Source organism: Amblyomma americanum, chromosome 1 (assembly GCF_052857255.1).
Source record: "Amblyomma americanum isolate KBUSLIRL-KWMA chromosome 1, ASM5285725v1, whole genome shotgun sequence".
NCBI lineage: Eukaryota > Metazoa > Arthropoda > Arachnida > Ixodida > Ixodidae > Amblyomma > Amblyomma americanum.
Genome location: NC_135497.1, coordinates 123,891,328 through 123,952,275, shown reverse-complemented (window position 1 = coordinate 123,952,275; position 60,948 = coordinate 123,891,328). Strand labels below are relative to the sequence as shown.

General features: G+C 49.5%; 2 protein-coding genes across 2 annotated transcripts; both read right to left on the bottom strand.

The window, feature by feature from the left end:
* Nucleotides 1-10,937: 10,937 nt before the first annotated feature.
* LOC144113598 (toll-like receptor Tollo) lies at nucleotides 10,938-32,185 on the bottom strand. Its single transcript, XM_077646766.1, has 6 exons — nucleotides 31,302-32,185; nucleotides 24,228-25,095; nucleotides 20,420-20,988; nucleotides 19,555-19,693; nucleotides 11,759-12,083; nucleotides 10,938-11,250 (listed from the first exon to the last, which is right to left on the bottom strand). The coding sequence occupies exons 1-6, from the start codon at nucleotides 32,034-32,036 to the stop codon at nucleotides 10,962-10,964; spliced, it is 2,925 nt and encodes a 974-aa protein (XP_077502892.1). The 5' UTR covers nucleotides 32,037-32,185; the 3' UTR covers nucleotides 10,938-10,961.
* Nucleotides 32,186-40,611: 8,426 nt separating this feature from the next.
* Nucleotides 40,612-50,324, bottom strand: LOC144113599 (uncharacterized). Its single transcript, XM_077646767.1, has 6 exons — nucleotides 49,473-50,324; nucleotides 46,809-47,676; nucleotides 43,463-44,031; nucleotides 43,014-43,152; nucleotides 41,399-41,723; nucleotides 40,612-40,922 (listed from the first exon to the last, which is right to left on the bottom strand). The coding sequence occupies exons 1-6, from the start codon at nucleotides 50,205-50,207 to the stop codon at nucleotides 40,634-40,636; spliced, it is 2,925 nt and encodes a 974-aa protein (XP_077502893.1). The 5' UTR covers nucleotides 50,208-50,324; the 3' UTR covers nucleotides 40,612-40,633.
* Nucleotides 50,325-60,948: the final 10,624 nt, after the last annotated feature.

The following is a 60,948-nucleotide window of genomic DNA, read 5'->3' as shown; positions in this document are numbered from 1 at the left end:
TGGGACTGGTGCCTGTGACGCCTCAGCACCACGGTGCACGAACTGCGGCGAAGGCCACCCGTCGGACAATCCGGCCTGCCCCCGTTGGCAGGAAGAACGACGTGTGGCTGCTGCGGTTGCAACCGCTGCGGAACCAGTGTCAAGGAGGGCCATCCGGTCGGACCTCCGGACGGGGCAGAAATTGAATGCCCAGACCGTCAAGACTACAGAGGCTGACCCACCCAGGCCACATCTACAGGCCCTCCAGCCCACGGCCCCCCAACATGGCCCAGGACCTACCCTCCCCGAGGCTGGTACTGTTCCTCTCCTCCTGAGTGACCAGTTGGACCAGCTGACGCGGACCTTGGCGGCCACCCTCCAAGCCCTCACGCAGCTCCTGCCAGCAGCCCACCAACCACCACTGGGCATGGCGCAGGCCCCGCAGAATCAGCCTACCCATCATGGCTAGCACACTGCAAATTGTTCCCAGACCACGGGTCCTCCAGTGGAATTGCCGGGCACTTCGACCCCCTCTATCCGAGCTCCATGACCGCCTCCAGCTGGAGGAGTACGATGTCCTGGCCCTCCAGGAGGTGTACCTGCAGCGGGACAAACTACACCTGCCTGAGTACATCGGCTATGCCAGCAGGTCCTCCTGCCAGCAGTCCTGTCGTGCTGACCCATGCTTGGAGGACAGCCATCCACCCGGACCTTCCCGGGCAGCCATCTTCGTCCGCAGGACTCTGGCCCCGGCGGAGATTTTGGTGAGTGATGCGGTTGTGGCCCCATAGAGTTCGTCTGTGTGAGGGTCAGGCTGGGTCGAGTTGACACGGCTGTGGCAAGTGTATATGTACGCCCCCAGACCCCTTGGGACGCCAAATCCTTGCCGCAGCTGGACAGTCTCATTGGCGGCGACTGTTTGCTCTGCGGGGACTTCAACGCGGCCCACCCGCGGTGGGGATCCCGCAGGGCGGATCGTCGGGGCCGGCACCTAGTTGAGGCCCTTCGCAGTACTGGGCTGCATGTTTTGAACACTGGGGTCCCCACGTTTGTCCGTCGAGGGGGCGTCCGCACATGCATTGATCTATCCATTGGGACGCCCCGATGTGTTTATGGATGGCACCCCTCGGCGAACACCTGGGGTTCGGACCACTACCCTATCACTCTGGCTCCTAAACCGGGCAAGAGAGTGGATTGTCGAAGGTGCAGAGTTGTCCACTGGGACAAGTTCCGGGACCTCCTTCGCAGCTTCTCCCTGCAGGACGACATGCTGGCCCATGGGATTAAATCTTTTTTTCTTGAAGATCATTAACTTTATCCTACTATACCTGAATTGATTTTTTGGATGCCTTTACAATGTTTCCCGTACTCTTTTGTATGTAATGGCTTGAAATATACCCCTTCCTACGTGTAAATATGCATTTGTAGTTTTTGTGTTTGTCTAGAGCCATGCGAATGCGACATATCTTCAATAGCACAATTGTCTCAGTATGTACAAATAGGCCTCACTATTGATACTACGTTGTTTTTTGTTTAATGATAACTTGTTTTATTACGTGTTCTTTTTCATTTCTCATGATCGTTATGATTGCGCTTAGTTTTGAAATGTTGTGTTCTGTCGTCCGCTTAGCTCTGCCTTTGTGGAAGCAATTGTGTATTTTATATTGGGGGGGGCGGGAACCAGTCAAGCTGTCCAGCTTTTTTTCCTCAACCTCCCCCATCATGTTGATGGAAATAAAGGCTATTAGTATTATTACTATTATTATTATGTTGCTAGGTGTGCTCAGGCTGCCACGATCTCCTGCGAGGTCCCCCCTGGTCAGCCCATCCCGGACCTCCACCTCCTCCAGCTGCGGGCAGAACGGCTCCAGTCAGAGCGGAGGGCTCTCCGCACAGATCGACCCGAGCACTGGACTTTGCACAACCCGCTCGACGCGAAGTTCCGCCGGTCTCACAATCGATGCCGCAGAGTCGTGGGGGGGGCATCTGTGCTTCCCTGGTGGCTGCCAGGGGTAGCGCCAGGGCGTGGCGCCTGTTCCGTTCGCGGCTGAACAGCGGGCCCCCTACCTGGCCATCGCAGTGGCAGGGGGACTCACCTACCAGCAGCTGGCTGATAAGCTGGCAGAGGCCCTCCTCCCCCGGGAGCCTCCTCCTGCAGGGCTCTGCCCAAGGTGCAACTGTATCCAGCCAGACTGCAGACATGCGGCGGACATCACGGCCGCCTGCTCCACATCCCTCACGAGGGGGGAACTCTCCTCTGCCCTGCTACACTCCAAGCGCCGCAGTGCCCCTGGACCAGACGGCGTCACTTATCAGATGCTGCGGAACATGGACTACGCCATGCAGACGAGCCTGCTCCAGACGTACAACGAGGTCTGATCCACAGGCTGCCTGCCTGAGGACTGGCGCACAGCCCTGGTGGTCCCGGTCCTCAAGGCGGGCAAGCCACCTGCTGTCATACAGGCCGGTGTCTCTGACCTCGGCCCCGGGGAAGCCCATGGAGTCCATGGCCTTGGAGAGGCTGGAGTGGATCGCTGGGGCCACGGGCTTCCTGCCCGAGCAGCAGTCTGGGTTCCGGAGGCACCGCTGCACTGCTGACGCCATAGCAGATATCGTGTCCAGCCTCGAGAATGCACGTCACTTCCGCCACGTCATCTGCCTCACACTCCTGGATGTGAAAGGGGCATTCGACAATGTCTCCCATGAGGCGATCCTCGAGGCCGTGGACTGCCTTGGCGTCACCGGCAACTTCCGGGGGTACATCCGGGGTTTCTTGCAGGATCGCACGAGCTGTGTTCGGGTTGGAGGCGCTACCAGTGCCCCCCAGGTCCTCACCAGAGGGGTTCCCCAGGGCAGCGTGCTGAGCCCCATGCTCTTAAACTTGGTGATGGCCCAGCTGCCCAGCTGCCTTCCAGATGGCCTAAAACTTCCCGTCCGCATTGCTATCTACGCGGACGACATTGCCCTTTGGTGTCGCGGACCACGGCGCCAGAGGGTTCAGGTCATCAGGAACGTACAGGGGCCCATCACCAGGGTCAGCTCCTACCTGAAACGGGTTGGCCTGCAGCTTTCCCCCATCAAGTCCGAGGCCATGCTGCTCAACATCCGGCCAGGAGCACGCCCGGGGAAGACCTGCTTCAGCGTCGCAGGACGGGAGCTCCCATGGCGGCATTCCTGCCGCTACCTGGGCCTCCTGACTGACCGCCACCTCACCTGGCGTCTAGCTTTCAAGGTATTCTGCCGACAGGCAACCAAGGTCCGTGGTGCCATCCGGAGTCTCCTGGCTGGAGGAAACGGCATCACCCCATAAATGGGGCTCCGGTTCTTCCAGGCCATGGCAGGGGCTCAGTTCCTGTATGCCCTCCCGCTGGTCCAGATGACCATACACCAGCAGCTGACTATCGAGCACTCCCAGAGGGCTGCAGTCCATCTGTGCCTGGGACTTCCCCGTGGCTCCCAGGTCCCGGCCACACTTGTAGAGGCCGGCGTGTGGCCCATGGTGCTGCAGGCCCAGCGGACGGCACTCCGCCATGTTGAGCGCCTGCACCTCGCCCCGGACGGACGTCCCCTCCTGGAGCGCCTCCTCGGCCATCCTCATTCGCGAATGGGGAAGGTTGCCCAGGACCTCGTGCAGCTGGTGGGTGGGCAGCCAGAGCACCTTCCTCCCTCTCCACGGCCGGACCTGGGCCATCTGTTCCGGGTGCTCATGCCACCACGTGGCGCCAAGCCGAAGCGCCTCACCCCTGCAGTTGGCCTCCGGCAGGAAGTAGCAGCGACCCTGGAGGAGGACTTGGCCTCCTGCGCGCAGCTATATACGGACGGGTTGGTCCTCATGGGTGCCTGCCCGTCTACCGCAGCTGCCTGCACGGCACCTTCGTTGTGAGAAAGCCGGCAGGCCAGGCTTCCGTTCGTGGCGAGCTCGACCACAGCAGAGCTGGCGGCCCTCCACCTGGCTGCCGACATCCTGGAGTCCCACCCCGCACTGCAGTCTGCGGCCATTCTGAGCGACTCCAGGGTGGCCCTCCAGCTTCTGCAAGAGCCACGGGGCCGGCTGCCCGTCGTACGCAAGCTGGCCGCCAGACTGAACAGCATCTGTTCCCATGGCTGCCCACGGAAGCCGTACACCCTGCACTACTGCTGTGGTGCCCCTGGATGTTGCCAGAACCATCAGGGAGCGGCAGCTGCTAATGGAGCACCCCGACCGCAGGGTTGCCCAAGGGACATCCCCTCAACGCCTGCCAGACAAGGGGATCAACAGACGGCAGAGGTCCCTCCTCCTCCGGCTCCGCATCGGATGTTCTTGAACCGGGGCAAGGCTCCATCGCAATTGTTTGGCCCTCACTGCAGACTGCTCCCGCTGCGGCCATACGGAGGAGACCACCGATCACATCCTCCTCGATTGCCCCGCCTTTGCCATCCACCAGGCAAAGCTGGCTGCCTGCTACAGGGACCTGAGCCTTCCATCCGACTCGGCCAGTGCCCTCCTCTTCCCCACCGGCCCCAACGCTTCCAAGGCGCTCCGGTCTCTTCTCGCCTTCCTGGAGGAGACGGGCCTGGACGGCTATTGCTAGCCTAAGGCAGCTGACTGATACGACTGCGTCTCCCGCGTCTTTGTACTCCCCTTTTCCTCTTTCCTCTGAAACTCTACCTATACTCCTCTACCTTCTCTCTATCTGCACGCCGGCAGTGGTGGTGGTGCCATAACATCAGTCACAGGCCCGTGCACTTTCCTTTCTTTTTCCCCTTTCAACCACTTACTACTGCCAATACTACTGGTCCCGGCCAGTGGGTGCGGCGGAGCAATAGCGACAGTATCGCTCACGAATCCTTTCCTATTTTTCGTCCAGATGAGAGACGATCGCCTTGCGTACGTCTATCGCAGTAACAATGTTTGCCTTTTGCTTCTTCCATGCCCACGGTCTTTCAGTGATGTGCTTACTATGACTTACCATTGCTTTGGGAACCTGCTGCCTTCTTGCGGTGATGTAGAGATGAATCTGGGACCATCTACTGCGGAGATGCTTTTAACTTTAATTGAGGACGTTCGTAAACTCAAACAAACATTGAAAGACACTAACAGCAAGCTGACCGATACGTGTAATAAGCTGTCTTCAATTGATCACAAGATTGATGAGATTTCGGCCACCGTGACTGATACACATGTAAAGTAGATTAACTTTAGTCAACTGTCGAGAAACTTGCTTTGAAGGTAGATGATTTTGAGAATAGGAGTTGAAGAAACAACCTGATTGTGTATGGCATAAAAGAAGATACAGAAGAAAACCATCAGAGCCTTGAGAAGATCGTTTGTGAAACCATTCTGGCCGACACACTGAAGGTTCCAAATGTGGCTATATAGCGTATTCATAGAATCGGTCGCCCGGCTGGAGACAAGTGCCCTCCTGTCATTTTTAAGCTTGCGGACGGCAGACACAAGGCTAGCATTCTCACGAATTGCAGGAAGCTGAAAGACACAGAATATAGTTTATCGGATGACTTCTCACAGCGGGTACAATCAATCCGGAAAAACCCATGGATTGCTACTGCTGAAAACAGAACCAAGAGAGACAGCCATGCTGTCGTTCGATAAAATAAAAATAAGTGGTAAGCTGTTCCGGTGGGATGAAGCACAAGATAAATTAGTTCCACTTTGTTCAAGATGACAGCCTCAATACAACTACAGAAGGAAAGGTGGTCGTGTAAATCGAAAACAAAGCCGCACTGATGCAGTTAAACAGGAATTTCGTGTTTCGAATATTAATGCTGCAGCATTCTGAATAAAACTGAGGAACTAGAAAGTCTTTTTACGTACGAGCCAGAAGTTGCAGTGCTAACTGATACCTGGCTGCATGATAACATCCCCGATAAAGACGTGATACCTGCTTCGCACGAAATTGTCCGCCACGACCGCAACTCCAGAGGGGACGGCGTAGCCATTGTGATAATAGGAACGGATTATACACTTCTACCACATGACAGTAGTGCAGAAATGGTCTGGCTTCTGCTTCGCACTTCCAAACACAGCATTCTCGTTGGCGCCGTTTACAGGCCACCAAATTCAAATTCAGATTTGAGTACACTTGAGACACTGTATGGTTTTCTGCATGAACACAAAAAGCGATACGCGCATGTCATTTTGTGCGGTGATTTTAACTTGCCAAAGATAAACTGGGAATCGTTGAGCGTCTCGTCTTCATGCCGGCATTCTGATTTGCTACTTGATATTGCTTTTTCATTTAGTTTGAAGCAGGTCGTGGTTGAACCTTCGCGGGTCACTGCGACCACGAGTCTACTTTTGGATCTTGTGTTTGTATCTGATGTTATTGGACGGCTCAGGTTTACGGTATATATTATGCCTGGTATATCCGACCACGATCTAGCGCTCTTCATAACCAAAATGGCACGTCCAATTACACGCAGAACAACGAAACAATTTTATGACTTTAATAACGCCGAGGATGAAAGTATTCTAGATCTTCCTTAACAAGACTACGATAAATTTTCTGCTGCGCACATTGACAGCGACATGAATCCGAATGACTTGTGGATGGATTTTAAAAATACGGTTCCCAGGTGTATACATCGGTACGTCCCGCTGAGGATTAAAAAAAAAATCCACAGCCAGTACTTGGATTACACGTCAAATACTTCATTTAAAGCGCCGTATAAAACGCCTTTCCCACAATATGTCAAAAGTCGGACGCAGTACTCTTGCATCAGTTCTCAGAGACTTCAGAAACAAAATAAAAGTATCAAAGTTTCAATACTTCAATGTTAAACTGCACAAATTTCTGATTAATGACCCGCGAAAACTCTGGGCTCACCTAACAGAAAAAAAAAGACGCAGTAAACAAACTGACAATAAATGGTGTGGACGTCAGCGATAACCAAAAAATAGCTACACCGTTTAATGACTATTTCTCTTCTGTGTTTCTGGTAGGTGATGACCGGACAACTGATTTCAGATCAAGCAATCTTCATGTACCCGATCTTACTATAAGTGAAGCAGGCATTTTCTCCGTTCTTCTTCACCTGAATATAAAGAAATCATCTGGGCCAGATTACATTCCGAATACGTTTCTTTACAGGTACGCGGAATGGTGCGCGAAATACCTCTTTATTATTTTCAATGCTAGTCTGCATAGAGGTGAGGTCGCCAGTGATTGGAAACTGGCTAAAGTTGTCCCAGTCCCGAAATCTGGTAACAGGCTCAGCGTCACAAATTACAGGCCAATAAGCTTGCTGTGCACTGCAGGTAAAGTAATGGAACACTTCATTTCTAAGCACATCACAACGTTCTTGGGGGAAAACAACTTTTTAGCTGAGTCCCAACATGGTTTTCGCCGTGGGTTATCGACTACGACACAGTTATTGCATACTACCAACGATTTCTTCTCAGCTCTTGATGCAGCAGGGAAATTGGTGCCATTTTTCTGGATTTTGAAAAAGCGTTCGACTGAGTACTCCACTGTAAACTTTTACTTAAACTTAAGCACACCTTAGAAAATAAACAAATTCTGCAATGGCTTGATTCATACTTATCCCACCGGCAGCAGTACGTGCAGATCTCTGGTTCAAGTTCGTCGATCACTCCAGTGCTCTCAAGAGTGCCGCAGGGCTCAGTCCTCTGGCCACTTCTTTTTCTTATATATTTAAATGACCCCAAGTTCGATTCCCCTGTGCAAGCTCGTTTTTTGCAGACGACTGTGTAATTTATTACACAATTCTCTCCGAATGCGACCAGCTAATTATAGATAACTATTTAGGTGCTGTTAGTAATTGGTGCAAAAACCGGAAAATGTCGTTAAATGTTAGTAAGTGCAAACAAATGACCATAACCAGGAAAAAAGTTTCGTTGATGCACTCTTACAAAAATTAACAGCGTCTCTCTTGAACGGGTAGATGAATCTAAGTACCTTGGCGTAACGATCAGTTCGAATCTAAGTTGGAGCCCGCACATTAATAACATAACCTCAGTAGCATCTAAAAGACTATGGCTTTTAAAATACCAGCTAAAACATTCTTCCACTAAAACAAAGCTTGTGGCGTATACTTCCCTAGTGCGTCCATTACTCGAATATGCTGACGTAGTATGGGACCCGCATACGAAAATGGATGCCAAATGTATAGAGCGTGTCCAAAAAGAGCACTACGTTTCATTTTCAACGCCTACGGAAGACGGGTATCGATATCTGATCTTCTTAGCCGTTCCGGTTTACCCACCTTGGAATCTCGTCGCAAAATGCATCGCTTAAAACTTATTCGACACCTTCAATAATCACACCAGAATAGACTTTGACAATTATATATGCAGTACAACAGAACACGACAAACTCGGCACAAACGCGATAATATATTTGTAGTGCCCAAATGCGGAACCACTGCATACAAGCTGTCGTTCTTCCCAAGAACGATAGCCGACTGGAATGCGTTACCTCGCGAAGTGGTCACCTTATCTTCAGCCGAAACATTTTTATCTGCAATCAACCCCAGCCGGTCAAGTTAGGGTGTTTGGTTCGGTTCTGGAGTGTTGCCCTTGTCGCGCTTTGTTTTTAATTTTAATGTAGAGTGTTTGTTACTCGTCCATTATTTGAGTTGTTCACAGAAATTTTGCTGCCTGCCTGCAGGCATTTTTCCCCCTTTTGTCGTTGTTGACAAAGCACCGTGCAATTGTATCCCCACGCCTGCCTTGGCCACCAAAAGGTGGCTGGCAGTACTGAATAAATAAAAAAATATCACTCGGATGAGTTGCCGCTTATATGCCTTGTTTGTGGGCGCATGGAAATTGTAAATTGTGGGGTTTAACGTCCCGAAGCGACATATGAGCCGCGAAGGATTCCGTAGTGGAGGGCACCGGATTTTTTTTATAGACAACCGAAGATTCTTTGACGTGCACTGACATCGCACAGCACATTGGCGTTTCTGTATTTTGCCTCCATCGAAATGCGGCCTTCGCGGTCACGATCGAACCCGCGACCTTGGGGTCTGCAGCCGAACGCCACAGCCACTGAGCCACCGCGGTGGGTTGCGGGCGAATATGACAGAAAGACTTATTATAATTATTATTTGCGATTGACAGGGCGTTCAACTTCAGAGCTTTAGTTGCAGTCTTGCACCTCACTGACTCCTTGTTCCGACGTCTGCCATTCTCTACAGCACTTTTACTAGTAGGGTTGCAGCTCGCTTAACCGCGTAGCCTCTGAAGCGCCAGAGGAAAGCGAAAAGTCTGAGACATGATGGAGATGCGGAGCCATGGATTGATCGTTACTTCTTAATGCGTCGTGCCGAATTATCAATATGCCTGCGTATTTGTGGAATTAACGCAACGCCTGCTTATTGTATTATGCATGTGTGATGGTTTCATGAGGCTTTTACGGCGGCACTGCTAACTCTAATGTAAGACTGACGAATTACTTGTGACGATACTCCTTAATTAGATAAGAGCGTACTGCACACCGTTCTAATCCGGACGTTCACATATTCGCATCGTACAGAAAGTTCAAACTGATCTACTAAATTCTTTTGTGGTAAACCATGGTGATGGATTCTTTACTCTGACAGTACGCACCCCTATCTCTGCTGCTTAGTTGCTGCTGAACTCGGCACGTGTCGAACTGAATGCTGCACAAACAACCACTTTGCATTTTTGCGTTGCGATTACAACACGGCCTGAAAATAGACCTACAGTAATAAGGGAGTGATTACTCATTAGCATCCGCCCAAGCGCAGCCATACGGCTACAAAGGAAAGCTACGCAGCTTTCACATAAACTTCGCAGTTAAGAAAAATTCGTCCTGGTCTGGGGTTCGAACCTGGGACCACCACCTCACAGAAGCAGTCAAACTACCGAACTGAGGCAACCGGGACGGCTATAGGCATATGGTAGGACGAGAGAGGATTGGCCAACAACCTGCAGTGTTTTTCCACGTGGAAAAAAAAGTGGATAAAGCGACAGCGCCCTAAAATCTCTGAAGTTCGCAAAGAGTGAACTGCGCAACAGAGCTTTTTCCGAATGCGCCTTGTCGTTTTCATCCGTCAGCTCGTACATTCCCTTGCAGCTGCTGCGCAGAGAATGCAGTGCAGACCACGATCGCTGCCAGTCCCATTTGCATTGCAGAGAGAATGACACCTACGCACATTCACTGTCGTCGGCACTCCCACCTCAAAGCTGTAACGGGTCGACCACACCAGCAACCCTACAGACTCAAGGTCTTTCACACAGCCCCGAGACTCCCCTCAGCTGACTACGAAACAGGAAACGCGGCAGCGCACTCTTAGCTTAATCGATATCGGCTGGAAGTGCGGTGTACTTTTGTAACAGTTTGTTCGAAGCAGCAAACGACGTGACACCGTTCTCAACTTCACTTGTAGAGGAAGAAAAAATGGAAGGTAGTGTAATTCCTCCGCGGCGCCAATAAATGCAGGCCTTGGTTGCTAAATATGCGAGAGCATTGATTTCTCCGATCTTGGAATACAGCATGTTTGTCACCAGTACGATCCGTATTCGTCGACGAAGAACGTGCAGCGCAGCACACGAAATGCTACACACAGAGACAGTTAGGTTGAAACAGAAGAGCTAACTTTCAACTATACATTGATTCTAAAGAGCTATAAGTCTTACTTCTTTCGAATCAATAGCAGTTGATTGTCAGCGCTTGTGGGTCAACTTCTCTCTGTGTTTTTTTTCTCTTTTGAGCTGAAATTCTTCGTCATTGATCAACGCAACTAGCCCGCACCCTTACTCTAGCCATATTCGTCTCTTTTCAGGTCAAGTTCCGGTGGCTCTGACTTACCTGGAGTGAACCCAGCTGCGCGACGCGCGCAGATGCCGAAGCGGCAATCGTGTGAACTTTTCGTGTTCAAGCATACATGTCGATACATTGACGTGCTGGCATTCCCACAAAAAACGGACAGCCATTTCGTCCCGTGAGATGGGTTTCAGTAACGTAAGGCGTACGTATTAGTGAACTGCCGTTTTATTACTATCCAGCTTGACTGATGTGTGTCATGGGGTACTGTTCCGTCCGTTCTGTGATGAGCTTTCTCTTGGCGTCCTTCTTAGGCAGCGAGTACAACAGCTTGTCCCAGAAGTTGTGCTCGCCCCAGCGAATGTAATTTGCAGCTCGCACGTAAGCGCGGAGATCATCGTCCATTGAGTCAGGGGCCACATCGTCTACAAGCACGACCACCAGGCGGTTCACGTGGTCCTCCAGAGCACGTTGATACGCCAGCCGGAACTCCCAGCGGCACCATTCGCTCTCCACGAAGTTCCTGCACCCAAGTAAAGGTGGAGGTCAACAGAAAAACTGGCGCCAAATCGGACAACACACAGCAAGAAAGACTGGACAGGCGCATCCTGTCCAGGTGCATCCTCTACCTTCCAAGGTGGAGGGCCGCGCCATATCTCACGCATTTGCGTAAAGAAAGCATCGGTTAGTAGGAGAAAATTCAATTCAACGAGTAAGGAAGTGAAGTAATGAATGAGTACCGAGTCACGAGGACTGTGGGAAGAGGGTGGTGCCACAGCTGCTTGATATCGTTACTACTTGAGGTCGTTGAGAAAACTGAGTTGCAGCGTAGACACTTTGTTTTTGTTAGCGCATGCAGCTGCCCTTACGCTGGGAACTGTTGCGAACGGCAGCGGTGACACTGCCTTGCTTTCTTTGTGGCATCGAGTGGCCTACTGTATGCTATGCGAAAAGTGACGGCACCTATTGCAACGCTGTGCGGGTAAGCAGCGGCAGGAGCTAGCGCCTTTGGCGGACTGGGCAGTGCTCACCGCGTGAGCAGGAGCAGCGTGCGCCTGGAGCAGGCGACGGCGTCGCGGATGATGTCCTGCAGCAGGAAGCCGCCCTTGAAGTTGCGCTCGTAGGTGCACACCGAGAAGCCCAGCGACTCGACGCCCGGCAGCAGCTGCGCGTGCACCCAGTCGCCGTCGCGGCTGGAGAACGAGAGGAACACGTCGAACAGCTTGGCTTCGTCCAGCTCGTCCTCCTTGACGCACTGCAGCGAGAGGCACAGGCCCCGCGCGTACAGCCACACCTTCAGCTCGCGCCGGTACCGCAGGTAGGCCGCCGAAATCGCCAGGCCCATCGCCAGCGCCACTGCGACACGAGAAGGGAGGAATTACTGCTCACATGTACTACATCATTGAGTTCGCGCTTCGCGCGCAGTCGATCTGAATTCCACGTAGTTCTATTCGAGCCGTGTGTGTACTTTATATGTGCAGGGTGTGCATATGTATGTGAGAATGCTTCCTGAAGAAGACTCGTCAGCCAAACTAAAGCTGCAGAGTTGAGTTCGCAAATTATGGTTAATACGTATACCGCAGGCGATTTCAGCAATAAAACCTAGAAAGTACAAGCAGTAATCCAGTCGTGTAGATCCTCACACAAATCGCGCTTGCGGGAATACGCCGGAAGTCTGGTTCACTGTCACGCGATCCCGAATCAGCTTTCATACTGAAGTTCTTTCGAGGTGCACAGCTAAAAGGTTGCATGGCGCGGCCAGAAAAACAAACCTAAACGTCAATCAAAGATACCTGTACTGCACTGCGAGGAAATACCTTACATTTCTCAGTTTAAAAACAAATTGCAATTAGATTTTCGAACACGTGTACTGTGTTTACAGACGTTGACCAAAAATAGTCACAAAAAACTTATATGGGACTACATGAAGGCCATAGATGCTTGCCGCTATCGCCTTAATGGCGTGGGCGTTGCATGAGACGCATGGTTCGGTTTCACCACTCGATTCGACGATTTTCACTTTTTACATCAATAGCTGTGTATGAGAAGGATCGCCCAAACCGCGATGTTAGTGGACAAAAAATGACGTCACAGGCTGGATACTTGAGAAGGAAAAACAGCGCAGAAACACGGGACCAGAAAGAACTCGACGGCACAACTCGCTATGCATTGAAGAAGACGAAGTGGACGAAGGGCTTTGGCGCCACCTCAAGAGAACGTGGCACGCAATTGTAATTTTTCAATGCGTTAGCATTAGAGCCCCCATGTTGGAAATACCCGTCCGTTCGTCCGTCTTGGTTGGCCGGTGGAGGAGCAGAAAGAGAGAGAGGAGATTGCCCTCCCCTTCTCTTCGGAGAAGGAGGAAGGCACGGGTTGAAAAGTGAAAAGGGGGAAACCTCCTCTTAACTTTCAAGGGAGAAGAGGCGAGGAAGACGATGAGAGGATGGGAGGTGCGTGCAGTTCAAAATTCAATAACATTACGCCTCTCGGCATTTTAAACTAGAAAGGACGATCTTTCCCCCTGCAGATAAAACCTTAGATAAGGAGCAGGAGGCCACCTGGAGGTGACTCTAGACGCGATCTCTCATGACTCCTCACTTACTATCGAAATTCTATCCCGGTGATTACGACCCGGAATGTACACTATGCGGCAAAATAGCCACTAACGATCACATATTGTGGAACTGTAAAGAGAGCCGCCACCGGAATCTCTAACACAAGTTCCTACTCTCGAGCAATGGGAGGCTGTGTTGGTCAGCTCAGACCTGGCCGTTCAAACCCGGGCCATTGAATGGGCTACTCAGGTCACTGTCAGCCGTGGACTGATAGCCACCTAGCACGGATTATCTGCATTGTGCCTTTTCTGACGAAATAAATGTTTCGCAATCCAATGGGCATTTAGTGCTTCCATCTACTCTAGAATATCAGACACGCCAAACATGAGTTGTTCGTAAGCTCCCTCATGCGAAGTTATGGAAGGACTTAATTAACCTAGGAAGTTATGGAATTGTAGTAGTAGTAGTAGTAATATTTTTATTTGGCCATATAATACAATATGCCCTCGAGGTGAGGCAAAAGGAGGAAGACGAGGCAAACCTCCTGACGATGCCTACACCCCGAATAATACATCGAACAATGGCCGCATGGCAAAAAAAAAGACACTTTCAAAACAAGCAACAAAAGTTACACGATAGAAATAGCCAACACTGAAAAAACGATGCAAAGATAATAAACAGCAATTGGCAGAAAACACGATATGCACATTCGGCAGTAAAGGAAGCAACACAAAAGACAAAATATACAAAGTTAGCTGAATTTAAGCAGGAAAAATAATCTTCAGTTTTTTCTTAAAAGCAGATACGCTATGACTTTCTACGGCGATTTTTATTAGAGACTGATAAGCATCACACAATGTTACAATTTGGTTATCTATAGTTTGTTTTCCATAGTTTGTTCTAGATCTTTCAGTGGATAAGGCGACCGCACGTAAACCATACGTAACATTTCTTGAATTATAAGCATTTTGGAAAGACCTGAAATTATGTTTTACTTTATAAAAAATGTGAACAGCCAAACTCAAATTGTAGGAATGAAAGAAATTGCGAACATGAAATGTTTCTAAAAGATTATGTTCGACAAGTGGGCTTGAACATAATGAGCGTATAGCTCTTTTCTGAAGAGAAAGCGATTTATACGAATCGGTTTTGTTGCAAGTTCCCCACACCAGGTTGCAGTATACAAGATGGGAATGAACAAGGGCAAAGTATAATTGTCTTCTAACCTGTAGTGGAAGTAGATGCCTAATACGATAGATAACACAAATAGACCTGGCCATTTTTAGTCTAATGCAGCTTACATGATCTGTCCACCCCATATCACTGCGAAAATACACACCTAGAAAGCGGCAACTATAAACTTGCTCAATCTTCAAGTCATTAAAAGCTAGTTTGACGCGATGATCTAAAGGTTTGTTTTTAGGATGAAAGAGCATAAACTTTGTTTTGCTGACGTTTAACTGAAGTTGATTAACAGAGAGCCAAACCGCTAACTCGTTAAGCCAGGCATTAGATTGCCGTTCAAGTACTTGAAGATTGGAGCCAGAAAAAAAGACATTAGTATCATCGGCATATATAATAATATTAGGAGTTAATGGAATGTTGACAATGTCATTAATGTATAAAATAAATAAAAGTGGTCCTAAAATTGAACCCTGAGGGACACCGACATTTATCGTGCCAAAAGTAGATTTTGCATCATGAATCTGAGTGTACTGGATACGTGCAGTTAGATAACTCTCCAAAAGTGCATTTGCACCTCCACGGATCCCATAAGTCTCTAATTTATGAAGTAGTATTGAATGCTTCACAGAATCGAAGGCTTTGCACAAATCAGGAAAAATTCCAACAGAAAAAAGCCTATTCTCAAAATTGTTAATTATAGAGTTTTTAATATCTAATGGAGCTGATTGAGTTGATTTACCGGCCTGAAAACCGTACCGTTGGGGACAGATTAGATGCTTAGTTTGTAAGAAGTTATTTATTCGCCTGAAGAGAACACGCTCAGCTAATTTTGAAAAAGAGGCAATACCGAAATGGGACGATAATTGTTCGGGTCATTTTTGTTGCCACCTTTGAATAACACGCCAACACGTGCGACTTTTAATTTGCTAGGGAATACACCAGAGAGCAGCATTCTATTATAAATATGCGTAAGGGGACCAGCGATAATGTTAACTGCACATTTGATAGGAAAAACAGCTACTTCGTCGTCTCCAGGTGAGCACGTGTTTCTAAAGGCATTGATAATAGAAACAACTTCATCCGCTGTAGTGGGGGACAGAAATATAGAATCAGTGCTGCAGGAGGGCAAATAAGTGTCTACAGTTCGAGTTAAATGGCAGCTAACTGAAGGCTGGTATGCTCCGGCAGCTAAAAATTGTTCGTTGAGTTTATTTGCAAGGGACATACCGGCATAATTCACCCCATTGATTTTTAGCTCAGATGGAAGATCATTTTTCTTGTTCCCTATGATGGCGTTAATACCTTGCCAAAGTAATTTAGGGTTGTGCAAAAAGGACGAGAACTTATTAATATAGAAAAGAAAGCATGACTCAACTATTCTTCGTCTCCAGCATGCTGTTCGTTTTTACACATCTAGTCTCTATCTGTCTATCTTGGATATTCGTGCGGACTGCCCGGATGCACTCCAGCAACTTCCTAGTTGATGGTTTATCGTGCTACCGCTGGGAAACAACACGACGGTTAATGGGACACAGACGAAGACGACGACCACAAGCGCGCACCACAAACTTTCCCATTATGTCCGAAAGTAGCAGTGCTTACTTGCTGCCGTTCAGGAAGACTAGCGTTTCCTTAGTGGCTCTACTACTCTTGGTCAAAACGCGAAAGTTTGTGGTGCGCGCTTGTCGCCCTGGTCTTCGTCTGTGCCCCGTTAAACGTCGTGTTGTTTCCAAGTGGTAGTGCGCTAAACTGTATGCATGTTTAACCCTGTTGCCGCCTTACTTCCCTTGCTAGTTGTAGGAGCGGAAATCGTCTTGTTGAAATCATCAGCAGAATGTGTGTTTGTATCAGAAGGTTACAGCACGTCTGAGAATGAGGGGGCGAGGCCGGAGAGTGAAGATGTGTATATATATATTGTGATTATCGATAGAGGCGCGTAACGTACGTGTCTTTAAATTTTTCGGGAAAAGTGGCAATGCTTTATCTGAAACCGAATAAATTGGCCAGATGGACTCTATGAAATGATCCTGATATAATTAAATACGAAAAACCACGATCTACCGCGGTAAATTACAGAGACTGGGGAGTATTTTTTTTTTGTAGCAGAACCTTCAATATTCTTTATTAATGCTGGTAGATATTTAAAACTACCCCAGTGATCACGTGCTTGTATATATCAGCGGTCAAATAATTAGTTTTCTAATTATGCGCACAAGAGAACAAAGTTCGCTTGCAAAGCGCCTTGTCGTTGGACGCACGTTCCGAACAGTTGTTTGTTCTCTTTTTTTTTTGCTTTACTTTTCGCCCAGGAGCACATATATATGCCGCTATCAGCTGTGCCACGATAAGACACAACACGTGCGTGTCATTGTCGTATCACCCTCACAGGTCAAACCGATGGAGAGTCTTCCGGTTTGCTTCACACGTTTGTCGCAGTCTGAAGTGATAGGGATGTTATCTAGTGTACTTCGACTGAACCATATTATTTATTTTCCCTGATGGAGCAGTCACTTGCGTTCCAGTAAAAGGGCTGAAGCTGTAGTTCCATTTTGCGAAAAAAAATTTGCTTCAATAAAATTGTTTAGTTCGGTGTGATTAAGTGACGTGATTACCACCAAATTACTTCAGCGCGCAGCAAATGGTTACTACAGGAAGATTAAAAAATGCTGCGGTTTCTTTGCACGACCGTGGGCGTTAGGAAGGGCAAGTGATGGGCAACCTTTTGAAACTTGGTGTGCCCGATGGCAGTACTCCATTTCAGTGCCTTTGATATGTGGACAATTTATCCCCGACTGCACTTGGCTCGCTTTATACATCTACTGTCATACTTCCGATAACCATTCGCCTACTTCGATTCAGACTTCATTCCATTCAACCTTGTTTCGAGACAACCTTGATTTTATAGAATTCCAACTTGCAGTCCTCTTCGAGAAACTTGCCCTTTCCGAGGCTTCTTTTCGAATGTCATTTGTGAGAGACATGATGGGTAGGAATTCCGCACTCGTCCTCCACCTCGTTCTTCACACATAGTAATAAAATTTGTTATAGACGAATACAAGTCAAGAAAAAAGCGGCCTTTCCCCGTCAAAGGACTCCCTTCAAGCCAATGGCGTAGGCCGCTAGCGTGACAATGTAAGGAGTCGCAGACGGAAGGGGATAGACCCCTTCTTGCACTGTCGGGGGCAGTCTCATCTTTACATTGTCACGCCACTCTTTGCATTGTAATGCTAACCACGCTATTGGGTAAATGAGAATCGGCCGACGCCATTGGCTGGAAAGGGGTCCTTTGGCGGGAAAAGCCGCTGTTTTCTTGAGTTGTATTCTACTATAGTGCTGGATGGTTTAAATTCACGACGTTATAGAAGCCAGCGCACTAAAGGTGAAAGACAGGTAAGAGGAATGTAGACCAGCGCTGGCACCTGCAACAAAACTTCATTACAGGAAAAAAAAGACACTTACGTTCTAAGGTGAAAATGAAAATACAGCAGAGCCAGGTGGAATCTGCTCAGATAGACACGTTAATTGTTACAGGAAGTTATCAGTCAGTGAAGGCGGATTCTGCTTCGTACAGCAGCATAACGGACGCTTGGGTTACGCGCTCATCCTTTTGTTTCAAGATGTAGCATGCTGCTTCGAAGAGGTAGCTTGTGTTGCCTGAGTCTCTTGATCAAGTATCGCCCCATTCGTCCGCTTTACAACTCATTACAGCCAGTGATATCTTAACACCACGCCTGTAAGGTACATAGCGAGAGCGGTGCTTAACACCGCATACGTTGCTGTTACATTTCTTGTGATTCGTTTCTAGACAATCACACAGAAGCGACCAAGTTATTTGGGGGATTAAAAAAATGCGCACTCACCCCGTACCTTGTGCCAACATTCTTTAGCGCCCGTGGCACCGTGTGCAGGCAAGGGACAGCGGTGGCGTTGCGTTCTTTGTTCTTCCGAGGTCGCGTACAGGTGCCCACAAAAGTTTTCGGAATACCGAAATCACGAAAACCCCGAATTCCCTCGCTGCCTAGAGGCGCAGGCAGACATGGAGGAATGCACTGAGCAGGTCGCGCAGACATGTTCAAAGTTCAGCTCATGACGGCATGTTTAGACTGCCCAGAAATTAAGTTTCGTTGTAATCTCTGCGCTGGGGAAATTTTTTGGGCATTTGTAGCTGTGCTTTTAAAGATTTTCAAAGTGTCTTCACCGATGGCTGACAGCTCAGGGATAGGAAATGCAGCTTCTCTGAGTCTTATCTCCTGTCTGTAGAAGCTGTCTGAAGACTACTGCACGCATGATCAGTTCAAGAACGCTGAGGAGTACTTCAATACAGGGCATTTGATCTGGGTTGGTATAGCCAACCTAAATGCGACCGCTGTAATTCAAAGTTGTCCAACAATACTCTTACACACGTAACGGATTAAGTGTGTTGGAAGCTTGCAAAGGTAATGATTTAAAGCGGCTTCCAATAGACCGCCCGACGCCAACATACGATGCTGTTGGGTGCTGCGCTTTTGAGGCATACAGCCCTCAGGTGAGGCGCATGCATGGGCAGCTTTTGAAGCACGTGCTCGAAAAACTGCATACAGGCACTATCGACACTATTACAAGCTGTTGGCTGCGGAAGTGTCTTCAACTGCGCGCTACCGAGCGCACATGATTAAAAGCTAATGCTGCCTCGTTATCATGCCTCTGACTTTCCGAGTTATCGTTGTTACCTTTGCCCTCAGTGCTTGCTTATCAAAAAGATTCAGACACAAAGGCACCCGTGTAGCTTTGCAGTGTTTGGAGCTGTTTTCAAATGGATTGCGCGCACACAATATGATAAGACCGAAAGTGCATTCGTTCGCGTGCATGCGAGGGCGCGTACGCATGTGAACGCATGCGCCTGAATGTTGTATAGCCACGGTGTTGCACACCATACCGACGGAGGCTGTTACGCGATTTTGCTTTACGAAGCGCTGGGATTGTACGGTGGGAAGTCGCCTCAACAACGCTTGCCTTTGGCCTTACCTTCGAGCCCACTGTATTGGTTTGGGCACTCACTATGCGCAATAGACGAGAGTCTTCAAACACTGACCCCGCGCGGTACTCACCCAAGACAGGTAGAAGGTACGCCACTGCTCTAGGTATAGCTACTGGGCAAAGCTGCTTCTGTCCAAGACTCAGGAACGCCTTCAGAGACACCAGCGGATTGGTGTGCTCTGCGCATACGATGTCTTGAGCATCCACAATCTGTTGGAACAAAAAATGCAGATTGAAATGAATGTTTCGTGAAATGTACGTGGAAGGGTGAAATAAAAAATGGTGGATGATTTAGCATGGTCAGGCTAAATGCGAATTAGGTGCGCTAGCACTTCGGTTTTCACTTCGGTTTCGATTCGGGGCTCGGTTTTCAAGGTCAAGCAGGCTTCAGACAAAGATCGGTGAAATCGGACTTAAGCCCCGTTGCGGCTTCTTAAGGGTACGTCGCGATAGCGTTGTTAATGGGTTCATAGATCACTGGCAGTCGTCCTGGCCCAATGGTGCGGCGGTTAAGCGATGCGCCTCTGCCCTGCAATGGCAGCGGCTGCCACCGGTGGGGCTAGTGAGACCGAGGTTGCTCTTCCCGGGGTGCCTCTCGCGACCAATCATTATTTAACTGCCACCTACCATGGTGGGCAGTTTTCTCACAATCCGGTAGGCCGGCCGTGATGACGTCATAAGGTCACGTGAACTACGTGGCCCACAATTCACCTATAGGGTGGCCACCTAGGTGGCAGGCGCAGGTAGGGCAGGTTGCCCACAACCCGGTGGGCGCACAGAGATATCTCACAGATAACGGCTAACCGGCTGAGTGGAAGCTCTAGTGCTAATGCACTAAAGGAGTTAACGTAAAGACGACGCCAGAATGTCGATAAATTGAACATATCGGCGTGAAAATATTACTCGTGGCATGATATTTTTTTCTTAAAAGCTTACCACTTTCCTGTGGGCCTCTATCCACTGCCTGAAGCGGTAGTCGGCGCAGTCGCATACAAAAGGGTTGCCGGACAGCCGCAATGTCGTCAGTTTTCGCTGTGACACCAGGGTGTACGGAAATCGTTTCAGACGATTGTAACTTAGATCAAGGGATTGCACCTCTTCTGGAATCGTAGTCACGTTGACGCTCGACAGGAGGTTCTTTCTGAGCGAGAGGACTCGGAGGCGTGGAGCATCGTTAACGAGAGCGCCGTCCAGCGCCTCGATGCGGTTGTCGAGCAGTTCCAGCTGTGTCGTGCCTTCCGGGAAGGTGCTCGGCGCACCCTCCAGTGCGGACGACGAGCAGTTGACGAGGACGGTTCGTTTACCGAGGGAGTCCTCGCGACAGCCGCACCGGCAGGCTGGCTCGCAGTCGGCCTCCCACCTGACCAAGTCATCCTCCGTGAGATTGAGCAGGAACCTTCCCGCCAACCAGGGCGGGCCCTCACATATCGGGTTGTTCCTCATCTGAACTTCGCTTCCGGGACCCACAAGCCACGACAGTCTGCAGTCGCACATCAGAGGGTTGTCTAAGAACAAAAACAATAAGGAGAAACACGTCGGTGCTATCAGCACGAAAGGGAGGGAAAAGTTATGGAAGTGAGAACCTAAGGGACCGGCGAAATTAAGATGAGAGTAGCCTTGAATGGCTCTCTTAGCCAGTCTACCAAAGAGACATTGCTCACGGTCCGAAATCACGCTGACGCAGACAGCAAATACGGTAGTGAGAAAGGTTCAACGAAGGCCACCGGATCCAATGTTCACGAGAACTGCACGCGCCGCAGGGTCGCACTGTCTACTCACGGTCCCTTCACGCGCGCAGGCAAAATCTGATACCTGAACAGGCGCCAAAAGATGGCTCGTTTTCGCAAAGACACAGCACTGAAAATACTGGGTATTGCTGCTGATATGTTGAACACGCAGCGGCAAGTATCATCCGCTGCGTGTTCATCTACGTTTTCCGGGACGTTAGTTCATTGTAAACAAAGAAAAAAAGAATACGCCATCTAAGCTGCGGAATAACTTTTAGCATGGGGCTGAATTCGCAGTCGCAGTTCAAGCGTCTCATTGGGTAAGCGTAAGCTGATCAAGGTACACTGCAGCTGACAAAGCCTAAACCGCTGCCCGTTTATTGACATTTTAAGATTAGTTTTAACGCGCCATATGACCTACAACTGGTCTGTGGTGACCGCTGCAATGAAAGGCTCTGGATTAAACCACTTGCGGTTTATTCATTGCGTGAAACCCTCAATTTCTGTAGCATCATTTTTTCCCCATTTTGCCTCCATCTAAACGCAACAGCCGTGTCTGGTCGTGGATTTCGTGATCTTGCGCTCGGCAGCTCAACACCAAAAACAGTGCGCTACAGCAGCAGGATCATTAAGAATTCACGACGAAGTTCAGCACTGACTTCGGAAAATTTAGCTGCGTTTAATGTTGGGCTGCATTATGCAGAACATCAAATGCAAATTGTAGAAGTGAGTATAAACAAGTGAAAACCGTTGTTTTCTTCATTAATTTGTCGTGCTAAGGACTCGTTTTTTTTTGGATTACGTTGGTTGTTTCTTGAAAAGGCTATAGTTATTCTAAAATGCAAACACTTGTTCTGTTCCGAAAAGAGATGGCACGGGGCGCTAGGGCGGGTGGGATGCAGAACTGAATTCATTCTGTGAGCGGCAGGATGTAGCATGGAAAAGGTCATTGCAAAGAGCGGAAGAGGTCGCTTTGCCAAGTTGTGCTTTGTCGAAAACCTCAGCATCATTTGTCGGGCGTCACCCGGCGAACGAGCAGTAGCGGCTGAACTAACAACATGACGAAATTCGATTACTCCTTTTGCTCTGGATTCTATTAGGACGCTCGCTTGATGTAAATTATGAAATGTGGTGTTTAACGTCCCAAAGCAACACATGGGCTACGAGTGACGCCGTAGTGGAGGACTCCGGATTAATATAGACCAGCTGTGGCTCTTTAACGTGCATTAATTGACATCGCACAGTACCCGGGCATTTTCGCATTTCGCCTCTGTCGCTGGCTCGATGGCTTCCCTCCGCTTTCACATGGCGCGCAATGATTCAGACGGGTTACAACACGGTACGCACCTAGCGGCAGTCGATAATTTCATGTTTTACATTAATTTGGGGGAATATCTTTTATTGCGAAAACATTGTTCCAATGGGTAAACCCTGAGCAAGAACTTCCGATGGTTGCATGCTTGCGCTGCTTGTGGGTTTGTGCCAAGGGAAAGGAAAAAATAAAAATCAATCAAATTAATATCTGCGACTGTGATTCGAACCCGCAGCGGCGCGAATAGTACAGCTTCGCTGGCCACGGCGCGAGAGCACTATAGGCTATTGCCGCGGCTACAGCGTACTTGAATAATAATAATAATTTTTTTTTGGGGGGGGGAAGGAAATGGTGCAGTATCTGTCTCATATATCGGCGGACAAGTGAACCGCGCCGTAAGGGAAGGGATAAAGGAGCGAGTGAAAGAAGAAAGGAAGAAAGAGGTGCCGTAGTGGAGGGCTCCGGATTAATTTCGACCACCCGGGAATCTTTAACGTGCACTGACATCGCACAGCACACGGGGGCCTTAGCGTCTCGCCTCCATAAAAGCGCAGCCGCCGCGGTCGGATTAGAACCCGGGAACTCCGGATCAGTAGTCGAGCGCCCTAACCACTGAGCCACCGCGGCGGGCACTTGAATATTCCCGTACTTGAATATTACCCTATTCTAGTACACTGTACCACAGCCGAACACGCCTCATGTTAAACTGCTGTTGTTGGCCTCATAAAACACACTCGCGTTGTGCATTGCACGTAGTCTTCTTCATCAACTGGTACTACTATAAAATTAATATTCGCGCTTTGAGCTATGCTGCGGTAGTGACATGGAGGCGTGCGTTGCATGCGTTGGCGTGGACAATTAATGCTGTGGCAGGAACACGGCACTAGAGCAATATGCGTTGGCTTGTCAACACTGCTGCAAAAACGCAGCCCTGTAGCACAGGCTGATGTGTGCTCTTTTTTTTTTGGTGGGGGGGGGGAGAGCGCGTCTTCCACGAACGGCATCGTTTACTCGTGCCTGTGTCTCTCGTCGCCTGTGTGCCCTCCTTTTCAGTTTGTGAGTGTGTTTCCCGCGCTCGTGTGCGCGAAGGGGAGCCAAAGGGGACCGGGGCAGTGCGGGGACATGCCCGGCTTTGGAGCGCTGGTGGCTGGGCGAGTTGGGCAGCGAAGCGGCCGGGTGCAGCAGAAAGCGGTCGGGCACCCTCGGACTCTCGGCAAGACAGTGGCCTTTTAGACGGCAAGGAGGAGAGACGTTTGTGTCGTGTGCTCCGTCTGACCATCCTTTGTGCATCCGTAGCGTAAATTTAATACAGTTTTGCTTGTTTGTTTGTTAAAAAATGCGTCTCCGAGTCGTCACTGTTTCCTCAATGTTCACCGTCCCACGATTCGACTCTCACATTGCACAACACACGCAGCCGGCGTACATTTGGTAAATTGGCATTGACGATGAAAAAGTTGAAGACGCGCATAACTGGCTCCCTGAGTCAGCGGACACCGCAATTGCGATTTCAGGTACGTGGCGATGGCGTCCGTATGAAAAAAAAACTGTTCTTTCGCACAATATTTCGTGCTTCACAAGCTAAACCTCCAGTCATTTTTTTCTCCAACGTCTGCACATGGAGCATGCAAGCCCGCCATTTGTGGGCAGATCATAACAACAGCGCAAGACAAAAAAGACGAGTCAGAATTGAGCAATGGGTGCTTACCGTTGAGAGTCAAGGTCGGTTTTCCCTTGAAGCGCTTGGGGAAATCACTGCGACGCAGAAGCTTCAGCGCATTTCCTCTGAGAACGAGCCCCACAAGGTCGGTGGCTCCCGTAAATGCTCCTCGCACGTTGCTGATGTTGTTGGCACCCAGCTGAATGAAGGTCAGGCGGCCGTTGTTCGTGAACTCCCCTCTTTCAAGCGACTGGATTGCGTTAAACGAGGCATCCAGGTAATGTAGCTTGGGTAGGTTTGCTACGCTACCATTAAGGGATAGGAGCTGGTTGCCGCTCAGAATCAATTTGTTCAGTGTGAGAAGCTCCTTAAAAGCGTTTCTTCCCACCCACCGGATCCTGCTGTCGCTCAGGTTGATTTCAAGCAGGCCACTACTGTCGCTGAAAGCTCCATCCGGGACGTGGGTCACGAGGTTGCTCCTCAAAGAAACAGTTCTCAGCATTTCGAGACCTGTAAAGGCGTCGGTGATGTCTTCGATCCTGTTCAGTGACAGAACCAAATCCTTGATATGGCGTTGTTTACTAAACGACCCTGCAACGTTAATCAACCCAGTCCTCGATAATGTGAGATACTCCAAATTCGAGGTAGTAGGTAACACTGACTCCTCCATTTGGGCAATGCTGTTGTTGCTGATGTCGAGACGAGTCATACTGCTAAGCGCTGCAAAGGCTCCGTTCCTCACTTGGGTTATTTCGTTGTCGTTGAGAAGGAGCTCTTTGATCATAACATTGGGCAGAGCGACCTCAGTTACAACACTTATGCGGTTATTTCCGAGCTTCAGGATCTTCAGGTAAGGCAATCTGGATGCGAGTAGTTCTTGGATGTCCGTGATCATATTGTGGCTTAGATCGACTGCCTGAAAGTCAAGAAAATAAATGAGTCAGTATCTAAGGCTCGCAAGAAAACGGACTGAGTCAAGAGTGAAACATGCAGTTTTGATTAAATTATCTCATTCAGCCAAGCAAAAAAAAAAAGCATTCGCTCCACAGTGCAGCACCCTTCGCAAATTTTGATTACTGAATGAATAAAAGAAGGAACCCGTGCAATCATGAGCAACCCAACGCAACCCAAGTAGTAGCTGGGTCTCTGCGGATTGTGTTCTGATTCCCCGAGGGCGTTTGACTATAGCACTGAAGCCTCACTGTCTGAGCTTTCTTCTTTTCTGCCTCATTTTACCACTACTTTGAGGAAAAATCGGCCATCTATATAGCTGCCAATCGTGCGTTCAATTTTGTGATATACTGGTAGTAAGACAGCCCCATCAACATCCAGGTGAACCCGACACCACCGTGCGCGATCTTGGCTTGTAGTGTTCACAGAAAAAAAAATAGGGGTGGGGGAGCATCTTGATACAAATGGAGGTTGTAAAGGGGTTGATATGAACCGGCAGGGAAGAACGGGATGACAAGAATACAATATAGTAACTTCCACGGACCTCTTTGCTACGTGTACTGGGTAAATACGTTTTTGAAGGAACTCCAAATTTTTTAAAGAATGTTTTTAGTAGAGGAGTAAGTGTGTAAAAGACAACAGCGCAACAGCCGTCTGCGAAGGCCAGAAATGAAGGCACACGCTTGGTGATTATTTGCCAGCGCGAAATTTTACAGGCTCACCATATCATAAAAAAGCAGATATATCAGGTGTTTCAGGGAAGCCCGCCACACATAAAAAAAGGCTTTTGAAGGTAACGGTATGGCGTTTGCAGCATAGTAATACCAGTGTTGGCGGGCACCAGAAAACCGGCGAATCGCTGTAACTAGTAAGCTGGTTAACTACATTGGAATACAGTCGAGCGCACTTATAACGAACCAGACGGTCACGCGGACTTCGTTCGTTATATCCAATGTTCGTAGTAACTGCACTTTACCTGACCCTAAAGACGCGGGTCTTGGGATGATTTGCCCAGCCGGCGGACACGCAGGCAATGATTGACATTATAGGCCATCGGTGCGCGCTTGGCCGGCGGTTACTTACTGTTTCAATGCCGTATTATTATTGCTTTGTTCCGTCCAGATGTTCTTTCCGGGGCGGTGTCACGAAGGCCGAGAGACGCTCTTCGATCTGCGCGCTTGGCGGGAGCGCGACCTCGATCTTCAACTTTGTCGGGAGAGTTTACGGCGCCTCTTCGTTCGCTATAACCGAGTGGTGCGGTCAGAGCTGTTCGTTGTATCTAAGGCGAATTGCCATTGCTATATAATGCATATTTTGACGGTAGCACCGCACTCGTTCGTGATAAGCGAGCGTTCGTTACATCCGCGGCCGTTGTAAGGGGGCTCTATACTGAGGTTAGCTTTTTAACTATATTAGGGTTGGACGCCTGGTTGTAATTAAAGATTTGTAGCTGTCTGCTAGTAATAGCCATGTCACTTTTTGGGACTTCAGAAACGCGATTTCCGACGATGCTGTGGCTCAACAAACTTCGGCCCTTTCCCGCGCAATTTCAAAAATTATCAAAACGCGTCACTCCATGGCGCAGGTGCCACGTGACCTTCTCTGCCACGCCGTCTGCTGGCGCAGCGATCATCGGCGAGTGCCGCAGCGCGGGTGTGGCAGAAAAGGTCATGTGACACCTGTGCCCCGGAGTGACGCGATTAGATGGATGTCGCTGCGCGGTCATTGGGGCTGCGGTTGAACCACACCACCACCGTGGGAAATCGCGTTTTTAAAATTCTAAAAACTGATAAGGCTATTACTAACAGGCAGCTAAAATCGTCTAATTACAACCAAGCGCGCAACTCTGATAGTGAAAAGTTAACAATTAGAATTTAGTTAAACAGCTTTTCTAATTAAAGCAATTCACCGGTTTTTTGTTGTTACTATGCCGCAAAAGTCATACTGTCACCTCAAAAAGCATATTTTTAAAAATAAGTGGCGGCTTTCCCTCAAACACCAGGTTATGTGTTAGTGACACCTCAGTGAGCCAGTTGAACAAGACAATTAGATTTTTATGGTTTATGGTTTATGAGGGTTTAACGTCCCAAAGCGACTCAGGCTATGAGGGACGCCGTAGTGAAGGGCTCCGACTAATTTCGGCCACCGGTGGTTCGTTAACGTGCACTGACATCGCACAGTATACGGGCCTCTAGAATGTCGCCTCCATCGAAATTCCACCGCCGCGGCCGGGATAGAACCCACGTCTTTCGGGTCAGCAGCCGAGCACCGTAACCGCTGAGCCACCGCGGCGGTAATTAGATTTTTGAACTCTTTAGAGAACGCATGGATAAATATCGAAAGCTCGATGTGGTGGGCGCCATGTCTGGTTGTCATGTGTCATGTCATGAGTGCGCATGACATGTCTGGTTTCGTTGCTGAAGAGCATATATGCAGTCTTGACTGAAACAGAGTGAGTTGATAGTCCTGCGTCGTCCTGTGCTCCTTATTGTGGCTGCGTCCTTTGCGCTGGTTTTACTACAACAGCATTAGAAGCCCCATGGGGCCAAAATGTATCGTCCGTAATAAAATTCGCCCATTGGCTGGAGGGAAGGGACGCCATCAGACCGGAAGTGACATCCCTTCCGGTGAAGGCATCGACAGCTGCTAACGCTATCGCATATTGCCAACACGTAAGTGTCCCCCTGTATTTTATTATTGCAAATATGTGCCAGCTCTCCACTCTACAGAGCTAGGTCTTACTAACAGTGACACTCAGTTACATTTCACTCACAATTCCGGATGAATTCGGGCCACCCGGGGTTCTTTAACGTGCGCTGGCATCGCACAAAACACGGGCGTTTTGTATTTCGCCTCCATCGAAATAGGGCCGTCGTGGCCGGCATCGGACCCGCGGACACGACAGCAGTAGCCGAGCGCCAAAGCCGCCGAGACACCGCGCGGGTGATCAGAACATAGTCTAACGTTAAACGAAGAGTCGGGCACGTGTAACGAAGTTTTTTCAAACTCTGCGAAGTACTTGCGTGTGCTCGGGCAACGTTAAGATGTGGATAGAAGAGCGGCAACTGTTGGTAAGAAATTTTGATGTTGTTAGTGTCTCCTAATTGTGCGTTTCTAAGCCACCGCCTCGTACCACGTTGGAGCACTTGACAATCTGATCACAGGGGCCCGGATGTGAAAATCGTCGGCTATCTGATTAGACAGCTAATTTCCTGTGATCCCTGCGTAGCCAGGGATCCACAGTGTGGGACTGAAAACGAGGGAAGATAGAGTGGAGCATTGTTGTGTTTTCTGAACGGTCGAAGCGAATTTCCCGGCTCTGGAGAGAGCGAATAGCCGCGGTACACTCTGTCTAAATTGTGTTTTAAGAACTGCGACGCAGCTGTATCAATTGCGTGTTTCTGCACATGTTATGCGCGTGTAACTAAACATTTGCACTGCCTTATTGGGCTTACTAATCGGCAGTTACCTGCCGCATGCGTGCACATTTGTGGACGAAATCAAAGTTGAGAAATTCGTTCAATTTATGATATCTGTTGCGAATTTATAAACGATATGCGGTGTCAAGAAGCGCAGATTTGAACCGCTTGTTCAGTTTGGATCAAATTTTCGAAGTTTATGTATTATCTGGAGCAAAAGCGGTACACTCCCGCGCGGTTGAGAAATTGCGACGTTTTCACCAAGCAAGCAGAAGCGCCCTATTTTGAAACGAGCAAACTGACACGCCTATAGCTCCACTTGTCTCCACAGCAGGCTATGCGGGAAAGTGGCGCAGCAATGCGAGGCTCGAGTGGTGCTCTCCAGTTTTGCTTTCCGACAGTACATTAGTGCTACATGCTATTCTGCAGAGTTTTCTTTTGGTAGCGTTTCAAAGAAAGTTATAAATACGCGAATGAGAAAGTGAGTGTACTTTACTGGGAAAACTATTGCTCCGAAAATATCGGATATTTTCGTGCATTATGCGGTATGCGAGTCTAGAAAAGCCCCTATTATTTAATTAGGTTTCTAGGCCTATGTGGGTTTAACGTCCCAAAGCGACTCAGGCTGTGAGGGACGCCGTAGTGAAGGGCTCCGGAAATTTTGACCACCTGGGGTTCTTTAACGTGCGCTGACATCGCACAGTACACAGGCCTCTAACATTTCGCCTCCATCGAAATTCGACCGCCGCCGCCGGGATCGAACCCGCGTCTTTCGGGTCAGCAGCCGAGAGCCATAACCACTGAGCCACCGCGGCGTGGAAAGAATTTCCCACTACGTGACAATTAAATATAAAATTGATCCCTTGGGAATTCCTGCCTTGTTTCTGTGGTGTGACCAATCTCTGGAAATATCATTTTGTATTAAGAAAGCAGCCATGATTAAGTAAAAAAGCCTGCATCTCAATTCCTCATACAATTTTGGTACAGAAAGTGGGCTCAAATACTGTGTTCACTGCTCTCTATAGAAATCATAATTTTCCTTTAGACGGGTGGTTTAGCACAAAACCTTAGTGCAAAAAAAAAAAAGAAACTTACTAGTACCACTGTCACTATTGCTTCCAAGAGAAACACTTTTGTACCTTGAACCGACTGCCAAATACATTTAGGCATTGCACAGAAAGACAAAGGTTGAGCTGCTGGTTCCTTTAATTTTGGGTAGGTCTCTTAGCGACGCCAAATGTTTGCATCCCAGAGCGTCCTGTTATCTTTATACGGGTGCTCGCACTCATGTATAATAGTGCTCAGGGAAGCACAGCAGACTTATATTTCATCGTGTAGTTGTGGGGTAATAGGCGCTTCCTTGAAAGCTACTAGTACGCACTCCAGCTTGCGTATAGTAGCTGAGGCTGAATTCCGCACATCACGAGCCCGGAAAGTGACTCTCATAACGATAAGTCCAGCCTGAACGCTTATATACACCTCGTATGAGCCAGAAGAGTGGCTGATATTCGAACGTCGATAGGCCGCTTTAAACCCTTCTGCGAAATGCAAATTTGTTATGTGGGTTCTGACGTCCCGAAGTTGCACTTGTACACAATTAAGGTACGCCACGGCCGTTTCTTTTTTTTTCCATTTCGCCCGTACCTAAGCGTGCCCACCGAGGCACGGATTCGATCCCGCGACCCTGTGCTCGGCGCGCAGGCGACCTTCAAGTCAATGAGCCACAGCGCCGAGTCGCAAAGCGCAAACTTATTTACATTACAGGGGCTGTAGAGCAAGAATAAATGGGAGTATACAGCGAACTAACTACGCGCTTTCAATTGGGGGCGTCCAGTGGTTAGTATAGTAGGGATGCACGTATCGCGCACAGGTAGCAGCCGCCTGCTGCCTTAATGTGCAGTGCAAAGCGCCTCCACACAAACTCTATAACTGGTGGTTATTTGTTCACTGTTTCTTTCTTCGTTTACGTAGTTTTGATTGGGTTCCGCTCAGTTAACTTTCTTTGTCCATTGCCTGCTCCTCCAGAAGCCGCAAAACTTTTCTGACAAAATTACTCTTCAAGTCCGCGATTTCAAGCGTATTGGAAGGAGAAGGAGGGGGTGGGGTGGTTTAAGTGATTAAACCAAACAAGCCAAGAGTCGTCGAAACCAAGGAGCTCACAAGTAAGTTCCCTTGAGGATATCTTGGCTTCGTCAGTTGTTGCATTGTTCTATTTGCACAGGTCCGATCATATTGTACTGCAGCAAAATTTAGCTGTTGTTTTTCATTCCCGTGCCTGTAGATTTAAATGTGGTATTTCTTACCTTCGGTAGCTGAGACAATTACTGTGAAACTTCTGGTGCAGCAAAATTACTGATCATGTCTGACTAGCTAACAGACAATGAGGATTGACTGAGCATATAAAAAGTGGATTCAAGTCGAAGAGTCGTGCACCGTTCTTGCGATGCTTGTATTAATACCTCACCACAGGACTTTTTGAGCAGGCAGTGAGCGCACGCATCTCAATCTTAATGAGCAGTCCACTTCGAATATGCGTCACATGTGAGAATGGAATACGTTCCGTCGTTTCTTATTGCCCTGACTTTTCGAATAGAAATAATCTCTTCGTTACGAAATTCAATAATCCTTTATTGTTTCACCATAATATCTAGTATTTAGGTCGGTGTGGTTTACACATGCAATTCAACAGACTCTGTACTCTTTTTTTTTTGTAATACAGCGTCTGGTGACACTCCAACGATAAATGTCTTACCTCTAAGTAACGCAGGTCGTCGAACATGGTGCTGACAGTTGTAATGTTGTTGGTACGAAATTCTACTGTCCTTAACTTTCGTGTAGCCTTGAAAAGAACGGGTGACAAGTGCTGGATCTTGTTGCCCGACAGCAGCAAATGCTGCAAGTTGGGGACGCCCGACAGGTACTCCTCGTCTATCACCTCGATTGCGTTGTTCCGGAGGTCGAGCTCGCTCAGTACGGCCAAAGAAAGCACGCCTCGCAGGAATCTGACGCCACTCTTTCGTATCTGCAGCCATCGCAGACGCTTCGCCGCGGACAGACCGCGAGGTACAGTCTCCAGCTGGACGTTCTCCATCACCACTCGCGACAGCCTGTCGATGCCGCTCATGGCTGCCTCGCCGACGTCGCTTAGAGGGCAGTTCTTGATCGACAGCTCGCTCACGGAATGGTTGGTGAACCACCGTGCCGGGAGCTCGGCGATTTGGACGTGGTCGAAAGCGAGTCTTCTGTGTATGATGCCCTCCAGCCGGGCCATGTCAGCGTCCAGTTCCTGGGGTCGGGCGATGTTCTTGCAGGAGGTCCGGGCACCCTGTTTGACGACGACGCATTGACAGTGCTCCAGCTTCTCCGGGCAGGTGGCGTTCACCGCGCGCCAGTTTCGCGCCTCGGACCAGCAGAAGACGCACGCCATCACCAGAGCACAGGCGAGCGAGTCGACCTGGAACAGTCCCCTCGTTGTCGACGATGGCATTCCGTGTTTTTCGAGCGTCTGCTAGGACGCGAAGCACCGACCCCGCAGCAGGTGTTGCACAGCCCGTTTGTTCGCGACGCTCACCGTGCGGGACTCGGGGGTATACGAAGCCGCCGGCGACTAAGATAAGAGAGATTGACGGGCGGAAGTCTACTTCGCATTTTGATTAGGTCGTTTTCGTTATCAATCGAATATTTACACAGTTGCACTTTTCAGGTCATCTTCGGCTGCTTGGCTGAACCGCGGGCGCGCCGGACAGTTCTCAGCTGCGGCAAGCGTTGTTTACACAGAAACGGCAGCGCGGGGCCATACTTGCAGCGTCCGCACTCTTACAGACGCCGGTGTAACCGCCCGCGACGCGTACGAAGCGAAACCGTTAAGCGGAACGCCGCCAGAGCGTGTTGTGGTGACGTCACGACCACTCACCTCTGAGGACGCGTCATTCAGACGTGCGGCCTTCGACTGATAACACCAGTAGCGCTGGGAGGCTCTCGAACACGCTCCAGAGCCTAGCGGGCTTGGGTCAGATCGAGGAGCCGCCGGGACGTCAGCGCAGCTGATAAGTGAGTCGCGCATAGCCACACGTGCGAGCCAGTAGGAGGGGAGGGGCAGGCTACGTAACACGCGAACTCAGCGTAAGATCGCAGACGACGTTTCCGCGCTCTCCTTCACGTTCGAAGAAGGAGGGAACCCTGAGCCTAAAGGAAATCTTGTATCCGGTGCGCTTGCATACGTCTACTTCTTGAGAATACGTGTGATCGGAGAAATTTAGCTTACGCGAAGGGACGCCCCGTGGCGGGAAAGATGACTTATTTAATGGAAACTATGTCAAGGCCCACTGAAGCCTTAACATCCCTTCACAAAGACTGTTGCAGGTAACTTCTGCTTTCGCTGTATTGGTTACAACTTGCATATGTTCGAAAATGTAATTGAGAAAAAAAAGGAAGAGAAGAACTGTGAGCTTCACATCCACTGATCCAGATCATTTTAAAATTGCGCTAATACTTTCGTTGTTGCGGCAATGACTTGCGTCAATGATGTCGTGTATATGACTATTGTTAAAGACGGGAAAATGCATTTCCCGATTGATATGAGGGGAAGTAGAGGGGGCGCAAAAGTAGCGACAGTTAACGGGAGCATATGCATGCAAATACACATATCGCATATACAGTGGCAAAATCAAGCTTTGCAGATTTCTTAAAATTAGACGCAGACACTTACGTGAAAACCACCTCTGCACATACTGTTCGTGCAGGGGGACACGAAGTGAGATGATAATTGTCACTATGAGGCGCCAAATTAACTAGACTAATTAATGAACTTATTAGCCACTGCAGCTAGCGTGAATGTTTGCATTAGAAACAGATGCGGTGGCGGTGGAGCTAAAAATTTGGAAGCGAGTGTCTCGGAACACACGCGCGCTAGGGGGATTCTACCAAATGTAATTGTGTCGCCATACGACTGCCCCTGAGTTTCCAATTTAAGCATCCCCGCTTACTGCAGTCACTAAAGATTTTAATAATCGATTTTAGTTAATTAGGTACCTGAACGTGACAATGATAATCTCACTACGCGTCCCCCTGGCCAAATAACTTATGTGTATAGTTGGTTTCCACGTACCTCTCAGCGCCTAATTTTCAGAAATCTGTAAAGCTTAACTTTGATCGCCCTGTATAATGTGTATATTGCTGGTTGGTACTGCCCTTACCAACCTTCCAAGAGTATTACGCGAATGATGTTTGCAAAGCCTCGACCGCGTCCCCTGGAGCATCTTTGATCTCTCAAGGGTCATTCTTAAAAACGGCTGCAAAAAATATGAAATTGTGACTCTGCGGGAGGTGCAATGCGCAGAGCAGACAACCGGAGGCCTGTTAAAGGAACAGAGCGGTTGCTGAATGCAGAGAAACGTCGTCGACGGCATTCTAACGGTTTCGCAACCTCACGCTGTATGCAGTGCCTCAGAATAGACATTTAAGGAAATAAAGTGACCGCGACGACGATGAACGTTTATTAGTCACATGTATACCCTTCTGCCGAGTAGTACATACCTGACATTCCCGAGACAATTCGAAATGCGACGGGCGCACGTGTAACGTTTTATATCACACCCGAAGCCAGCGTTGTATTTTAGCAGTGACCGAGACCCCTCGAGACATTTCAGCGCCAACGTCAGAGGTCTATCACAAATGAAATCTGTGTGCGTTACAAAAGCATAAGTACATCAGCCTGTGCAGTCTCTTTACAGTCCATTATGATCCAGATCACTGTAACCCTGATTTTCCTTACTGAAAGAAATTCACGAGTATGCAGATCCAGTGGCGGCGGGTGCGGTGCTGTTCACTGAGCAGTGTTTTGTGTCACCTCTCCACCCCGCGCTGTACCTTCGCTTTCTTTTCTTTCCCCCTCCCTATCCACTCACTGCCACTTTACTTCCCACTGGCTGCAGATCAGGCGCTTCTACGATATTAGATGCCGCGGCCAGTAGAAATCTTTTCCTTACCTTTGTATTTAATTTTTGCATATAAATCACTGATAATACATACGCACATGGTTACAACAAATTACCCCAGAGCGCGCTCCCGACAGAGCAGGTTGAGGGTAATTATTTCTCCGGATTAAGCCGCGACCAATTCTTTGCGGGTGATTTGTGTTTGACACCGTTTCCGCGGAGTGAACCACTTCAAACGAGCTCAAGCATTTTGTCACGAACACGACGCTTGGCCAGCGCACGTTGGTAGTCCAACCAACCTGGTAGCTGCGCAAGTTCACTACTGCCAGTCCGAACTGCGCTCGCCCCTTCATTCGGCATTTCGCGACATCGATAAACACACGAATATTGTCGTTAGTCCATTTTTTAAGATGAACCTCTAAAGGTAACTCTACCTTCCGACTAAGATTTCAAACAATGAGATAGTCATCGTTAATTGTGCACTAAGAGGACTCTGAACTCGTGGAAGACGAAGTGTTCCTGCTAAGGTGGCTGCACATCGTTCCATTGAAAAATCTCGCCATCCGCATAAATACGTTCTTTATATCAAGAGAACTGACTTCGCACCATCTGAGGAAGCTCCCGAGGCTTACTGGGTGGCAGTAAGCAAATGTCCTTCAGTCATCCCGGCAGCTGGACTGGGCTCCGAGGCTAGGCCTAGAGCCACCGGTGACGCGCTGGCAGAGATGGCTTCTCCGGCGTCGGTCCCTGCTCCCGGTCCATCAGCGGCAGCGCACATCCCGCCTTTTTCAAGTGCACCTCAGCCCGTGAGTGATCTGTCCTCTGGGCGGAACTCAGCAATGGCTTCCCAGCCTCCACTGCTGGATGGGGCTTTCACCGTGCAGCGTGAGGAGGAGAGCTCTCTAATGGACCTGTCTTCAGCACCTCCATCCGTGCCACCGGCTTCCCGCAGTTCTCAAAAGCGCCCATCAGGGGACACTGCACAGGATTCGTCTTCTGCCAACTGCAGCTCACAAGGCAAGCGTTCCTGCCCAGCGTATGCCAACCAGGTGGCTGTGCCGACATCGGGATCGGCATCGTATAAAGTGGCCATTAAAGCTCTGGCAGCCAAAAGCCTCCATCGTGGCACCTGGAGCCAGACTGCTGAGGTAGTGACCACCATCCTATCATCATCGGTCTCCATCCATCAAGGGCCCGGCGATTGCGTAGGTGTTCTGTGGTCAATTGAGACACGTTTCGCACCACCGTCGAAGATCTCTCCCTGCAATAATCTACACTTCTTGTGGACTGCATACAAACTGCGCTAAATAAGGCTACTGCTGTCACTTGGACGGACGTGAATCGCCCGGCGCCGGATGTGGGTCTGCTTAACCTGTGGGCTTCTCGCTTACAAGAGGAGATGGCGGCTTCTCGAGACCCGACTTCTGCGCAAGCACGGACAAGGCTGAATTATACCTGTGCTACACGGGTACGTTGAAATGACATTCGAGTCGAACGGCATTCGAAACTTCGAATGGCATTCGGACTGGACGGACCCGCATGGTGCTACACGACTATTCCAAAAGCATTCGAAAGCTTCAGTATTCTGCCGCCAAGCTACAGGGGCGCTGCTGCCGTCAAGTTTTGTTTTAAACAAATATAGCAGCAACAATTAATTTGTATAGTTACAGTCCGCTATAAAATTGCTACTTTTAAAAGTAATATGTCATTTCTAATAAATTTTACTATTTATTCATTACTAAACGCCTCTGTTCTAACAGAGGCCCAGGCCCATAGCCCTGCCATTTTTTGTGTGCGGTCTGTTGGCTACATTGGGCTCTATCTCCTGCGTGTGTCGCAAAAAAACGAAAAAGTGCAATAAACTTCACCGAATAAAAAAAAGCTCACTTAAAATGTACACACAGACGCACACGCACACAAAATAAAAAGACAAAACACTGCAAAAGCAACAGCACAAAGTGAAAAAACTGGCACCGGGCCAAAATGGCTGCCTTTCTTTCCTACGATGGGTTCCAGAGTATGCGGTAAATATTTGCTTGCTAACAAAACTTCTGGAAAAGATCCGTGTAGTGTATATAAATAGTATTTAGAATTTCATCATTTAACGAACGTATTTGCTCTTCAAAACTTATGCTGCCACCTATGGCGCGAAGACGCTGCGGTAGAGAGTAGTCGCGCTTGCGCCTCGAAGGCATTCCAAAATCTCGAATGTCTCCGCGGAGTTCCGTCGACTCGAATGTTATGTGAACCGAATGCCGTTCAAAAACGTCGTGTAGCAGCGCAGGTTTGGCAGTCCAGTCAAATGAGATTCGTTTGGAAGGCATTCGATACGCTCGTGTAGCACAGGTATTACCTTACTGCCAAGGCTCGCAGATATGAACGCGATCTCTCGCGACGGCAGTGGCATGCGTGGTGTGAGCAGTTCTCGACAAAGTCATCGAATGCTGCTCTCTGGCGAACGTTTCGTGCAATGGAACATGGTTCCCGTCGTCCTGACGCAGCGGCCACAGCATGCTTCGCAGCTATCTTAGCTCCGGATGATTTCGCCAGAGAGGCAGCGCGGAAGTTTTTCCCCAAGTATGATGTGTTGCCTCCAAGGGTCATAGAAGCCAAGGCCCTTGGCTACCATTCCAGCTTATGTCGATAAGCTCCCATCTACCGCCGACGCCGAGGGAATTGCAAGCCCATTTTCAATGCCCCAGTTGCAGCAATAGACGAGGCCCGTCGGGAGATTGCGCCCGGTTCGGACTCCATTCCGTACGAGGTTTACAAGAACTTAAGTTCCGCTGTACTGCCTCAACTCCTCGCAACCATTAACGAGGTATGGATAGAAGGCGTCGTACCAGAAACCTGGAAATCCGCTATTCTGATCCCCATACCAAAGCCGGGGAAGCCGCCGACAGACCTCGGAAATTTCCGGCCTATATCGCTTACGCCAACATTATGCAAGCTTACCGAAAAAATGCTTGCCACACGACTGTCGTGGTGGCTTGAGCACCATGGTTTCTACCATCCCGCCCAAATTGGCTTTCGTGCGTCCATAGGTACAGAAGATGGACTGGCTGTCTTGGCGTCAGGAGTTCTGGCCTCAACTCGCAGCCACAATGTACGTACTGTACTAGCCATAGACACTGAAAAGGCCTACGATAATATCAGTCATGCTGCCATCCTGTAATCTCTTTACATGCTGCATTTCCCCGTTAGAGTGTGCAATTTTGCTAAATCCTTCCTTGATAGCCGACACTTTGCCATACGCCTCAGTGGTGAGGCCGTCGGATCATTTGTGCCTCATCGCGGCGTTCCTCAGGGATCGATGTTATCGCCAACATTATTTAATATTGCTTTTATCCCCCTTGCTTGGCGCTTACATGATGTCTCTGAGATTAAGTTCTTATTGTATGCTGATGATATAACGGTGTGGAGCACCCGCAACGACCTGATGACTCAAGCAGCAGGCCTACAATCAGCCATAGATATTACGCCGACTTTTGCTCATTCAATTGGTCTGCAGCTTTCAGTAAGCAAAACCATGTTCGTGTCCGTCGCCAACCGCTGGGGGCGCCGTAAACTGGCTGCAACACCAATTCGTCTCCATCTATCCGGAACTCCAATTCAAGAAAGTTCGACCGTAAAAATATTGGGCTTGACAATACACGAGTCAGGAACAGGTACTGCTTAGCTTTCTCGGGCTAAAAAGCAAGCAAATCAGGCGTTGGGTCTTATTATACGCATTGCTCCTAAAACAGGCGGAGCCCGCTCTCATGTTGCACGACAGTTGGTGCGGGCGGTTGTGCAACTGTGCCTCGTTTACCAAGCCCAATTCCAGCATTTGACGAGGGCTCAATGGGTCGTCTAGAAGCTGTTAATCGAGAGGCAATGAGGGTCACCACTTGCCTTCCCCGCATTACCCCGATCGTGGCGCTCCAAGAACATGCGCAGCTGAATACACTAGATGAGCTGGTGCAGCAACGACGCGATGCTCGCCACCTAAAATCAAGCCTTAAAAACACCACGTGTGCGCTCAGGACATATGCTTCATCGCACTCCATTCTACAGCCGCCCCCGCCAGTTCTTCCTCCCTGGCGTTTTATGCACGTAAGCGACAACAAACCAACTAATCTACGTCGGCCATCATCTAGCCGCACGGCATCGTCGTTCCGCGACCGAATTAGAGCAAGACGCCAATCTGCAGTATGGCTCCATCACAGAGCAAGACGCTAATCTGCCGCATGGCTCCATCGTTATGTTGACGCAAGCGTCCAGGCCTGCGAAACAACAACGGCAGTTTACTGTCCTTGCAAGCCTGCTCTGAACAAAACGTCAAGGTTTCGCCTCTCAGAACCTCCTTCCTCCTTCTGTGCGGAGATGCTTGCGGTTCAAGAGGCACTTTGCTCTGTGGCCGCCGTTCCCATGCTACACACGGCCCGCATTGTCATTCGCATCGACGCCCTTCACGTCACACGCCTACTACGACGAATCAGTTGCACCCCAGAAATCTGCCAAGACATCCATCGTCTAGCGGCACGCATCCCGCAGCAAATGCGTATTGAGTGGGTCCCGCGTAACCTCCTGAGCGCACAAAGCCGCGCAGATTCTGCGACCCGCCTTTCGGCCCCAACCTCGTCTTTGCCTCGAGTCTTCACTCTGGATGACACCACCTTCCTTTTAACAAGAAAGGAACACCTCTGGCGCCACACACGTGCTCTATATATTCCCTCCGTGTGCGGTAACCTTCCCCCGTGGTCTTACCCGTGCAGAGGAGGTTGCGCTTCGGAGGTTACGGGTTGGGGTTGCCCTAACTCCAGCTGTGACACGCAAGTGGCCGCATTTCAAAGATTTATATCCCCGCCCCGGGTGTCCAGTCTGCAAGAACAGAGACTGTGAGGCGGATATCCACCAACTGTTGTGGGACTTCCCGGCGCTGAAGCCGACGAGAATTCGGCACCTGGCGGCAGTGGGACTCTCACCGGACAATCCGGATTGCTATATTGCCTGGACACAGGGCCCATATCATCGTTCACATCTTGATTTCATCAAATCAGCGCACCCTTTTTTATTAATTTAAGCATCTTACTCATCTCTCACTTCATAGTTTTTATGCCCTGAGGCAATAAACATCGCTTTAAAAAAATCTGAACTCGTCATTTTACCGCGGGAACTCGATCTACACTTTCCGGGCATTCTTAAAAACTTCGAATTATGGTCCTGTGCGGCCGTTTTTAATAATTTAAATCGGATTAAACGTCCAGGTTCCCGCCTTTTTTTGAACTCAAAGCTGAAGGTAGGAGGAGTCAACCAACGCGTGGAGTGCCTTTCAGTAGTCCGGCGGTGGCTTCGCTTTCGCTTTAGTTTGTTTTTACGGTTCTTTCATATATTCAGTCGCGGACAACATAGACGCAAATTAGGCCCACGGAAATAAAAATAGGTGTGGACGCTTTGTTTTACGTATCACTCCGCCGATGTCAGAGCGGCAAGCCGCCACTGAACTGGCTGAAAGGCACTCCACGCGTTGCTTGACTCCTCCTATTTTCAGCGTTGAGTTAAAAAAGAAAAGGGCGGGATCTGGGACGTTTAATCCGATTTAAATTAGGGAAATCGGCCGCACAGGACAATAATTCGAAGTTTCTAAGAATGCTCGGAACGTGTAGGTCGAGTTCCCGCGGTAAACAGACGAGTTCAGATTCCTCTTTAGTGCACCTTTGAAGTTCACGTGAGCACAGCCGTACAGCTACAATGAGCAACCATACGCAGCTTTCTCCCATCTTCGTCACGGATGGTTCGCTCTGGTTCGAACATGGGACCATTGCATCTCCGGGCAATAGCCCTAGAGTTGCGTTAGCTTTCCAGTGTCGCCGTAAAGTTGCGATTACGTGAATGATAGCAGCAATCATTCCCTAGTTTGACATATCTATCGACTGCCAGCACAAACGCCAGTAAAGCCAGCACAAACACTGCGGTGAAGTGTTTGTACCTTTCGGCACCACTAGATCGACAAAAGCGCTCTGTCATTACTCCAGTGCGCGCTAAATGAAATGCAGCCCTGTAGCATCTGAAAAATCTGTGTACAGAGGGCGGTTAGCATGCAGTTGCCAGTCGGTGCCGGCTTGGATTGATGTCAGACGTGAGACTCGTGAAGAATCGTTTACTCTCATCCCGCGGCGCTCGTATGTTCCATTGGGTACTGTTGTGTCCGGTCTGTGATGAGCTTTCTCTTGGAGTCTTTCTTGGGAAGCGAGTACAACAACTTGTCCCAGAAGTTGGGCTCGCCCCAGCGAATGTAATTCACGGCACGCACGAACTCGCGGAGGTCCTCGTCCAGTACGTCAAGAGCGACGTCATCGACGAGAACGACCACCAGGCGGTTGATATGGTCCTCCAGGGCGCGTTGGTACGCCAGCCGGAACTCCCAGCGGCACCACTCACTCTCCAAGAAGTTCCTGCAGCCATGGAAGCATGCGCGACATTCTGAATTAGGATTCAAACCAGGCAACGGGCTCACTGCAATCAGCTGTTGAAGAGTGTGTGACCTAAATAGACTCAAAGTAACTGAGTTGATTTTACTCGAAACGCATCGACGAGCCCAACAGAACCGAAGTGGAGAAAGCAGACCAGGGTTTGCTGCACTCCGTGGGCCCCACCCAATCCGCGTACCTCATTAACACTCGGTGCTGGTGGTTAACTATATATCGTTGAGAAAACTGAGTTGCAGCGTAGACACTTTGTTTTTGTTAGCGCATGCAGCTGCCCTTACGCTGGGAACTGTTGCGAACGGCAGCGGTGACACTGCCTTGCTTTCTTTGTGGCATCGAGTGGCCTACTGTATGCTATGCGAAAAGTGACGGCACCTATTGCAACGCTGTGCGGGTAAGCAGCGGCAGGAGCTAGCGCCTTTGGCGGACTGGGCAGTGCTCACCGCGTGAGCAGGAGCAGCGTGCGCCTGGAGCAGGCGACGGCGTCGCGGATGATGTCCTGCAGCAGGAAGCCGCCCTTGAAGTTGCGCTCGTAGGTGCACACCGAGAAGCCCAGCGACTCGACGCCCGGCAGCAGCTGCGCGTGCACCCAGTCGCCGTCGCGGCTGGAGAACGAGAGGAACACGTCGAACAGCTTGGCTTCGTCCAGCTCGTCCTCCTTGACGCACTGCAGCGAGAGGCACAGGCCCCGCGCGTACAGCCACACCTTCAGCTCGCGCCGGTACCGCAGGTAGGCCGCCGAAATCGCCAGGCCCATCGCCAGCGCCACTGCGTGGCAGGGGGGGCGGGGAGGAGAGGAGGGGGCGATTATACTAACAATAATTACCACATCTGCGGGCAACGCTTGAATGGGGTGACTTTTGATCAATGAACTTGGGTTTCGCATGCAGTCGATGCGTGGCTTACATAAAGGCACGCAAGAAAAATCACATAAGAAAAATTCTCCCGGTTGAATAGCTGTCTTGTCCATGCTAAAAATTCGCACAGGTGGAATTAAATGGGAACTTTTGTTTTGCACTACGTTTAGGTCGTGTAGTTGCTTGAATCAGTGTGCATTAATCGAAAGTCCGCATCGTATATGCTGGGACAGCAGATCAAAAAAATTCGGTTTCGCAACAACTGCACCAGCAGCGTCATCTCTCGCTCCCTGAAAGGCTCAGGAGCGCTCTTCGTTTCACGTCGTGCGTTCGTCTCTCTTTGCCATTCTGCCGCCATGAAGACCTGGCGCTGCCAGTACAGCTGTTGCGAAACAATATTTTTTTTTTTACGGTGCCACTGCGTGCGATGTTCACTTTCGATTAATTTTCGCCGATTCAAGTAAGTACCCCTCCCATGCGCAGTATAAAACGAAAATTACCCCTATATGCCGCCTCTGAGAAAAATTTGAGCGCGAACAAGACAGTGGTTTAGCCGGGAGAATTATTCTTCAATTGTCTCTGAGTGACGCAACACTCAGTATTACAGCGGGATCTATTTATATAGAAGGGAATCTGCTGGGGGCACACGTGAAGCGTGTGGAAAATTTTTAGCTCTCTTGGTGGGCTCGCTCTCACCTTCCATCGCCAGCTATAGGAGCCGACCGTTAGACACAGACAAGCTTTCTAAAAATACATTCGCGTATACGATAAACACCACGCTAAATAAAGAATGTGTTGTGTAGCTTGCTGCCAGAAGATGATGCACCTTTTATTGACTGACGGGATCCGGTAATGTTACCCACCGTTCCTTTTAACGTCTCCCAAGCCCTGGACAGCGGTAGCCGCCTCAAGCAGTTACTTCTACGTGGCCTTATCGTTTCGTACACATGTGTACACCTACGAGATCAGCGAACACAGGCGACGAACGTTGTTCTTTGATAAAAGACAGGAAGACCCATTAACGCACTCATTGCAGCCACCTAAAGACTTTCTCTCGTCCGCGATATCGCCGCGTCCTCCTCAAGAATGTTTGCCTTCGTTGTTATCGCAGCTCTCGTGGTTGCAGCGCTCTTGCCACTGCCGCTGTGCAATACTCGAGTGATGTATGGACGATTGGCGATACCATGCAATGTGTACGCACCCAAAACAGGCAGGAGGACAGCTACGGCCCTTGGTACAGCTGCCGGACAAAGCTGCTTTTGTCCCAAATTCACGAAGGGCTTTAAAGACACCATTGAATTGGAGCTCTCTGCGCATATGACTTCTTCAATATCCAGGACCTGTCAGGGAGTAAGCAGCGCAAAACAATGCAAGTTGGAGCACCTTTACAGATAGAACCAAGAACACGCAAATGAACTTAAACACAATTCCCACGCTGTATGCGCGCTGCATAAGGTACATGTATACATCATTATAAACAGGAATACGCCTATAAGGGAGTAAAAAGAGTAAGCTGTCCTCTAGAGAACTCCTTTTTATGAAAAGGGAGTGTGCTAGAGGACATCTTACTCCACTTTTTACTTCTTGCTGTTTAGAATGCAGGACGTATTTGCGGGAAGCGCTCTCGCATGGTCTGTTTGAAGGACTTACTACGTTGCCATGAGCCTCGATCCACTGCCTGAAGGGGTAATCGCTGCACTCGCATGCGAAAGGGTTGCCGGATAGCCGCAACGTCCTCAGCTCTCGCTGCGACACCAGGGCATGCGGAAACCGCTTGAGACGGTTTTCGCTGATGTCGAGAGAGCGCAGCTTTTCAGGGACGTTTGTGGCGTTCAGGCTAGACAGTAGATTATTTTTCAGCGAGAGGATTTGGAGGTGTGGCGCGCCGTTCACAAGAGCGTCGTCGAGCTCTTCGAGGCGGTTGTTTCGCAGTTCGAGCTGGGTAGTTCCTTCCGGGTAAACCTTCGGGGCGCGGTTCAATGTTGCCGACGAGCAGTCGACGTGAATGGCTCGGTCACCGATTCCATCTTCGACGCAGTCGCACTGGCAGCCTGGTTGGCAGTCTTGTTGCCACTTGGTCAAGTCGTTCTGCGTTAGATCGGCCAGCAGCTTTCCTTTCAGCCAAGGTGGGCCTTCGCATGCCGCGTAATTTCTCATCTGTACCTCTGCGTCCGGACGCACTAGCCAGGCCAGTCGGCAATCGCATAGCAGAGGGTTATCTGGAAGTGCAAGAATAAAGCACAAAGTGCGTTAGCAGTACGCTATCTTGGATTCTTTTGCTCGAAAATGTCAGAATGTTGTTTTCGATAGCAATACTTTCCGATGGCAATAAATTCAACAAGTCACAGGAGCTGGAATGTTCAGGATCTAAACTCGCTCCCTCTCTCCCAAGCCACCCACAAACTCGTCCACTATGGTTAGGGTTACTCACGACGCGTCGAAAGGCTGTTGCCTTTCAATTTCGATCGTTGTTCAAAAATAGTTATCTCACTTGAGAACCACACCCAAGCTATAGCGCATTACGCTAGTGCCATCAATTAATGTTACACTGAAAGACAGTAGCATTTTTTAACTTTGGAAAAATCCAGCAACCAGGTTCTGTGTCAAAAGACTATGGTAGATGGCCGATTTTTCATGGACTTCGTAGCCATGCATTCACCACTTGACCACCTGTCGGATAAGAGTGCACTGCCTTTCCCTTTGGCGCAAATGAACTGCTGTAATCGTGTTAACACTGCCAAATACGCTCGGTAATTTTTGATCTGACCTTGCTCGGTGATTTCGTAGCAAGCTGTCCCCAAATGGCCAATGGAAACACTCGAGGATAAGAAGGCACGAGTGGCGCTCCCGAGTTTTCTTCAGCCGAAGTGAATTCTGGGTTAAACTCTCAGCAATGCCCGGCAAGTATCGTCACCGATAATGGCCTGTAAAGTTCACCTCCATATTTACAAGCATATATCAGACGAGACATCGGTAATATCGTGGTGATATGTCAGGATTCGTGGTGATATTCAGGATTCGTAGAAAATGCCTGCCCTATGGCAAAATGCCTTACATATGTGACTTTAACGTTCATACTCAGGTCTCATGTCCATTTAACGTTCAAACTTCGATGAGAAAGGCTCGTTTGCTAAGCCCGAGGTCGCGGGTTCAGTCCCGGCACAGCGGCCTCATTTCTATGGGAGTTAAATGAAAAAGCGCGTATGCAACGATATTTTGGTGCACGTTAGAAAATCCCAGGCGACCGAAATTGACCCGGAGCCCTCCACTATGACGTGTCACTCACTGCCTCAGAACCCGCAGTGCTAATTTGATAAGTAGCCGCCTCAAGCAGTTACTTCTACGTGGCGTTATCGTTTTGCACACATGTGTACACCTACGAGATCAGCGAACACAGGCGACGAACGTTGTTCTTTGATAAAAGACACGAAGACCCATTAACGCACTCATTGCAGCCACCTAAAGACCTTCTTTCGTCCGCGATATCGCCGCATCCTCCTCAAGAATGTTTGCCTTCGTCGTTGTCGCAGCTCTCGTGGTTACATCCAGCAGTAAATTAGTCAATTAGAGAGCACCAAGCTTCGAATTTTCTCTTAGCGTTTTCGTCCGCCCAGTGGTCGCGTCATTGAGCCAGTATCAATTTTCTCTGAGTTCGATCTGTTGCTTCGAAAACACGCAATTTCTTCGAAGCACGCTCCCCACACGCATTAATTATGGGGCTTGCGCCCAATAAGCTAGCACATTTACTAACGTTCAAACAAAACATAATGTTAATTTGCTGCTCTGGATGCTTGAGATTCACTCCTCACACACCCTTCGATACAACACTGCTCATTCGATCGCCGTTCCGAGACGTAATTAATAAATAGGGTACATATAAATGGTTGTAGAACTGAGAGGCAAATGCAGTGCCCAGGCGGCGCTGACATTGTTCCATTGCGAGCCCAAAAACTGCTGCTGTCAGCCGCTTGGGCCGCTTCTAACGCGACACCACATTCTGAATGATTTGAGCGCGCCCCTCTGGCTGAAAACATTCCCTCTAGCTTCTCTCGACGTAGCCTGTCGACGCACATCACGTTTGGCTTTGAGCGTAGGAGCTGGCTATAACTTAAGCGCAGGCAGGTGGCGTGGAAAAGAACTACTGCGTCTAAAAACTACTTGCTCTCTCGCTAGGCTGCACTACAGCGCTGCGATCGACGCGGCAAACTGCTGCGCAGGTTGCCTTAAGCTGATATATTTCCCCTGATGGAACAATGCTGTCTTCCTGTTTAACTGCAATTTATCATTTATTCAAGGAATGCATGTTGACAGCACTGTTCACAGCGCCGCACGGCTTTGTTTGATGTTATTTGTTAATCGTCTACGACACGCAGGTTTATCACTTTATCCTTGCTACACGAGACGCGACCAGATCAGTGTGGAACGATTATGATCATGCGTGGCGGTTTCGACAATGTCCAGGATTGTTCTCGCACCGTGTGCTTTATCTAGAAAGTTCTTAGTAATCTTTAGATAGAGCGAAAGAGTGACATTCAATCCGACCTCGACGACAGCCGAGTGCACGTGTCCCAATCGCCGTCGCTCAGCTACTTTCTTCTGGGGACACAAGTCTGACCGAACAAGCAGTCCTTTTTTCAGTGCATCTGCTCGTGTCCTCTGCTGCCTGATATATGAAGCCAAGTCAGTGCCGCAGTAGGCGCAGCTAGAGGAAACGGAGAAGCGACATAAACAAACAAACAAAAAAGAATTGTGAATTGTGGGGTTAAACGCCCCGAAGCGACACGTGGGCTATGAGGGGCGCCGTATAGCGGAGGGCTCCGGATGAATTCAGACCACGTGGGGTTCTTTAGAGCGCGCTGGCATCGCACAGCACGCGGGCGCTTTTTTTTATTTCGCCTTCTTCGAAATACAGCCGGGATCGAACTGGTGACCTTGGGGACCAGTAGCCGAACGCCCAAGCCAACGCGGCGCGTATACATAAAGAGAATGAGCGTACCGTCAATGGTGAATGCCGGCCTGACCCTTAGCACCCTGGCGAAGTCACTACGGCGCAGCAGCTCGACTCGATTCTTTCTGAGGACGAGCACCGTCAGGTTTGAGGCGCCTGTGAAGGCCCACTGCACGGTGCTGATGTTGTTGGCGGCCAGGTGGATGGAAGTCAGCCGACCGTTGTTCGTGAACTCGCCCTTTTCCAGCGACCGGATCGAGTTGTACGAGGCATCCACGTATCGTAACTTGGGCAGATTTTTGAAGGAGCCATTAAGGGCCAAAAGCCGATTGTTTTGGAGGAGCACTTTTTCCAGTGTGACGATTCCTTTGAAGGCATATTTCCCCACCCACCGAATCCGATTATTGCTCAAGTTGATTTCAAGTAGGCCGCTGTTGTCGCTGAAGGTGCCGTCAGGGACGTGCGTCACCAGGTTGTCCATCAGCGAAAGTTTTCTCAGTAGCGTAAGAGCCTTGAAGGCATCGCTAATGTCTTCGATCCTGTTGGAGAACAGCCTCAGGTCGCTCATGCGACGCGTCCTGCTGAATGTGCCTGCCACACTAGTCAGCGCGTTGTCCGCAAGCGAGAGGATTTCTAACTTTGATTCCACATGAAACACCGACCCGTGCAGACGGGATATGTTGTTGTTGTTGAGGTAAAGACGAGTCATCGCTTCTATTGCCGCGAAAGCACCGAAATCGACTTGGGATATTTCGTTGTCATTCAGGTACACCTCCTTGATCATGGCGTTGTATGATGCGAGCTCAGTTACGACTTGAATCCGGTTGTGATCCAGTTTGAGAATCTTCAGGTAAGGCATTCTTGAGCTGAATACACCGTCGGCGTCCGTAATCATGTTGTCGCTAAGGTCGAGCGTCTGCAGGACAAGGAGATAAATTAATCAACATGCCGTACCGCCCCCAGTGAAGGTTAGGAAACTATATGCAAAACAGTTTGGTTGATTTATGGGCTCTAACGTCCCAAAGCGACTCAGGCTATGAGGGTCGCCGTAGTGGAGGGCTCCGAATAATTTCGACCGCCTGGGGCTCTTTAACGCACACTGCAATCGGCCAAAGCAAGGGCCCCTAACATTTCGCCACCGTCGAAATGCGACCGCCGCGGGCGGGATCGAACCTGCGTCTTTCGGGTCAGTGGCCGAGCACCAATAACCACTGATCCACCGCGGCGGCTCGCAAAACATTTTGGCAGAGGTGTAAAGTTGGCGTTTAATACATGAAAAGCGACCATTCAAATGGCTCATCATTTGTTCGCTAATGTTTACAGTACAAATGGGTAAAAAAAATTGTGAAGGACTTCACGCTGTCCCAAACAAAAAAACTTCGCAGTGGCGGACGCTGTGCAGTTGAAGACTCGTAAGTGAAAGCAAAGAAAGGCAGGAAGGTTTACCAGACTAGTCCGGTTGGCTTCCGGGGAAGACGAAAAGATAAGGGGGAGGAGGAGCACAGGATGCAGATAAAAGATGGGCCTGTGAGTGTCCGTGTAAAAGGTTGCAGTAGAGAACCTCAGATCTGTCTTACTGCCTGTCCTTACTGTACGCGGCTGTATACTTATACCAAAGCGACGTTACGCGCAAACGCTGCGCCAGCCGGGCAGCAGTGGTGGGTCATGACCACGACGATTTTTTCAGAGAAAATAATTGAGAATAAATGTATGGAAAGAGCACTTGCCACAGTGCCCCCCTCCCTTTTTTTTTGACTAAAGGTTACCCGCAACACACACACACATGCCCTTTCACCTGACTACTGTTGTGAAAAACTATTTAAATGTTTATTTCAGTGTAACGGATTAGAAACAGCAGTGTCGACCCACTACTTGGTTGGCACGCCTAGCACTGAGCGCGATGCTCAGTGCAACGCGATCCTGGGCTGTAGCTGTGGCACCGTGAAGCGGCCTCTCCGCTGCACTCCACGTAAAGGAGCAGATTAATTTAAAACCGAATGAGAAAGAATATGTACAGCTTGTTACGTCAGCAACATTTGACGATTGCGCAGCGCGCCCTTATCTTGAGGAGAGCTTCTTTTGCCCGACCCTCCTTTTTCCCATTATTCGTTATTTAAAACTGCATGCCATAGGCGCGTGCCGAGGGCTACGAGGCGAAATGTGAGGTTTATGGTTCATGGTTTATGGGGTTTAACGTCCCAAAGCGACTCCGGCTAGGAGGGACGCCGTAGTGGAGGGCTCCGAATAGGTTCCTTAACGTGCACTGACAGCGCACAGCACACGGGCCTCTAGCATTTCGCCGCCATGCGATCGCCGCGGCTGGGACCGAACCCGCGTCTTTCGGGTCAGCAGTCGGGCACCATAACCACTGAGCCACCTCGGCGGTTGCGGCATGTGAGAGTCAGTCACCCAGGAACCGCGCCCTCCAGTTTAAGACAGAGTCCGTTCATTCAACTGATATTCCACTAGTTGTATGCCAGGAACGCCTGGTGCATTACAGGGGATAATTATTCCTACCTCATTAATTTCTGTTTTTGTTTTCCCGGGCTCCTGATTATCAGCTTGTTACAAAATTTCACGCTTCGCTTTAATAACAGTTAACGCAGTCTCTTTGCTGTCAGGACATATTTAGGTGACGTCGGTCAGCCTGTAAACATGTTTTTGTTAATGCCAAACCTCATGGAAATGAAAAAACGAAGTACCATCACTTACCTCCAAGTAGCGCATGCCGTTGAACGCGTTGTTTATCGCAGTGATGCGATTGTTACGAAATTCGACTATTTTCAATTTTCCCGTATTCTTAAATAAATCGGGCGATAAGTGCTGGATCCTATTGCTCGACAACCGCAGAATCTGCAGGTTCGGCATGCCTGACAGGTATGCGTCATCGATCACTTCAATCGCGTTGTAACGTAGGTCCAACTCGTACAGTTCGGGCAGGAAGAGCACTCCTTGCAAGAAGCTGATTCGGTTCTTGCGCACCTCGAGCCAATGCAGGTGCTTAGCCGCGGTCAAACCGCGTGGGACGGATTCCAGCTGGTCGTTCTCCAGCATGACGCGCGACAGCGAGTCTATTCCGTTGAGGGCTGCTTCCCCGATGTCGCGCAGCGGGCAGTTGTTGACGATGAGCATGATGACCGTGTGGTTGGTGAACCACCGTGCTGGGAGCTCGGTGATCTGGACTTGGTCGAAAGTGAGCTTCCTGTGGATGACGCCCTCTAGCGTGGCCATGTCGGCGTCAAGTTCGCTGGCGTCGGAGACGTCCCTGCACAACGTCAGGGCTCCTTGATTGACGGTGGTGCAGTGGCAGCGCTCCAGTTTCGGGCAAGTGACGTTCACTTTGCGCCACTGTCGCGCCTCGACCGAGCACAACGCGCACACCACCACCACCAGCGCGGACGCGAACAAATCCACTCGACTCGCTGTCTTTGCCGTCGACGCGCGCATGTTTCTCTCGCGGTCCGCTATTTTGCTAACGTACCGCACTGACTTCCCGTCGACACAATTCTCACAGCTCGCCTACGGGACGGACTCTCGACGCAAATTGAAGCTGGCTGCCAGGACAGTACCAGCGGAGATAACTCTCTCTTCTTTTTTCATTCGTTCACCGCGCGAGATAAAACACGCCGCCGAGAAAAGCAAGCAAGGGCGCAGTCGGATTACGTTCCGTTGCCCCCGAAGGTGGCAATGATCGCGGGAAGATTGCACTTTCAAAAGCTGCATCGCATCCTTTCTTGTGACCGCCGTGGCTTCGCGAGCGCCATGTGGCTGGCGAGGTGTCGCCGTCTTGCTGTTTTACTCTCAGTCCGCGAAGCAGCAAGCTGAGGCAGCAAGCGTCGCCGGCGAAATTATAAGCGCTATGCTTGCTCACCTCCGAACTGTTCCCGTGTGCCATAGGGCGTTCCGGCGACACAAGACAGCGAAACCGCCGTGCGACGCCGACTGGCGGAGTCGGGCTGACTCACTCTCTTAACGAAGGTGCTCCAAACTTATTTTGACAGCTTTCGCTCGATAGCGTCGCAGACTTCCGCTTAGGTTCCGAGAGCCGGCTCGATGTGAAGAAGGCGTTCGCGGTGGCGGATGTCGAGACGTCAAAGCAGACAAACACGCCGGCGAACACTGGAACGCGCGTAGCGAGGGCGTGTTATTCGTAGTCGACGCTTCCGTGCACGCCTTGGTGTTGGAAGGAAATCGGTCCGACACGCTTACACACACGTCGTTCAAGAAATTCCCGGGTAATGTGGGTGTAAATGCCGAGAAATGTCGCTCGAAGGAACGAGCGGATGATGCTGGGCGGAGCAGTGCGGCTGTACTTGGCAGTAACTGTCGCTGTGCGGTGTACCTATATGGCAGTGCTTCAGGCGTTCGATTGCTTCATTGCCAGGAATTCGGGACGGCGTCCAGCCAGTTTCGCTAAGCCTAGCGGCCTATCACGGTCTGTTCTCCAACCACTCTGTCATTCTCTTTCTTTCTGATGCCAGCACTCTGCTTTTGATGGATGGATGGATGGATGGATGGATGGATGGATGGATGGATGGATGGATGGATGGATGGATGGATGGATGGATGGATGGATGGATGGATGGATGGATGGATGGATGGGTGGGTGGACGGACGGACGGACGGACGGACGGACGGACGGACGGACGGACGGACGGACGGACGGATGGATGGATGGATGGATACGGCTGAACCCCTTAAATCGGGCGGTGGTTCAAGCCACCTAGCCATGACTTGTGAAATTTTACTCTTGTCTTGATATTAGCCACCAATCAGATAACTTTCGCTTGGTTACTTCTAGCCGCGTAAAATCTACTTTCCCTTCACTGTACTTAAAGCCCAATGCCTTGGATAAATCAACCCCGCTGCTTTCCACTGCAGGTGAATCCCTTTACAAAAAAGTATCAAGTGTTCAGCCGTTTCCTCCTCCTCTTCGCACGCAACGCACAACGTGTCTATCTCGTGGTACCTGACTCTATATGTCTTAGTCCGCAAAGCTCCCGTCCTGGCCTCAAACAACAAAGAGATTTCCCTACAATTATCATAGATATTTTTTTTTGGCAATTTCCTGCTTAAAGATCCTGTATGTTCCCAGTGCCGATTTCGTCAGCATCCCTGTCTTCCACAGAGCTCTCTCTCTTTCTTTACCATTTTATTAACTGATAATTGCTGATTTCCTCCCTACTGCTGTCCAGGTATTTGCTTGTCAATTTTCTAGTTCGCTTTCTCCATTTCGTGTCAACGTCCTGTATATGCCGGTATCTGAAAACATTCCCAGCCCACTGAATTTCCCCAATTTTTCTCAATCGTTCCTCAAATGCTATCTTACTGCTAGCTTCTCTGCTCTCGAACGACGCCCATCACATATCACCTTGTACCCCCTGATTTGGCGTATTTCTATGCACTCCCAAAGCTAGCCTCCCAACGCCTCGTTGTTTGATTTCTAACCTTGCTTGAACATCTGGTCTGATGCACAGGACCGCATTGCCGAAAGTCAGGCCAGGAACCATCACCCCTTTGCAGAAACCCCTGACCACTTCATACCTATTGTAATTTCACAGGGCCCTATTTTTCATGACAGCTGCATTCCTACTAGTTTTATTCATTACATAAAATGATAAGAGCTATGCGCCTCGTGGTGGCAGCCAAGGGAACTAGAAGCGCCTATCCCGAATTTGTGTCGTTTTCGCACGCCACTTCATGAGAAAATCTTGCTCAAGTAATGGGGTAATGGCAATATTTTTCATCTTTCATGCATGCTTTCAAAATGCAACAGGATGACAGGCGACCAAATAGGGACTATGCTTTCCTTATGGCCTGGAAAGCCTTGAATTCCAGACGAGGCTTAAAAGATAGCATAGGAGAGAGGCGGCGCGAGGCCTTCTGCTGATCCGACAGCGGAAAACTACGCGGCTACCATTGTGCGCCGTTAGCTTTTTCTGCGTCCGACTGATGTCCCGCCTAGATGCGGATAGATATGAGCGCACATGCAAATATCGCGAGATCCTTCTCTCGGTCAGTCAGTGAGTTGTAAACACAATTTTCACGGCTGCTCCTAAAAGGCTACTTTAACCTTCTCCAAAAGTTTCTATGTTGTTCACGGCCTTTCACGAACTGCTCCAAGTAGTTCATGCAATTATTCTTGAATTTTTCGGCGAGAGTATTGTTGGCTCCCAGGAGCAGCAGTAGTTTTCGTCACATAGCGTTCACGCCTGTCCCACTCGAAAGCGCATTTCTTTGCGTTTCTGTGTTTGTCACGTACTCTTCCGTTGGTGCGGTGAACTGATTTATGGTGCCATCCTTTCTGGGAAGATGAGGAAGCAAACCATAAAGTAACCGCTATATGAACATGCACTTTGAGCAAAATAACACGTAATATTTTTTTTTGCTGCCCATACGTCGCTATGCGTTAGCTGGTAAGCTAGCGCTACTTCGATGAACGCCCCTCGGACATCTCGTTGAATACAGTATGTTCAGACATTTGGCATACTGCGGATATCTCTGGTCGCTTCAGGTATGACACATCAGCCCACGCAGTAGTATTAAATGGCCACATGCAGTGCAAGCAATCAACTACCACTGATTTGTAGAATTCCATGAACGCCAGTATTTGGTCATGTGAAACAGTATGAGTATGCCGAAGTGTCTTCTCTGGTAGTGACAGTATGCCGTGCTTATGTGCATCAATCCAACAGGATACACAATGAAGTTCATTCAGCTGTAATATTGTGGTATTCATCGAAATCCGCAGTGCACTTCTCGGTGGACGCCGTCGTGCCAATCGAATGGACCAAAAAGATAATTTCCTGCAGTCGGCACCTTTAGAGCCCGAAAAGAAAGCTTATTGCTTCAGTCAGACCCAGAAGCTTTCAATCAGGAAAGTGCAGCGCGCTGGTGACAAGCTCCTGGCGTGCCTCAAATGCTTTTTCGCTTTTTCCTTAATGGTAATTTAAAACGCCCCTTTTCCAATCGATCACAGCCTTGTTTTGATATTTGACTAGCCCAATCGACTTATTTTTTATAATGTAAGGTAATTGAGTCGTTTGGCTAAGTTTGATTAGGGTAACGTTGAGGAGACAGGACGAGAGCAGTGTGGGTCAGGGAACAAAAGAGAGTTAATGGTATCTTAGCTGAAATCAGAAGGAAATGGACACGGGCAGAGCATGTATTGCGGAGGAGAGATAAGCGATGGTCCTTCATGGCAACAGAGTTGATTCCAAGAGACGGCAAACGCTGGAGGGGAATGGCAGGCAGTTAGGTGGGCTGGTCACATTAAATAGTTTGCGGGGATGAGGTGGCCCCAGCTGGCCGGGACAGGGTAAAGTGGAGAGGTAATAGGAGAGGCCTTTGCCCTGCAATGGGCGCGTACATAGTCAGGCTGATAACATTGTTCATGATGACCATGACCGGATAAGCTTCACCTAATCAAAGTAGGCCGTCATCCAAGCGACGGCCCTTGAATGTTATTAGGATTTCGCAGCTAAGCTATCATGCGGAGCGCTTTTTTTTGTCTTTTGTGGGTCTTGAATGTTGTTCGCATATACTCCTGGGCTGCTTCCCAAGGACCACAACTACCCAAAGGCGCAGAAATGTAACGCAGAACTGGCCTGCCTTCCAGTTTGGTCGGGTATGGTTAGCGGAGATTTAACCAATCAAACTGCATTCATTGCTTGATCATTGAGATGCCAGTAGCATGAGGGATAGCATTCCACATAGCAGGTATACTCAGTGGCTTAGAAGCGTACACAGAGCCTGCGCATACATGAGATCAGAATAATGTGATGACCCCCATAATGCGCAGGTCCACACGGGACGGAGAGGCAAAGAGACACCGTATGGCTCAGTTTAAACAAACAGGTATATTCAATAATTACACATGATTAAGATTATACATCAGAGGCTGGGGCGTCCGAGCTTACGTGCCGACGACTTCATGGGGGCGATGGAGTGGCTCCGGAGTTGGGCTCGAGCGGTTGCTGGCAGAAGCTGCACGCCGTCGGGCTTCGGCGCTGAAGGCCCTCTTGGCGAACGATGTCGTCCTGAGCGTGTATGCAGTAGAATTTCAATAGTCGTCCGTTTCTTCGAGGATGGTTCACAAACCCTTCCTCTAGTGTCGTTCGGCTTGGAAGATGAACAGGAGGCGAGCTTGTAGATGATGACAGCAGAGCATAATTTTACAACATACATATACAGAGAGTTAAACTGGAAAAAGCAGAACTGAATTTACAAAAGAACAAACTTTGCACTACTTTACTCATCGACCGGGCAGGTTAGTGCCTAAGTAGCATCACATTACATGCTAAGCATGGAGCCCCAGCTCAGACTCGACTGGACTGCATCCGTTTACATGCGCTTTTAAGCACTTGATTAACAAAGGACTAAGGGCGGTCATTTTCAGTGGCCCGCCCAAAGCATCAATTCTCCAATCCAAAATAACATGCGAGATGGGGACCACCCCTTGGGTTGGGCTTAGCCTCGAACCCAGAGTCTGTTAACAATACAAACTAAATAAACAACAAAAACGCCACCACTCTCTCTCAAGTGAGAGTATACACAGGCTCTCTCTTCGGAGCTAATTCACTAGCGCCTGTCTTTCCACATTCTTGGCGAGTACTGCCTGTCCGCCATGACAGGTGTCCGTCGCGGCCCTTCTGGGAATGCGCTTTTGTTCACGAGGCACGGCGGGAAGCTGTGGGTGCCTTCCCGGCGATAACCCACGTCGAAAGGGGAAGGAGGGAAAGAATGTTGTCTTCGCGGTAGCGCATAGCGTCGGCTGTGGTACGGCGCGCTCTGGCCCGCTGACAGCTCCCTTGTCCTGGAATGTGCCCGGAAATTGGGGAGGATAAAGCCTGTTTCCCCGCGGCGGCGGCGGCGGGTCCGGTTGTTCTGGTCGTCACTCAAAGAGCATGGCTGGGTAATTGATGATGCCGCTGTCACGGGTCTCCGTCTACGCCGCGCCGTCGAACGTGGATCCTCGTAGCACACACGGAATGTCACAATAACATAGAGTATAATGCAATGTTTTGGCTCTTATCACGGGTTACCTACAGCGGAAATCAGGAAGCTCTTTGCATGTATGCGCGGTTGTCACAGCAACCCTGACGCGCACTAAGGCAAAAGAATAACATCCCATTTTCTGCTACGTTACGCGCGTGGTAAATGTTAGAATGCTTCTACGCGCTCTGTAGTTCATTCTGGCTGCGCTGCGCTACATAACGCTAACATTATGTTCCAGTCAAGGTAGCTCTGAAAATGATCAGAATCGGACACGCTTGTCACCGGATCCAGCACAGCCGAAACCCATCACTTGCGCCTACCTGAACGACAGTAGGGGTGTATCACTGAGTCACACTGTGATTTTCATTATGATGGAAAGTTGAAACCTATGTAAAAAAAAGAAAAGCAAGGGATCATCTGGTAGCTATAGATCGCTCGCTATAACAGTCAGCCTACTTGTGCCGCGCGAGTGCCGCTTTTGTTTAATTTCACTGTCATCGTTTACACCCAATAGCCTTAATTGATTTTCAGTGAGAATTTATTAACTGGATCAGCATAGTAATGGGATACTGGTGAGGTCATGCAACGTATTAAGCATGAAATACTCTCAGCTTTCATTCTCGGTAAACTCAGGCGAACGCCGTTTCATACTTGAATCCGAACCTCTTGGAAACATTCTCAAATACTCCGCCCGGGTGGTATACAGCAGCAGAAAAAAAAATCTCTTTCTCGTGCCTAAAGCCTCACACAGGATTAGAAGCGGCGCCGCTTAAATACAGCAGCTTTTCATCTCGATGCTTTAGACAACACGCACTTATCGCCGCAGCTATTTTATACTTATTGCACGGAGATGCAAAAGCTACGCTGGATCGTAGCATGCGTTACAAATCTGGGGCCGTATTCTATAAGCTGTCCATTTTTCATTATCATTTCGATTCAGTTTGGTCCTCAGTCATCGGTCACTGAGATGTACCAGCGTCTTTCAAGCGTACGTGGGAAGCGATCCGGTCATTGGATGATTGAAGACCGGACCTCATCATTGGTCGCATATCGCAGCCAATGGCAGCCAGTGGTCAGGTCCGGTCACGCGCTGTTGACAGAGCGCTGCGATGCACCTCGCCATTGGCTGCATATGGCAGGCAATGATAGCCAATAGTAAGGTCCGGTCGCCAACCTGCCGATGGCAGGGTTGCTTCCCACGGACGCTTGAAAGCCGCGGGTATATCAGAGTGACCAATGACAGAGGACCAAATGGACGCGAAATGGACAACGGAAAATGAACAGCTTATGGAATACGGCCCCTGGTTGCATTCTGCGATACAGTCATAACATCCCTCTCCACCATACGGGTCACCCCGCCCACACGTCGAAATTCTGGGAGGCGCACACACACGTCCAGAAAGGACAACACTCAGGAGGGCGCACTGCCCTCGGAACGGAGACTTCGTTGCACGCGGCGGTTCTGCTTGTCGATCCATCATGCGACTTTTCCAAAGGCTAACAACTCTACAAGCCCGAAAACTTGGACGGCGCTTAACCTACCCTTAAGAGTACAATGCAAGCATTAGAGATCCCTCCCGCGCAAGTACTCCCTCTCTTTTACAGATTCATAGATCGCGGGGAGTCCCCATACCACTACTGGGGCAACAATGCAGCGGTTAAGTGATGCACCAGAATCACGGCAGGTGGCTGTTTCAAACACAGCTACTGGTGGGGCTTCTGAGGCCTAGAGTAATCTTCTCGAGCTCCTGTAAGGTTCATTTGTGCAGAGATAGTTCTTTCCTTAGCACCATTGCAAAGGGGGAAGCAGCTGGTGAGTATCAGGTAACAGCAGGTCTCTTGAGGGATGGAGGGGAGATTGTGGTAGCAAAATTACCCACCCTGTATACACAATGCCTTATGACCTCGAGCGTACCAGAAGTTTGGTTGAACGCTAATATCATCTTGATCTATGAGAAAGGAGACGTCAAGGACTTGAAAAACTGCAGGCCAATCAGCTTACTGACCGTTGTCTATAAGGTATTTACTAAGGTAATCCCAAATAGAATCAGGACAACCTTAGACTTCAGTCAACCAAATGATCAGGCAGGCTTTCGTAAAGGATACCCGACACTAGACCTTTTCCACACTATCAATCAGGTGAGAGAGAAATGCGCTGAATATAACCAACCCCTATATACAGCCTTTATTGATTACGAGAAAGTATTTGACTCAGTCGAAACCTTAGCGGTCATACAGGCATTGCGCAACCAGGAAGTAGAAGAGCCTTATGTTAAAATGCTGGAAAAGGTTTATAACGGCTGCACAGCTACCATAGTCCTCCATAAAGTCAGCAATAAAATTCCAATAAGGAAATGTGTCAGGCTGGGACACACGATCTCACCAATGCTATTCACCGCCTGCTTACAAGAGGTATTAAGAGGCTTGGATTAGGAACAGTTGGAGATAAGAGTCAATGGAGAATACTTAAGTAATCTGCGATTCGCTGATTATATTGTCTTGCTAAGTAACTCCGGAGATGAACTGCAAAGCATGACCAATGAGTTCGAGCACAACGGTGGGTCTAAAAATTAACACGCACAAAACCAAAGTAATGTTCAACAGTCTAGCAAGGGAATAGCAGTTCCCAATTGGCAGCGATGTGCTGAAAGTGGTAAAGGAATACGTAGGGCAGGTAGCGACCGCTGGTCCGGATCATGAGAGGGACATAACTAGAAGAACAATAATGGGGTCGAGTGCATTTGCCAGGTTCTCTCAGATCCCGAATGGCAGTTTACCAATATCCCTCCGGAGAAAAGTATATAACAGCTGTATCTTACCGGTACTCACCTATGGTGCAGAAACGTGGAGAATAACGAAAAAGAGTTCAACTTAAGGACAACGCAGCGAGATATGAGAAGGAAAATGATAGGTGTAACGTTAAGACACAGGAAGAGGGCAGACTGGGTGAGGGAACAAACGCGGGTTAATGACATTCTAGTTAAAATTAAAAGAAATGCTCTTGGGCAGGGCATATAATGCAAAGGCAAAATAACTGATCTTCGTTAAGAGTAACGGACTGGATACCAAGAGAGGGCAAGCGTTGCAGGGAGCGACAGAAAGTGAGGTGGGCGGATGCGATTAAGAAGTTGGTGGAGATACGGTGGGCGCAGCTGACACAAGGCAGGGTTAGTTGGAGAGATATGGGAGAAGCCTTTGTCCTGCAGTAGGCGTGGTCAGGCTGATGATGATAGCGAATGAATCTCCGTCTTTGTCAGCTTTCCCCTGTTCGTTCTGCGCTTCTGAATGGTCGCCGGCAGTAATGCTACAGCCGTGGACGTGCAACTGAGCCGAGTGAGTCCGCCAACGTCGTCAACACCAGGTTTTATGTAGCCGCGCACGCAAGTGAGAAGGCGGCTAAACGCGTCGCTGAGACCGAAAAAAAAAGCGAGCGAGTGCTATAGTGCGTCAAGCAGCGAAAGCGAAGAATGCTGAGCGCACTGCCCTGCACGAGGAAAATAAACGGCTGAACGAGGCAGCACGTAATGCATCGAAAGCGTCGAGGGAGACCATGCGCGCTGTCTGTAGCTCAATGAACAGAAGCGGGCGAAGTCGGCCGCAAGCCCAGCGGCCGAAGCACCTGGCTGATATTCAAGTGCGGCTGCCACCATCTATGAGCTGTCTTATAATGTGCTGCGCCTTACGTGCACTGCATTTCATGCTTACACTCTCCACGACGAAACAGTCTGCAAAAATATAATGTGCGCTTTGTGCTAGCTGCGCTGTTTCGAAACATTTATTGTGATTTGCATGTTTACACAGCTACTTATGTAAAATCTTTGTCTAAATATACAATCCGAAGGGTTTGCTTCTGAGGGCCTTCTAACACCCCTGGAGGTGTGATGCTTCGGAAAGTAAAAAAAAAGCTACACTTGATATCGCCTTTGCACAACTTGGAACCATGGAGATTCAAAAACAACCACACTGCATCACCTGAAACCAAATACAATGGGTTGAAAAAAGGGTGGGACTTTCCGGTTTAAACAAAAAACTATAAAAGTACGCTGAATTCAATTTTCGAGATTCGGTATTCGTGACATGTTTGACATGACTTCCGAATAAAGGTGTACATGGGCCGCGCGCGTGTGTGGTGTGTGTCTGCGTGCGTGCGTGCTTGTGTGTGTGCGCGCGCGCGTGTGCTTGGACCAGGTGTGGCGGTAGTTACGTACCGCAAAACTATTCGAACTGGCGTCGGGGATCTCGCGCCGGACGGACAGCTGGCAGCAGAGATAAAATTGCTGCGGGAAAGCGCGCCGCCCTGGGGCACTTGATCCTTCCGCAGGCATACCCAACGGGTCCAGCCGGTCTGTGAAGCGAAGGAAGTCTGCGTGACGACCACGGCTTTCAAAGAACCTGACGCGCGCCCGTTGTCGTCTGCAGGAGCGGCGATGATGAAATAACCAGTGGGCAAGGCCGAGAGGGGAAGAGAACGCTTCGAGGAGACGCAGTGGAGGCTGGGAGACAACAGACGAGAACGGACACGGGTGCCGTATCAACAGGCCGCACCCTGACCGAGAAGTTGTTGCACCTCGATTGCACATGTATGTAAATGAAATCTGTATTCTGCAAATTTCGTTGGGGTCCGGTTTCATCAGATCACAAGAGAAGAAAATGGCCTGCAGTTCATACGTATGGAAGCCAGCGGTGTGGTGGGGCAGTGCTGCCGTTCGATTAAAATGCGTCGTTGCGCGTTTGCAGGCATTTCTCTGCTATCTCACACGCCTCTGCTACTTCACAGGCTCCGCTCCTCACCAAACGTTGTCTTCCATGGCCTACTGCTGCTCACTGCCGTCACCCGCTGAAGGGAACTACTTGCTTAAGTAGGCTTCTTCAGATAATGTATAAGCATCGTCACGCATGAGCGTCACGAAAAAGTCTCTTTTTCTGTCCATCACAACCATTCAGAGGCTGCTCTATCGCTGTAGTCAGTACGCGGACCATGTGATGCAGCCACCGCCGTGATGGCTCAGTGGTTATGGTGCTTCGCTGCTGATCCGAAAGACGCGGGTTGAATTGCGGTCGCATTTCAATGGAGGCGAATTGCTAGAGGCCCATGTACTGTGCGATGTCAGTTGTCGTTAAACAACCCCAGGTGGTGGAAATATCCGGAGCCCTTCACCACGGCGTCCCTCATAGCCTCAGTCACTTTGGG

What these genes read in the sequence shown, in the direction of transcription:
- LOC144113598 (XM_077646766.1), bottom strand. Translation starts at nt 32,036, where the DNA reads ATGCCATCGTCGACAACGAGGGGACTGTTCCAGGTCGACTCGCTCGCC. An exon ending in ACGACCTGCGTTACTTAGAG is followed by an intron (nt 25,096 to 31,301) that starts GTAAGACATTTA and finishes CTTGACTTTCAG; the next exon opens with GCAGTCGATCTAAGCCACAA. An exon ending in GTACCTTCTACCTGTCTTGG is followed by an intron (nt 12,084 to 19,554) that starts GTGAGTACCGCG and finishes CTCGTGTCGCAG; the next exon opens with TGGCGCTGGCGATGGGCCTG.
- LOC144113599 (XM_077646767.1), bottom strand. Translation starts at nt 50,207, where the DNA reads ATGCGCGCGTCGACGGCAAAGACAGCGAGTCGAGTGGATTTGTTCGCG. An exon ending in GCCGGCATTCACCATTGACG is followed by an intron (nt 44,032 to 46,808) that starts GTACGCTCATTC and finishes TTGCACTTCCAG; the next exon opens with ATAACCCTCTGCTATGCGAT. An exon ending in TCGAGGCTCATGGCAACGTA is followed by an intron (nt 43,153 to 43,462) that starts GTAAGTCCTTCA and finishes ACTCCCTGACAG; the next exon opens with GTCCTGGATATTGAAGAAGT.